The sequence below is a fragment of the Vigna radiata genome, chromosome 11 (genome assembly GCF_000741045.1).
Source record: "Vigna radiata var. radiata cultivar VC1973A chromosome 11, Vradiata_ver6, whole genome shotgun sequence".
Classification (NCBI taxonomy): Eukaryota; Viridiplantae; Streptophyta; class Magnoliopsida; order Fabales; family Fabaceae; genus Vigna; species Vigna radiata.
Genome location: NC_028361.1, coordinates 9625197 through 9695926, shown reverse-complemented (window position 1 = coordinate 9695926; position 70730 = coordinate 9625197). Strand labels below are relative to the sequence as shown.

At 32.8% G+C, this 70730-nt stretch overlaps 7 protein-coding genes across 27 annotated transcripts in view; 4 read left to right on the top strand and 3 right to left on the bottom strand.

Moving 5' to 3' along the window:
• LOC106777563 (putative transferase At4g12130, mitochondrial) overlaps positions 1–3636 on the top strand; it is a 7492-nt gene extending 3856 nt beyond the window's left edge. For 6 of the 7 annotated variants that reach the window (XM_014665185.2, XM_014665182.2, XM_014665180.2 and 3 more), the window contains 6 exons: positions 1–392; positions 1741–1994; positions 2122–2220; positions 2306–2464; positions 2552–2796; positions 3502–3636. The exon at positions 1–392 is cut by the window's left edge. In XM_014665185.2, the coding sequence (XP_014520671.1) occupies positions 1–392; positions 1741–1994; positions 2122–2220; positions 2306–2464; positions 2552–2796 (1149 nt within the window). In that variant the 3' untranslated portion in view covers positions 3502–3636. Of the gene's footprint in view, positions 393–1740; positions 1995–2121; positions 2221–2305; positions 2465–2551; positions 3036–3501 lie in introns of those variants that run through there. The other variant, XM_022775770.1, reaches the window with a different exon arrangement.
• A 7480-nt stretch (positions 3637–11116) lies between these two features.
• Positions 11117–12536, bottom strand: LOC106777184. Its single transcript, XM_014664724.2, has 3 exons — positions 12227–12536; positions 12104–12151; positions 11117–12020 (listed from the first exon to the last, which is right to left on the bottom strand). The coding sequence occupies exons 1-3, from the start codon at positions 12426–12428 to the stop codon at positions 11893–11895; spliced, it is 378 nt and encodes a 125-aa protein (XP_014520210.1). The 5' UTR covers positions 12429–12536; the 3' UTR covers positions 11117–11892.
• An 8629-nt stretch (positions 12537–21165) lies between these two features.
• LOC106777226 lies at positions 21166–22436 on the top strand. The gene is made up of 2 exons (XM_014664784.2): positions 21166–21497; positions 21798–22436. Exons 1-2 carry the CDS (start codon positions 21367–21369, stop codon positions 22243–22245), a joined length of 579 nt encoding a protein of 192 aa, XP_014520270.1. The 5' UTR covers positions 21166–21366; the 3' UTR covers positions 22246–22436.
• An 850-nt stretch (positions 22437–23286) lies between these two features.
• Positions 23287–27463, bottom strand: LOC106777904 (plastoglobulin-1, chloroplastic). Its single transcript, XM_014665723.2, has 3 exons — positions 26824–27463; positions 24746–24941; positions 23287–23957 (listed from the first exon to the last, which is right to left on the bottom strand). The coding sequence occupies exons 1-3, from the start codon at positions 27417–27419 to the stop codon at positions 23646–23648; spliced, it is 1104 nt and encodes a 367-aa protein (XP_014521209.1). The 5' UTR covers positions 27420–27463; the 3' UTR covers positions 23287–23645.
• Positions 27464–38420: 10957 nt separating this feature from the next.
• LOC106777631 (inactive poly [ADP-ribose] polymerase RCD1) lies at positions 38421–46450 on the top strand. Of its 5 annotated transcripts, XM_022775769.1 has the most exons (9): positions 38421–38693; positions 39077–39136; positions 40497–40638; positions 42782–44012; positions 44755–44996; positions 45305–45402; positions 45787–45912; positions 45994–46089; positions 46171–46450. In XM_022775769.1, exons 4-9 carry the CDS (start codon positions 42925–42927, stop codon positions 46195–46197), a joined length of 1677 nt encoding a protein of 558 aa, XP_022631490.1. In that variant the 5' UTR covers positions 38421–38693; positions 39077–39136; positions 40497–40638; positions 42782–42924; the 3' UTR covers positions 46198–46450. The 5 variants fall into 5 exon arrangements, with proteins under 5 accessions (XP_022631490.1, XP_014520776.1, XP_022631489.1 ...); XM_014665290.2 differs by lacking the exon at positions 40497–40638; XM_022775768.1 differs by having other exon boundaries at positions 38421–39136.
• A 4565-nt stretch (positions 46451–51015) lies between these two features.
• On the top strand, positions 51016–59926 carry LOC106777595 (inactive poly [ADP-ribose] polymerase RCD1-like). Of its 9 annotated transcripts, XR_002665958.1 has the most exons (11): positions 51017–51351; positions 51728–51784; positions 53314–54581; positions 55333–55574; positions 55911–55987; positions 56462–56605; positions 56690–56785; positions 56972–57045; positions 57511–57637; positions 59150–59197; positions 59691–59926. XR_002665958.1 is itself a non-coding variant. In XM_022775666.1 (9 exons), exons 3-8 carry the CDS (start codon positions 53461–53463, stop codon positions 57017–57019), a joined length of 1728 nt encoding a protein of 575 aa, XP_022631387.1. In that variant the 5' UTR covers positions 51017–51351; positions 51728–51784; positions 53314–53460; the 3' UTR covers positions 57020–57045; positions 59691–59926. The 9 variants fall into 9 exon arrangements, 6 of the variants coding, with proteins under 6 accessions (XP_022631388.1, XP_022631387.1, XP_022631386.1 ...); XR_002665956.1 differs by lacking the exon at positions 59150–59197; XR_002665957.1 differs by lacking the exons at positions 59150–59197; positions 59691–59926 and adding an exon at positions 58348–58788.
• A 1358-nt stretch (positions 59927–61284) lies between these two features.
• On the bottom strand, positions 61285–64731 carry LOC106776407 (probable inactive shikimate kinase like 2, chloroplastic). Of its 3 annotated transcripts, XM_022775732.1 has the most exons (9): positions 64468–64594; positions 64118–64368; positions 63736–63926; positions 63466–63660; positions 63129–63190; positions 62462–62528; positions 62255–62373; positions 61708–61884; positions 61285–61562 (listed from the first exon to the last, which is right to left on the bottom strand). In XM_022775732.1, exons 2-9 carry the CDS (start codon positions 64142–64144, stop codon positions 61453–61455), a joined length of 948 nt encoding a protein of 315 aa, XP_022631453.1. In that variant the 5' UTR covers positions 64145–64368; positions 64468–64594; the 3' UTR covers positions 61285–61452. The 3 variants fall into 3 exon arrangements, with proteins under 3 accessions (XP_022631453.1, XP_022631452.1, XP_014519343.1); XM_022775731.1 differs by lacking the exon at positions 64118–64368 and having other exon boundaries at positions 61285–61560; positions 61705–61884; positions 64468–64731; XM_014663857.2 differs by lacking the exon at positions 64118–64368 and having other exon boundaries at positions 64468–64727.
• Between the last annotated feature and the right edge of the window lie 5999 nt (positions 64732–70730).

Below are 70730 nucleotides of genomic sequence, written 5' to 3'. Positions count from 1 at the left end.
AATCATTGCGAAAGCCAGGTCCAAGGTGTCGGGCCCTTGGGCTCTCTTCTCAAGTCCCGTTCCGTTATACGGTTCGGCGGGCCTGACAACCTCAAGTTCCTACAGGGCCTCCTTACCAACGATGTCCGGAGGTTGGGTGACCCCATTGGTGACAAAATTGAAAACTTGCCCACGCCGAACGTGCCTGCTATGTCGGTTCCTCCTATTTATGCTGCCTTATTGACCCCTCAAGGGAGATTCCTCTACGACCTCTTTCTCTATAAGCCTCCCATGAGGGACACAAAGCTCGATAACACCGGCACTGCTCCTGAGTCCAACTCCGATAGGCCCTTTCATTTGTTTGCTGACGTGGATGCTTCTGTGTTGGATGAATTGTTGCAAACCTTCAACAAGTGAGTTTAATCTTTCTTTCTTTTAGTTTGGTTTATTTGCTCTGTTATGCATCATTGATTCTTTTCGTGCCATTTCTTTGATTTAGACTTAATTTCTCAATTTCACCTCTGTGTTCTGTATGGGAAGGGAGAGAGAGAGAGAGAGAAGTTACTTCACTTTCAATTAACAGTTAGTTTTTTATTTTTGGCAATTCATTTTCATTAGTTTTTTCACCATTCGCACTTGGAAAGATAATTATATATCCTTGGCCTTAAAAAGGTTATAATATCTACCATGATTCTGATTGATTCACAGAGTATAAATTTTAAGATGAAAAGTACATAGAAATCAAACTCTATTAATTAGATGAATTTTTAAGAGGAGCAAGTACGAGTAGAAGAATATAGAATTGTTCTTGTAAGCTTAACCTCGTGCTAACCGCAAACGAGACTTCCAAACACACTAAGGGGAGCATTGAATAATCTTTGTGTTTTCCATATATAAAATAAATGCTCTGTTGGTTTTTTTTTTTTTTTTTTCGTAACTAGGGCCCTAGCATTTGTCTTAAAGCTGTAGCTGATAGACACTGAATGGTATAGAACTGATATAATCAAATAGGATTAGGGAAAATAAACAGTGAAAAGAACTGGACAGAAACATCCCAACAATCTTATTCAGCAATCTCAGAAAGAACACATTGGATGAGAAGGTGAGTTCCAGAGCACCCTAGATCTCTCCTTAAAAGTTTCAGTTAATTAGTAACCGCTGAACCTCCTCTCAACTGTTCTGTCCCTCTTTTATAGGGACCTGTTACGTAATTCCCATCTCTACTACTCTATTTTTGCTCCTTCATATACCCTTTTATTGCATCCATTTATCGTGGTTATGTTACACTGCATATGCATGCTATAAAGTCTGATAAACTAGATGTTTAGCCTGTGCACAAAGTAGATCGTTTGTGTTGCCTTGGTATATTGTTTTTGAGGTGATCAAAGCAAGTTCATGCTTCGGTTGTGGTTTTTGGTTGCAGTTGATCTTCTTCCTACACTTATTGATTTATTTGTTCTTATTTCCTAGCAGAAACCTTATCATTTTAGTGCTGCAGATACCGGTTGTATTACACAGCATATGCATGGTATCAAGGGTGGTTACTTTACACTGAATATGCATCCTATAAAGTCTGATGAACTAGCTTTTTAGCCTCTGAATATAATAGATGTTTGACTTGCCTTGGCATCTTGTTTTTTTCATGATCAGAGCAATCCGGTTCATGCTTTGGTAGTGGTTTTGGGTTGCAATTGATCTTATTCTTTGTTGATTTATTGGTTCTTATTTCTGAGCGGAAACCATAACATTTTAGTGCTGCAGATACCGGTTGAGGTCAAAGGTTGACATTGATGATGTTTCAAGCGGTTTCTCATGCTGGCAGCGTTATGGTGCTGGCCTTTCCGAGAAGTCTTCACAAGTAGAAGAACCAGAAGCAACCTCTGTTGGCTGGGGTGCTGGTGTGGATAGTACTGCAATGTCATCTTTGCATGGGAGTGATAGTGGGTGGCAATGGTTCAAGGATCCCAGATTGACCTCTCTTGGTTTTAGAGGGATCTTTCCATCGAATATAACTCGTTAGTTAGCTATTCCTTCGCTGCTAGTAACAAAATATGTCTATTTATCATGCAATCTTTTGTACTAGTGTGACAAATCTCCAGATATTTAGTCAATAAGAGTCTCCTTCATCTCTACCTGTTTCAGCCCCTCTCATTGTGGTTGACAAAGAGACTGATGAAAAGAATTTCCTTATGTGGAGAATAGAGAAGGGTGTGGCTGAAGGATCAACCGAGATTCCAAAAGGTGTGTTGGTTTCCTTGTTAAAACTCATTCTCAGTTGAATTCATCTGATCAGAGTTCGGTGTCTCAAAGATGTTATCATGTCCAGGTGATGCGGTACCACTGGAGTATAATCTTGCAGGCCTTAATGCAATTAGCTTTGGTAAAGGTTGCTATGTTGGCCAAGAACTCATTGCTCGTACACATCACAGAGGGGTGATTCGGAAGCGAATAGTTCCTCTAAGGTTTCTAGACAACGATGGGAAAGGTAATCCTACGACGAGTATATGGCTTCTTTGGCGTTATATATTATTATTATGATGTACTCTTAGCCATTCCTTTTCTGCTATTCCAGAGTTAGTAAGCAAAGTCATTCCAGGCTCAGAAGTAATAAACACAACATCCGGCAAAAAAGCCGGGACAGTGACTACTGTCCTAGGATGTCGTGGTCTGGGGCTCTTGCGGTTAGAGGAAGCTTTAAAGAGGTCCAGTGCCTTGTCCATTCAGGGACAAGAGGATGTGAAGGTTGTCGCTAGTAGACCAGATTGGTGGCCTTCTGAATGGCTTCAAGATCATGAACAGCACGCTGCTTTTGCCTAGGTTCTGAGTGAATAGAACCGAGAATTCTTGCTTGTTGTTCCAATTTGACGTGTTTTACCCTTTGCAGTGTTATTTTGAGTGCTTGTGAAAATTTAGGGGTTTGGATCATGGTTAACTTACCTTTAACGAGATATTGATATGAAAAGTTTGACTATGTGTAAGCAACAAAGATTGAGTGGATCCCAGACAGCTATTCATGTTGATTGTTTCACATAATATATGATCTATTACTTCTTTAAGAGTTGGCATTTTTTCCCTTCACTGGGTAATCAGGGAGCCGTATGATAAAAAGCATGATATGAGAATGAAAAATTCATCTTAGTTGCGAATAAGGCTTTCTGGGAATGAAATTACTTGGAAATGACAAAGTATTGAATTGTGAGAAATTGGGAATGGTAGATCACCTCTGTTGAAATCATAGGATTTAGTTAGAGTGAGGAAGAGAGAAAGGAGACCTTGAATAACATTGTCATGTGTATTATGATGAGTTAAGACTTAAGATACAAACCACTAAACTTATTTATTCTTATTCTAGACTCAATCCAAATCAAACAGGAAACATACTATAAACTGTGTGAACCACTCAATGAGATCACCATAGGTACTCAAAATTTTGTGAAATACGAAAACTGATGCTATGAATTATTTTCTAGATGTTTCGGAAACTTTCTTGCTTTGGTCTTACAACTATAAATGTTTTTGCAGGAAAAGGACAGTGAAACTCCTGGTGGTGCTGAAGTTGCTTTACAGAAGGCAGAGGATGTGGTATCTGGCATGCTAGCCAAGGGCTTTATCTTAGGGAAAGATGCTGTCAACCAAGCAAAAGCTTTTGACGAGAAGCACCAGTTATCATCCACAGCCTCAGCAAAAGTTGCATCGTTTGATCAGAAAATTGGGCTTAGTGACCAACACAGAAAGAGGCTTTATCCAACACTCTCTTGGTTAAATTGAGCTTCAAAAGGAGAAAATGTTGACGATGTGTCCAAATTCCCGAATCTTCACTATAAGGGATCACGCACTTTTGTTAAATTTTCCATCAACTGCACCATATCATGTTTTGAGAAGCTTGCCCTCTGTAACTTGATCTATATCATTTTGTAGCTTCGTAACACTTCACTTAGGATATGCAAACAATATATTTTATACCTCATTTTCTTTACACATTTTTGTTTAACAAAAAATACTGAAAATTATAAAACCAAAATCGGCTAATTAAATTAAAAATGAAACTCCAGAAAATTTATAATTTGAATAAATAATAATAAAAATAGAAAATAGTGTTTTTGAAAATACTTTGATGTCATTACTTTTCATAAAGTGTAAAGTTATGTAGAATTTGATACATCGATTTTACCATGCGTCCACTGCTTAATTTGTCTCAATCACAAAAGTGTCAATTACTCATCGAGACTAATTCTTCAAAGGGTAGAAATTATAGAAGTCAATTTTATGGTTAAATATATTATTGGTCTTTATATTTATTTTGTTAAATTAATATTTTTACGTATATTTTAAAAATTAATTAATTATTTTATAATTTTTTTAAAATTGTGAAATTAGTCCTTTTTTTATCAATTTTTTACGACAAAAAATCATGAATAAAAAATTTAAAATAAAGCATTAACATTACATATTATATGAATTTAGTCCTCTAAAAAATTTCTAACGGTAAAGTTAGTCCTCACTAAATATTAAATTTAGATATAAATAATATTAGAACCCCTTATTTTTAAAAATTTGAAGATTGAATTCATTCCTTTGTATGTACAAGAACCGAACATAATTTTGAAACAAAAATACAGAACCAAAATGCTACTTTTTCCCCCTTTTTTTTCCCTCTTCTAATCAATGTCGTGGAGACTACAAAAGTAATAAATATAGTTTCAATTCGAAATTAAGCTCCTGATATTATATATTTTTTTCAAAAATAATTTAAATTATTAGATGACGATTTTTTTATATTAGTTATATTTAACTTTTCAGAATCACTGTATAATATAAAATATGTATATACATATATATATTTCAATTAATTGGAAAAAAATAGTATTCATTTATAACGTTCTTAAAACTTGTTAGCCTTTGTTTAGAATAAAAAAAATATCATTAAAATAAAAACACAGATTAAATTTTATAATAATAGTAAGCACTAATTTGATTCTACTGGTTTTGAATTTATTACATAAACTGATGATAATAAAACGAATACTGATAACATAAATTAAAGTCTTATTAGAAGTATTAAAATATAATTTTTTACGTGTAATCTTTTCAGTATATTGATTAATAATATTTATTTACATTTAGTAGCATTGTCAAATGGAAACTTTCTTACTTCAATTTTTTAAATATAATTTGAGATTTTTTTATGTTATAAATCGGTGATTGGATAGATTAATATTGACGAGACATTAAAATTAATTGATTAATAACAATTGGAAATTTTATAGTTTGATGACTATGATGAAAGTAGCACAAAAAGAAAACAATTGTAAGATAATTAGGTTGAAAAAAAAAATATCATGTAACTCATATATTATGAGATTTATTTTGTAGTTGATTGTCCATAATTATAGTTAATTATTTTATAATGAAGAGCAATTACGAAATTATTTACAATAGCTATCATAAGCTTGTTTAATTATTGTTATATTAATGGAGGATTGTTATTATTATCATGGTATAGTAATTAAGAAGAGTTCATATTGTATCTAAAAATAATCAATTATTCACATACTTCAAAGATAAGATTGAAACTTGGAGATTACTCTCTTTCTCTAAATACTAAGATACTCTATATTTATTATTAGCAAAATATTATAGAGCTTAATATATAGCAATGGCTATAAGAGGTATGTTCTCAATTTCTAAATGTCTATAATATGATTACTAATATTTACAAATTATTGAAAAAATCAAGATTATTTTTTTTTAAATATGATACGCTGTGGATTGTGATAGGATATTTTGTTTACAATATAAATGTATAGCTTTTCTAAAAAAGTGTTCATATAATTAGAAAAATAAATATAATCACACCTGTTGAAATTTGATTAATAATTAGTCAATGTATATTTTATCTTTTTTTATGAATAATGTAAAAAGGATACAAATATTGGAATTTCATTAAATCTAAAAGTAGTGGGTTTTATTCATCCAAGAATAGTTATACTATAATACATCAACATAAGGTTTTTTTAGTATGCTTTGTCCTCACTCGTACACTTTCCGAGAAAACTTTTCAAAAAGTATTCTTATGGGTTAGGTTACCGAAAAACAAATGCATTTGTTGATATGAGTAGTCAAATTAGTTCTTTTAAACTATCCTTCAATCGTATAGTCTCATACCTATTCAGTTTCTAGATCCCTCTCATTCCGGTGTATGTTCGATTCTTCTATGTGTCCCTTCTACTGGAAACCTGCTAGAAATCACTCATTGTTCGTGTTTGTTGCACCGACGATCACTCTCCCATCTCGTCAATGCCCAGGAATCATTACTTGTAAACAAAGCATTTCATTTAAAGAAAGTAACATCCTACTTAAGTTTTAATTAGAAACTTAAAAGTGATTTAAAATGTTATTATTCCCAACATCTTTATTATTAGACGTTCATGGCCATGTTAACATTTAGGAATTTAGTTTAATTTTTTTTATTGAGATGCATTAAAAATGTCTCGATATAATTTTTAATGCATTTTTCATTTCTTTAAAGTTGTCGGTGTGGTTATCAAAACTATGTGATTAGTAACTTTTAATTTTGCTTATGGTTTTTTCATTCATGTATTTTTGTATCAAATAAGAAAAAAGTTTGTATTTGAATATTAAATATAAAATATTTATAAAAAATTAGATGTAAACTTATAATTACATATTTATAAAAATACTTATTTTATAGTGATAATTTAAGTGTTTTTTTATTTGATAGAAATAAGGATACATTACAATACAACAGGAGAAAATTCTTACATTATAATGATTATGTGATGATGAAATCATACTTAGACTCACTCTTAATAATATATACACAGGATCCTTAATTATATTACAAAATTCAATCCAAATTAATGCAAAATTCATGATTTAATTAGTTTTTTCAAACAAAGAGAAAAAAAAAAACTTCAAGACCACCGACAATAATATTTACAGTATTAAAACAACAGTACAATCCTACCAACAACAATTCTTACACTATCATCACCAACAACAATAACATAATAATTTATATTTCTGAATGAAAACAATTATATATTTGAATTTTCACGTTTCACATCTTCTTTCTCCTTCACATTAAATTAATATCATCCCCAACAACAATAACAATAATAATTTATATTTGTGAATGAGAAAAACTATATATTTGAATTTTCACATTTCACAACTTCTTTCTCCTTCACACTGAATTTCAATTAATGGTATATATCTTGAATTTATATTTTGTTATATTTTCCATAGTAATTCTCATCACTCTACTTATATTTTATCTACTCTTTTTTCTTAAAAGAAAAATCTTGAATAACAGATATAATATTCCATTACCTATGAAAATGATCTCAAATGGAAGAGTCATTCATAATTTGAAGTTTAAAACCGGAATCTTATTAAAAAGATCTTTTGAAATATGTTTATGTAACTGAAAGGGGTCTTATTTTTTATTTTTAAATCATGAGTCTTAAATACGAAAATATTTTAATCTTGCAAAGACTGTACTTACATTGAAAACGAGTCTTATAAAGTATTTGTATTATTAATAAAATTTGCAAGAAGATGAAATCACATAAAGTAAAATAATAGAACTTTATGACATGACTCCTCATAATATCTAACTTTTTTTTTCTCCTTTAACTTTGTAGTGTACGGTCTCCTGGGTATCGTATGGTCTCTTGGGTACTGATCGACCAGTTTTCTCCCGATGACTGTACGGTTCTCGCCAAGACAGGCAACCAGAACATCTAAGGTCTACCATTCATCAGACCGGTTGACCATTTGATTAGATTATAAACGATAACAACTGATTAAAGCCCCTAATGGAGGTTAAGGCGTGATTGGGCCGTCGTCAGGTCCACGAAAGGTAAAAGCCCATTACAACTAGTATAAATAGAGGTTTCAGGTATGTCTTTAGACCAGATTGCATTCGCTGCACATTATGTATTACTCTTATCCCTTGATATTACCGTTCGGTTACTTAACTGACTTGAGCATCGGAGTGCCTTTGACAGGTACCCGTCCACCCGGCCTAGAGAGCGAGGAGGGAGAACCAACAACTTGGAGCACAAAGAAACAGCACGAAACCGTTCGGCCTTCTACAGGTGACCACCCTTCCTTTGCAGACCGTTCAACCTTCTACACCAGGAAAAACGTCCGACCTTTCACACCACTTGGAATGCTCCAGGCTCCGTCCATTCGGTCGTCACCACTCGACACCACTTTACACCCGAAACACTTTGTATACAATTGGATTCATTTTCTTATACTTCTAACATTCTCCCAAACTTCACCGTTTTATATACAATTGTAATTTTAAGCATATATTCTGTTTTAGATGGTTAGAGATTAGTTTGGGGCCGATCTCTAATGCCTAATACAATTGAATTTTGTGTGTTGTCCAAATTTTAAGTGGTTTGATTTTGAGTTTTTTTTTTTTTTGTGTTTAAACTGTTTAGACGTGGTTAAATGAGTATTGGGTTTTTTCTAATTCGATGGATTATGTCAATTTTCATATTGTTTGTCTTGTTTCACTATTTTCTTTCATCCTTTAGGTCTTCAAAGTCTTCTATTAGTCTAGAATTGTTTGAATGATACCTGTAAAAAATGTTCTGATATTAAAATAAGTAGATGATCGATGAACTAACAATTAATGTAGTGGTGTATGTTATCTAAAAGTTATACATTAGACCTTTATTTATAGTAGTTTGTTAAAGATTTTAAGCTTTTTAATTGATGTAATTATGACTTGATGATACCTTAATTGATATTAACAAATTGATTTGTCATTTTCATTATTAATCCAACCATTTTGTAATCGGTCGACTATATTGTTCTGTCAGAATGATTGGCCACAAGTGATGTCTAAGAGATCAGTCCAAAATGATTAACCAAGAATGATCAGTTAAGAAAAATTTAATCCAAAATAATTTATCAAAGAAATTCGATTCAGAGTCATTAGTCTTGAAATTATACCATGTAATTGATGATTGGCTTTCCAATGTTGACCATAGTTTCTATGTATACATTTTGTCCATTCCACCACAAGCTAGATATGCGATCCAAAACCCAAATCATCTAAGAGTAATTTCAGCAACATCACAAAGAAACTGTTGTTAGTCCAAAAAGAATATTATTTAACTAATCTTTAAGTGCAAATAGAGTTCGTCAGCTGCAATTAAGCTTTAACTAGTCTATATAATATAGCATATGTGTATTTTAACATTTTAAATTTTATATTGAAATAGTGAGTACTATTATTTTGACATCAACAAACTTTTACGCATTATATGTTTGTCTTTTAAACGGAGGAACATGAATGTCCATCTGTTTTAAACGCTGAGACAACCTCTTCAATGTCCATGTTCACGAGTTATATAGTTTTGCCAAATTCTCTCGTGAAGCCATGGCCCACATTGTTTTATTTATTAAAGAAAATTGTTGTTTTGGTGATAAGTGTAGTTGGTCGTATGGACCATTTGGTTTTTATTTATACTTTGATGTCATCATCAAGTTTTAATTTTCAATAAATGCAAAAGGAAAAGTTGCGGTGGGTACAGTGGATACATATTAGATGAAAGCAGTGAGTTTAGAAGAGACAAAACAAACAAGATATAAAATCTATCAATGATTAAATGTTATCATAGGAGGAAGTTTTTAATTGTCAATGAGTTAAATTCAACAAATTAGTAAGCTTAATCGTTACGCAAATTTCGACTTTAGCCCCACTTCCAACTAAAAAGTGAACATACAAAAAAGTGCGTTTGAGAAAAGAAATTGCAACATAGATGTCAGTGGGAAGAACTTTGCATCATTGTTATGTTCGCCACATGACTTTGTGGATATAGTCACTACATAACCTCAATGATGTATTTCATGTACGGCTATTCACAGTATATCTTCACATAATGTTATGTAATAATATATATATTACTCAAGTAGATTTATTTAGAGATTATCAAGTAGTATGATAAAGTTTTAATAAAATTTCAATTTGTCAATGTATTTGTGATGATGTCCATTGTTGAAAAGAATAGCCAAGTGATATATATATATATATATATATATATATATATATATATATATATATATATATATATATATATATATATATATATATATATATATATATATATATATATATATATAAGAAATTGACCAAGTCCACTCACTTATACATCAAATTGTACGAAAATTGTGGAAACTGGACAAGTATAAAAAATTTGGACAAACCCATTTCACTAAATCTTTTCTTCCAGAATGGGACTCTTTTACCAAATGGGCGATGTAGCCAGTCAACAAGTATACATGTCTATTAATCAGTTTTTAATGCTTGTGTAATATTCTAAGACACTTTTTACACTAATTACATGATCTTAACATTAGTTGGTGTAAAACCAATTAGATCGGATAAATTTCAAATTTATTTTTACTGCCTTTTCGTACTTTATTTTACCCATTAATAATATTATTATAATTTCTTTCACTACCACCTATACAAGTTTTAAAAAGCTATTAACTTATTAATTTATCTTTAAAGTTACCATTCACTTAAATAAATAGTTGTAAATAAATAATTTACTAAACATGATAGGTCCTGTCAATTAATATTGAAACATCTTTTAAAATACTCTCCAAACATTAATAAAATATGCTAAATTAATAAATAGTCAATACTAAGAGACACAGTGAAATTTTATTATTTTAAATATTACGCAGGAATGAAAATAATACTGGACAAAATCATTATTTTTTTTTCCAGAAAACATAATTCGCACATTTCAGTATATCCTTAAAGTAATGTTTTACTTAAATCTATCAAATAAAATGAAATTGATATTAACACAAGTTGTAATTGTAATTCTTAAACCTTAGTGCTATTTATATAAATTAAAAGTTTACATAATCTACCTTAATTTTGCTAATTATTTATACTATCAAAGTACATTTCTTTTACGAAATAATGAACAATTTAAAAATGATGAAAACAGCTTAAAACTATTTATATTGATAATAATTCATTCTGGTATCATCTCAGGGTTCCTGGACTATTTATATTGATACGTGTCTTCTTCCCGAGAATGCCATATAAACGTTACGCAAACAGAAAAGCGATGTATATCTTTAAATTGATGTTATGATATATTCTATGATGCCTATCTATCCATATTTGAATATCATTAGGGACTAGCCAATCAAAACCCCCAGGAATGCCCCACGTACCAGACACTCGCCATCATCGTCTGCAGCTGATCATACACATACTTCACTCGTCATTATTTGTGCCACCACCACGTTTCATCCAAACACACACATAACATACATCAAAACAAATGAAGAATGAGTCCAAGCAAGCACTGAATTATTTCATGAGTCTTTCACTCAAGCACCGACACTTTTGCCTCCTACACTACTTTTGCTTTCAATTACACTTCCCCGTACAATGACACGTGGACCTAGCCTCAAAGCAAGCCGGGTTGCACGGACTTCTCATGCACCCACCGGTAACTCGTTCTGTTTCAGCCAAAACCTCACCTCAATTCCCTTCATCATTAAAAAAAAAAAACACTTCGAATTCCAGCTGGCACTTAACCGCAACCCGAGACTGAGGATGCAGTAACGGTCCCCAACTCCAGCTGTATCCAACACTCACCGGGCGCACGCACGCTATCTTACGCCGGAACACAATACGATGAACACTCTCACTCACTCATTTTCTTAGCAGAGAAATAGAGATAACAAAACAATGGAGGATCTAAGCAGGTGAAATTGATTTTTATTTCTTATTATAATTTTTATAGCGATAAATAAAAGCGAATCGGATGTACAACATGAACAAGAATATAGAATGGAAGGAACGATTACGGAAGGCAAGAAGCGAGCACGTGTGTGAGCTTAATAATCGGCGAGTTTTCTGTGAGAGCGTGATTTCGGAATCTGCTGCAAAGTTCGGATCGCCAAAACGTCGCTTCGTTTTACATCCATGTAACGTCCAATGTCGCCGCCGATCTTGTCCGGCAAATCTAGAAACAGATTGATAAAAATGCATGAATAAAAAATAATTTGAAAATAAAAAAGAATCTCGAAATGCATTGCGTTTGCTTACCTAGATGATGCGACGGCGAGCGGTTGAATCTGGAGAAATGATTCAAGTCTGAAAGGAGGAGGAAGATATGAGGGATTTTGAAGTATGTAATATATTATATGTAATAGATGAGTGATGGAGTACCTGATGGAGAGGGAGCGTGGGAGAAGAGGTAGAGGATGAAGAAGCAAAGGAGAGTGAGGACAGGAATGAAGTGAACGAACTTGTGCGGTGATGGAGGAGGCGAGGAGAGACGGTGAGGTTTGGGAGCATCGTCTTCGTCGGAGAGGAGCGTCTCTAGTTTGGGGAGTTTGGGTGATGGTGAACCCAGGGATTGTCTCTGCATCGTGGCTGCTACAAACAACGAGAATGAGATAGAGACAGCGCGAGAGAGATAGAGGTTGTGTGTTTGTTGTCCACTGTGAATGAATTTTATTTTCAAGCTTTCCTTTTCTTTTATTGTTATTTTATTTTATTATTTTTTTTTGTGCTGAGTTGCTTGTCTTTTTTCTAATTGTGTTTCCTTTTCCTTTACTCATCTCTTTGTTTTCGCCTTTTTCAGCTTGGGATGCTCTTTTGATTCTCCCACCTCTTTGCGCTAGGATAAATCAAATTAAATTAGAATTCGATGTAGAATAATTTTAATATTTTATTTTTAATACTATCTTACAAAATGTATTTGATGAACTTCTCTAACATGTTAAAATAAATTTAATTTAATTTTATGAGTTTGTTGGATTTTGGCAAATAATGTGCTGCTATAAAATATTAGCTGAATGAAACGTATTTCCCGTTTGGCATGTTTGCCGTAGCAAATGACCTAATCACTTGCGCCTAGGAAAATAAAAATATAATACTGGCATTTACTTTATTTTTGAAATATTAGATACGTTCATTTCTATTTTAGGTTCTTTTAAGTTTGTGGCATGTGAGCACGTTAAAGAAATTACTGGCAATAAATCCGGTAGATTTTTGCCCTTTTCTGTTTGCCTATTTGATGATATAAGAGTACAATTATACGACCTTTGGAGAAACAAGGGACAATTAGGGTTATTTGTTAGTCAAGCCTAAAAAAGCCAAACACGGAAGACACGATGCACTCGGATCAGCGAAGAGAACCCAATAGGCTTGACCCGCGTAAGGCCCAATATTTAATTAGGCTTTGCTATTTGGGTGCTGCTCCATCCACTTCCCCAATTTTCTTTAATTTTTTTTTATTGCAAAAGTAACTTTTTTCTTTATCTTTTTTATCCTTTTTAATTTTCATCCTTACTTTACTTTTACTATTGAATAAAGATATTTTGACACATTTTTGAAAAAACATTCATTTGACACGGTGGGGTCCACTTCATTTTAACCTTTATTGAAGATAAAAAGGTAATTTTGGAAGAAAAAGGTGAAAAATAGTGTGTCATTTGAATGTTTTTGCCACGTAGGCGTGTCATTGTACCATTGCCCTTTACTATTTGCTTCCAGCCCCACCTCTCCCTTCCCCACCCCCACCTCACCGTAGATTATTTATCTTCTCCTCCACAATATACCTTTTTATTCCATTTACTTTTGGTTTCCTGCCATCCAAGCCTCTTACGGTTTCACTTTCCATCCACTCATTCACGTAACTCGTAAATAACTCACCTTCATGCAACATCTCCTTCTCTTACTCTCTCAAGACCTTATCACTCATACATCTAATTCTCCATTCAACTACAACATCTACTAACTTCACGTACACAGTCACACACCACCACGCCTTCCTTCTCTTATCTCTTACCAGCACTCCTTCTTCACCTACTAACCTATCGTGAAAACCCTACTCACACTAACAACTACCACTACCTTCTATGTTCCCCATTCTCTTCTTCCTATTACTTTCCAGTAACAAACCCACTTCTTAATCTTTTCCCACCTTCCCGTGCTGCTAAGCCTCACACACTCATGTTTATTCACTTTCAAACCAATTATATTTCCATACAAAAGCCTTCCAACTTAACCCATTATTACCTATCACAGATACCATTCATGATGGTTATAGCACTGATCATGAAACGCATGCGAGACAAACATTAGCCATTCCTAAACCACTTCGTCATAACCACTAGAGATATAAGGATACATAGAAGAATTCCTATTATTCATAAACGGCATGTAACTCATTATACACCTCATCAAATAAAGCTACTCCCCTTACCTCGTTTCCTAGTCAGTTTCCATTCTTTTTCGGATGGCTACCAGCTCCAACCAAAGCGTAAGACTCTCCACGATTTGCTCTGTCCTCGGCAACGCTTGGAAAATCTCTTCCTTCCCTCATTGTAGCGATAAAACCAACCACCAATCCAACAATCCAAGGTCCTTGTGGTGTCTCCTTTCTTCACGACATACTCTCACAATAGGTGAGTAAGGAGTAAGTCTTCACTCTCTGCTCTTGGATCGTTTGATGATGGCGTGATGATTCAATGGTGCGAAGAAGATGCACGAGCTTGGTGCGGCTGGCTCGACGGTAGCGGCGACGCAATGGAGGTGGGGAGAGTTCGACGGAGAGCGGGGGCCGTTAGCAATTTGGGTCACTTATATATATATATATATATATATATATATATATATATAAGTAATTATTAAATGTGTTAGGGCCATTATATTATATTAGCCAATTTTATAAATTGATCTAATTAAGATAAATATGGTTAAGGGTATATTTGTCATGAAAGGTATATTGTGTAGAGACCAACAATCATTATAATTTGTTGAAAGGGCCAAATAATAATTATTGAAACTAAAGAATATTAACAGTCAGAGGTTATTTAAGGGGTCATGGTCCCCATCTGTGAGCATAAGATTCATTCCTGTTTCTTTCTCTTTATCCCTATCAGAAGAGAAAATTTATAGGGAACTAAGGGTGCTTTACAGAGGGAAGATCATAGACTAATTTCAGATTCATTAATTATTCCTAATGTCCAATTTAGGTACGTTTCCGTTTCATTATTATAGAAATATTGGGAACTGTTTTGATTGAAGAATTTAATGCATGTGGTTTATTGTTCTTTATTGTGAATCTTTGAATCATAAATTCTAACAATTGGTATTAGAGCACGTTAATTTATGATTAATTAGCATAAACCAAATTTGGGAATTTTTAACTGATTATAAATCTGTAATCAATTTTGTGCATTAATTCTTCAATTTAAAAAGGGAAATTAAAATTCAATTAAGAATTTCTATTTTTGAATGCGTCTGAAACCCTAATTTGGGAAAACCCAAAATTGGTACCTACGCTCTCTTTCTTCTCTGTGCCGCCATGGAGGATTCATCTCCAGAGGCTTCTTCCTCTTCTAGTTTAGTGGCGGTTAGCACTTTAGGTCTTGTTTGGGGCTTTGCGAGTTCGTTTGCGCAGGGTCACTCAACGCACCTCCTATTCGCACCACAACGGCGACGAGGAGATCCTTCATAACTTGCAACGACGGTGTCTCTGCTTCGTTTTGATTGTGGTTCACTGCTGCCATGGACGTCTAGTTTTCTACCGATGACGCAGAAGTGGAGTTCCTCGCGGCGAAGAGTGAACGTGCAGAGTGATGCTGCGTAGCTTGTTGGAAATTGCCAGGCCCATTTTGGGACAGGCCCAATCTAGTGCAGTTTGGATTTGATTAAAACCCAACAAGATTTGTTTGGACTTTTGTTAAGAAATAAAGAAAAATTAATAATTAATTAGGAATAAATAAAATTTAATTCTGATCTTTTTTTAAATGAATTATTGATAATTAAGAAATCACTAAAGTGAGTCTTTTTTTTATCTGAAGTAGTTCATATAGAAATTATGAATGTTTGTGTTTATACATATTCATGCGAGTATTGGTCGACCCAAAGGAAGATTAATATTTGGTCGGATTGTATATGCACCTGTGATGGTAACGTGTGATAATTATAAGGTTTTACGTGTCAATAATAAAATTTATCCAAAGATAGGTTTGTTATTGGACATGTTCTTATTATCAATGTTGATCATTACGCCAAGATACCTCTAGTAGTTAATATTATTGTCCAAAGACTTGATATTGATGGGGCATTGGGTATCTTGAGATGGGATAAACCATTATTTGAATTATATTTATATAATTATTAATTTTACGGTGTGAGCTTAATTCCTTTGTTTCTCTTATTCTAAATACAACTTCGATTGCTTCTATATCTACTAATTTCTTTAAAGACTGGAACAAGAAAATGAAGATAGTCCTTGATCGTATAAGCTTTAGGCGCAGTATTGCTTTGGTCTGTTCTGAGGTCAATTTAGCTTCAGTACCAATAAACACTTGGTGGTTAGATTCTGGTGCAACTGCTAACATCAGTGTTTCAATGAAGGGATGTATAAGCTACCGAAAACCAATTGATTCTGAAAGATGGATCTATGTGGGAGATGGCAAATCGGTAGAGGTGGAAGCTATAGGGCATTTTAGATTGTTATTGTGCACTGGTTTCTACTTGGATTTGAAAGACACTTTTGTTGTGTCGTCTTTTAGACGAAATCTGGTCTCAGTTTCCTCTTTGGACAAATTAGGATATTTGTGTTCATTTGGAAACCGTGAAATCAAATTGTCTTTAAATTCAAATATTGTTGGGACTGGTTCACTTTCAGACAATGACAACATCTATATGCTTGATACGGTGGCTTCCTACAATGAATCATTCAATACAGAATCATCTAGTACTAAGCGAAAAATTGACAATAATGATTCAGGAGCATTATGGCACAGACGTCTAGGTCACATCTCTAAAAATAGAGTTGAACGACTTGTGTCAAATGGGATTTTGGATTCCATTGACTTCACAAATTTTGATGTTTGTGTTGAATGCGTTAAAGGAAAACAGACCATGACATCGAGATTGGGTGATACATACAGACATTTGTGGCCCATTCCCTACACCTTCAGGGAATGGTCAACAATATTTTATATCATTCATAGACGATTACTCTAGATATGCATACCTATATCTCATCCATGAAAAGTCTCAATCATTGGACGCGTTCAAATCTTTAAGGGCTGAAGTTGAGAATCAACTCAACAAACGCATTAAGAATGTCAGATTTGATCGTGGTGGTGAATAGTATGGCAGATATGACGGATCAGGTGAACAACGTCCAGGACCTTTTGCCAAGTACCTAGAGGAATGTGGAATCGTCCCACAGTACACCATGCCGGGTTCACCTAGCATGAATGGGGTGGCTGAAAGATGAAATCAGACTCTTCAGGATATGGTAAGGAGTATGCTTTGTCATTCCACCTTGCCAGAGTCACTCTGGGGAAAGGCATTGAAGACTGCAACTTATATTTTAAACAGAGTACCAACCAAGGCAACTGCTGCAACACCTTATGAGCTTTGGGTTGGGCGAAAGCCTAATCTAAAATACTTACGTGTATGGGGATGTCCAGCTGAAGCAAGACCTTAAAGACCGAATGAAAAGAAATTGGACTCTCGAACAGTTAGCAGTTACTTTATTGGTTACTCTGAAAGATCAAGAGGCTATAAATTCTATGATCCCAAATCTAAGAATATTTTTGAGACGGGAACTGCCATATTCTTTGAGGATATTGAGTTTGGGAGGAAGAATAAGGTAAGAGACTTTGTCTTTGAGGAAGAATCGATGTCAACTCCAGATCCGATTCATACAGTTGATTTTGATGAAGCAAATTCTCAACCTCTATAAGGACAAACTCAAGACCTTCAAGAACAAGTGCTTCATGAGTCAGTATCATTGCGGAGATCCATGAGAGAAAAGAGAAATGGCATCCCAAATGATTATGTAGTATTTCTCCAAGAAATTGAGGAAAATAATAGTATGATGAAAGATGACCCTGTCACCGTCCATCAAGCTATGCAAGATCCTAATTCAGAAAAATGGATTGAAGCTATGAATGAGGAGTATAAGTCCATGCAAGACAACAAAGTTTGGGAACTTGTCCCATTACCAGAAGGTGTGAAACCCATAGGTTGTAAGTGGATATTTAAAACCAAAAGGGATTCTAAAGGTAATATGGAGAGGTATAAGGCTCATCTTGTGGCAAAGGGCTATACTCAAAAGGAAGGGATTGATTTTAAAGAGACTTTCTCTCCGGTTTCATCGAAAGACTCTTTTAGAACAATCATGGCTCTTGTTGCACATTATGGTTTGGAGCTTCATCAAATGGATGTCAAGACGGCGTTTCTCAATGACAACATTGATGAGACAATTTATATGGTGCAACCAGAAAACTTTGTGTCAGAAGAACCAAAAATATGATATGCAAACTGACAAAATCATTTATGGGCTAAAATAGGCATCTCGTCAATGGTACCACAAATTTCATCAAGTTATTATCTCATTTGGTTTCGAGATAAATGTGGTTGAGGATTGTGTGTATCACAAGTTCAGTGGGAGCAGGTATATCTTCCTGGTCTTGTATGTTGATGACATACTGCTTGCTACCAACAATATAGACATACCAAACAAGTTCATTAGGAATTCAGATACACCGAGATAGATCTCAAGGTATTCTTGGATTATCATAGAGGAATTACATCGATAAGGTGCTTAAAATGTTTGGTATGCAAAATTATAAAGCAGGAGATACTCCAGTCGCTAAGGGAGACAAGTTCAGTCTTAATCAATGTCTTAAAGGAAATCTAGAAATTCAGGAAATGCAAAAGATTCCTTATGCTTCAGCAGTAGGGAGTCTGATGTATGCCCAAGTATGTACGCGTCCGGATATAGCCTACATAGTTGGGGTTTTAAGCAAATATTTAAGTAATCCAGGATTGGATCATTAGAAAGCAGCAAAAAGAGTTATGAGGTATTTACAGAGAACAAAGGATTATATGCTCACGTACAGGAGATCAAACCGGTTAGAGATCACTGGATATTCTAACTCAGATTTTGCAGGATACCAAGATAGTTTGAGATCCACTTCGGGTTACATTTTCATGTTGGCTGGTGGCGCGATTTCATGGCGTAGTCCTAAGCAAGCCCTTACAGCTTCATCCACTATGGCTGCAGAATTTGTAGCATGCTATGAGGCATCAAATCAAGGTATATGGCTGAGAAACTTTGTCATAAGGTTGCGCATTATGGAAGGAATTGAAAGACCACTCAAGTTATACTGTGACAACAAATCAGTTGTATTATATTCTAACAACAATAGGAGTTCAAGCAAGTCAANGCACATTNACATCAAGTTCNTAGTTNTTAAAGAAAGAGTACAGAGTGGACAGATTTCTATAGAGCACTTAAGGACAAACTCCATGTTGGCAGATCCTCTTACTAAGGGTATTACACCAAAGGTCTTTCATGAGCATGTTGCTCACATGGGTGTTTTAACTTTTGAGAAATCTTAAGTTTAGTGGGAGTTAGTCACTTTTGTATTTGTGTTCTATGTTTGGTTTAATGTATGCATACATTGTCCTTGGACATTTTTGGTTTAATAAATATATGGTTTATTATTATTCAGATATTACACTCTATACGATAAGGTTATTATGTTGATCTCATTGAGATAAAGTAAGAACCAGTTGAAAATAGACGTGTACAGATCACCTTCACGTGATTTTTCATACTACACATTTCATGATGTATCCATGTCATTTGATTCTGTCAGCATTAGTGATCACTGTTGGTTTGGTTGCAATTGTTGCAATTAAAACTGTTTTGGTTCTACATGCGGATATAATCAATGGACGAGACTTCGGGATATACTCAAGGTATATAATGGCAATTTTGAGCTCATAAAGTCTAACACATTTGTAAGGATTTATATGGATATATATATTTGTGACCAGTGGGAGATTGTTAGCAATTTGGGTCACTTGTATATATATAAGTAATTATTAAATGTGTTAGGGTCATTATATTATATTAGCCAATTTTATAAAGTGATCTAATTAAGATAAATACGGTTAAGGGTATATTTGTCATGAAAGGTATATTGTGTAGAGAGACCAGCAATAATTATAATTTGTTGAAGGGGCCAAATAATAATTATTGAAACTAAAGAATATTAACCGTCAGAGGTTATTTAAGGGGTCATGGTCCCCATCTCTAAGCATAAGATTCATTCTTGTTTCTTTCTCTTTATCCCCATCAGAAGAGAAAATTTAGAGGGAACTAAGGGTGCTCTACAGAGGGAAGATCAGAGACTAATTTCAGGTTCATTAATTATTCCCAATGTCCAATTCAAGTACGCTTCCGTTTCATTATTATAGAAATATTGGGAACTGTTTTGATTGAAGAATTTAATGCATGTGGTTTATTGCTCTTTATTGTGAATCTCTGAGTCATAAATTCTAGCAGGCCCTGGTTGACTTGCTCTCCTCGTTGTCCTGTTGCAAGCTGTTGAGGATGTCTGTGAGGGATCCTATTTCAGTCTTCACCTTCTCAGCCTGTTCCAAAAAGATTCTCATGTAAGTATCCAAGTGGGTTATGGAAAAAGTGAGTCCCAGGGACGAATAGCCATACCACTTCCAAATGAAATAGATCCGTTAACGGATCGTTATATTCGTCGCTTATTCATGCATTTTTGTTAAAGCTTTGATAAAATTTTATTCTTAAAAATAAACATTTTAGTGAAAGGATAAAATAGGAATAATAAAATAGAATGAAGGGTAAAAGAAGAAAAGGGAGGTGGAGGGAGCAAACGAGGGAGGAATCCCATTTTTTCTAAGCTTCTACGCAACACAATTCTTGTACATTTGTTTAAATAATTCTGACAGAAATACGCAATCTTCATTGCGTTAAGAGAGAGTGCATGAATCGATACAAAACTGAAACATGTTTTCAATATGTATAATTTTTTAAATTTTAGGTCCTGTATACAGAAACCACTTATTATAGTCCTTACATGTACACTTTCAAGTTTATTTTAGTCTTTTACACATTTTTAAACACAACATTGTTATCTTTAAGTTACAGGACTTCATATCAAATATTGTCGTATCTTAGGTGCACAAAGAAGCCATGGGTGTGAAAAGTAATTTTCAAAAACATTAATTTTGGAAATTGGGCTGAGCTAGAAATTTCGAAGGCCCATATGAAGAAGGTCGTACAGTTGAGAGGTGGAAAGGAAAAATGGAAGGCCGAAATGGGAGGAAGAGGAGGGGAAATGAGAAACCCAAGAACGAGCGTCAACGAAAGAAAATTCTGGAAGTCCCAATGAGAAAGGTAACAGAATCTTGGGCGGCAAGAGGAAAAGGAATTGTCAAAATTAGTGTTCCAGAACATTAGAAAATCGAAAGAGAGGAAGAAAGTTGTAGAGAGAGGAGTTTCAATGGTGCTGTGGGAGATAACACTCGGAACCGCGTATTTCTTGGGTCTCAAACGAACATACAGGCTCGCTCTCAGGATTCAACGCAGGATCGTTAGCCCTAAGTACCCTAAACTTCGCCAATTTCTTCACAGGTTTGTTCCTCTCTTCGGTTCTCAATGTTATTCTTACTCTTATCTAGCCGTAGGCAATAATAGTTTTTTTTTTTTTTTAACAAAAAAACGAGATCAATCGCGGCGAAATCATGTTCGACATTGCAATAAATGACTTTTAGAAAATGCTTTGTGACCTCCAGATCCAGTGTTTTAAAGGATAATCATTAATCAATGATCAATCAATTGCTTTTACCTGATAAATAAATAACTAAGCGTCGATTCTATCATGAAATTACGAATACATGTTAGGGACTTACATTTCTCTACGTTGTATTGCAGACGGACCCGTGGCGTGTTTGATGTAGCAATCAAAGTGCATCGGAACATTCAATATAGGGACATAGAAGCAGGTAGGAATTTCGGGAACTTTATATTGCGGTGGCTGGATCGAATGAAACCATCGGCGCAGATTCGTGGTCCACCACCTTCGAATGGTGTTAGGCCCACCGAAAGCATTGGAAAGCATACCGCAGGAGGTAGCAGTTCCAATCACAAAGGTTCTGGGACGTTGCGAAGGGACTCTGATAGGAATTTATTTACCTCAGCAAGGTCAGTGCCTTATCCAACAGGTCCGAGAGTGATGCGACGGCCAAATCCTCCTGGGACTACCATCCATGGCAGGCACTTTAGCATTTCTACGCCTCAAATTGTGGCATCAAATTATAGAGTAAATTTCTCAGGGGGTGTTGTTAGGAAGGACATTATGCAGTGGATGCTGCATAACTAACCCTTGTGGAAAATGATGGTGGTGGCTTACGCAAATTTGTTGTCTCTTTGTATTCTGTATAGTTCATCAGGCTTCCTTTTGGATAACCAGCGCTTAGGAGATTGTTTTTATTTTAGTAAAAGAACTAGTTGTTAATACAATGGATAATTTTCCTGTTGAATGAATAATGATATGGAGATTGTGCTGTTCTTTAGTTTGTTTTTCCCAGCAAATTTGGTTTGTGCTACTTGTCGTCTGATTTTTTCCATGTCAACTGGTTAGGCATACCATGTTTATGCAAATATAGGTACATAATACGTTTATTCAATCGAGTTTATATGATATTCTAATGCATTCTTCTTTGGAGGTGACATTCACTTGTTACCCTTTTATTAACTGTTCTGACGCAAAAGTACAGTTGGAGAGATAGACTGTTAACTCACGAAAGGCAGCAACCGGGAAAGTGGTTTTCTAGTTTTATTTTTTGCTCGCCAGAATTTGCTGTGAAGCGATTTTGAGCAGATCTAACAAAGCCCGAAAAGGTTAAGCTGATGAATACCAACAAGTATTTATTCTTATAATGTATTCATATATTTTAAAAATACCCTTCAATAGAAGTTGGTACAAGATTCAGATTTTTCTCTAAGTGCTACGTGATAAATGCTAACAATTTTAACTTCTGTGATAAATGCTAACAATTTTAACTTCTCTGGCAGACAGGGTAGGCATTACGAACTATGCATCATGTACATAGTCATCAATTCCTTTACATTTAGTTCGGGATGATTATGTAAGGCAGATTATGTTTTCTACATAAATGATGACATAAAAATTAAGTTTTAATGTTTCCATTCTTTTTGTTTTTATTGGCGGATTTCTTTTCTGAAAAATAACAAAGCACACAACACCGTAAATAATTGAGCCCTTAAACATAAAGGTCAATTTCTAACAAAATAAGTTTTGACGGGAAAACTACCAACTTCCCCGGTGATTTTTTTTTCCCGTTTGAAAGGTATTAATAACGTTCCGTTATAAAGCAGGGTAGTTAGAAAATGCCCTCTATGCACCCCAAAACAATCTTTTGAAGAAGGGTAAGAAATCAATAACAACCAAGTCCAAAGTATATGCAGAGCAGCAATTAGCTCCCAACTAGGACAACAGTCTCATAATCTCAAAAGTAGCTTCATAAAATGGATTTCTTATTCCCTCACCAATTCAATATTTCACCGAAGCTAATAAGGGGTTGACACTATCTTTCCGATAGTTTATATATTGTAGAGTTGCAGCCTGAAAACATAACCCGTCATTTTTAAATATACTTCAGATTTATAGGAAAAAGAATTGAGACATTTTGAATAAACCTTTCAGATTATTCGTCCTACGGGGACGGATGGCGAAGAAGAAAGACTACTATTACTTTCCTATTGATCGAGAAGGGGACTTCCTTCTCTGGCTAGAATGAAAAGACCACCGTCTCCTCTTGATATTCGCAAGTCCTGATCAAGATATGTAGTAAGAAGCCAGGAGCTTGTCCTCTCGCCAGGGATGGGAATCTTGAGAGCTGGCTGACCAGAAATGACCCGCGATATGTTTTCCACCAGACCTTGCAGTGGACCAAGGGATTGTTGCAGAGGCTGTAGGCTAAGCTTTTGGCCAAAGATGTCCACATTTTCTGGTAGGTCAACTTTAGACTTTATCTCTGGAGGTTGTATTGCACCTTCTTTAAAAGTGACCTGCTTGCATACAGAAATGTTAACAAGAGTTTTCTGATCGCTGCAATAAAAAAAGTTCATATGCACACTCAACAAATTATAGAGTAACATACGACATTTGGCAGCATAAGAATTGCAATATCATTAACAATAAGCATTATAAATATCACATTTGCGAGATAGAATTGTAGCGGATATATATTTTACCACTTAATTACAAAAGGATGAACTCTTTCAAGTACCAGCAAATTACAAAGCATGGAATTTGATAAACGTGGTAAGTATTTTTCTTTTAACATCATATTAGCTGCACAGACTGTCCTTTAACCTCTCCTATCTTTTTCTTTAGCCAATAAACCAATAGAGTCAAAGATATAAAAATGAGCAGTTGAGGAAGTAAGGTGAAGCGTCAGCCCCTCTTGCAGTCTTGCTGATCAAATCACTGTCTTCGGCGGTACAGGCATGTCTTTTTGGTTCAGGTGAAACACCCTAATCAGTTGTCAAAGATTGTAAAATAACCATCTAATTTGCATTAGGGTTTGACACTTTTGGCGCAACCAACTCATGGTTTAGTGAAACATCTTAACTTTTATTGTGAACATTACCTTTATGGCCCAAATAGTTAATTTTTATGGTAAGCTAATGTATTATAGTCAAATATTTACTCTTCTTTTAACATTAAAATAATAAATCAATGAGAAAGGCACTTTTGGTGCTTTTCACCTTTAGATGTTAACCCCCAGAACCTTTTGTCATTTTACTACCTTCTCTTTAACATTCATAAAATAATAATGTTTTCAAGGGAATACCTGTATTCTTGCAGGGCTTCGAACTTCAAATGAGGCAGATGCACTGAAAGACAAAGATGCAAAAGGGCTAGACAGTGTTGTGGAGTTTATAATGGTGAAGCTACTGGTATCAATTGTTTGAGAAATCTTGTCCAACTTCAACAAAGGCAATCTTCCAGCTGCTAGAAGAGGCAACAGTTCAGAAGAGGCAGTGTACCTGAAAACAGTTTGACAAATAAAGAAGCGATGACTTTAATCAAGAACTACTAACACAATAGATTATGAGTTTATTTTAATGTAAAAAGGAACATTAAGTGTTGGAGTAACAGAAAAACTTCAAGGGTTTGTAATTATGAGTTTTTCCTGTAGAAGATTTTACTTGTAAGTAGTTACCCCGATTATTATCCTCAATTTCAATCAGCCAGCAATGTGCCCTTTAAACTAAACATGAATCCAATAAAAACCCGAGAAAATATAAGAAACCAAAGTACAAATGGCAATCTCCCTTCTAAGATTCATTTAGTGATAAAAAAGGAAAATAGAAAGAAACAGAGAAAATCATTATCATTCTTCCCGGTGGAATGTGGTTAATTAGTTCATTAGGTCGGCATTTGGTTCTGAATACTCAATACTAACATTAACACTTTCAAACTCGACTTACTGGTTGTAAGCCATTTCCAGGGTTGGATAATGATAATAGATTTTGGTCAAGGACCTCAAATACATAATTTTCCAGGCCAAAAGCAATCAGACAATTTTCCCAATGGGAAAGGAACTCTGGTGGAGGAAGAGGGGGGCTAAAGCATGTTCTGTCGAATTAGGGTTTCTCTTGAGGGCTTGTTTTGCATAGACCCACCCAAACCATCTAAATGACCAAAAATTAGTCATTTCTAGCACCAACACGGCGAGCCTCTTTTTCCACAAAGTTCGGTTTAGTAGACGTTGCTTCATTAAAACCTCCAACTAAACAACGGTGAAAAAAAACATCATTACACTTAAAACCTTTGAGTTTGTAGATTTGCAGCGTCTATCTAACAAAACTTTTAGAAGTTTGAATTTTTTTTTTTGCAACAGCTTCTCACTCACGCACTTTAACCTAGTTATTCTTTGAAACCCTAGCTATTCGATTCTAAGAAACTTGATGCTAACTTTTTAAGCCAAAACCACAAATGCAAAGAGGACAAAATAATAACTCGATGCTTTCCCAGCAGTCACAACAATTCCGTTAGAAGTTATCCTGTAAATCCAATCAACAATTGATACAATGCTTCTGTGCCATAAAGAAATCAATGATTACGCCCTTTGTACGTTTTAGAGGTTTAGGTTGACGAAGAACGATCTTGGCTCAATAACTTCCTCTTCTTCTTCCCTATCAATTAGTTGTGTAGTGGATGGTAAAGGCTTGCCATTCTCAAACAAAGGTCATCTGGCCATAAACCAGGGAGCCTTCTCTGTCAATAAAGCAGCCATGTATTCAAAAGAAAAGAAATCCTACATCACACAACAAACCCCCGAGAGAGATGTGACAGGCTCATGATGAAAGAGCCACCAACCCCTCATGGCGACCTCAGTCAAATACTTTATCCGTACACCTTAGCCTTTAGTCTTCCAAATTCTAACTACCTTAACCGCTATTCTATCAAATCCGAACTTGAGCATCAAAGTCTCTGCAGGTACACCTTCCTCTCCTCTGTCTCAAGCACCATGGATCACACCCCTATTGACACACTAGAAGAAAGTTCCACAGAAATGTCAACCATGAAGCACTGTGGCAGAGCAGTTTTCCAGTTCTTCATAGTACCAACCAAACTTACCTAACCAAATTACATAGAAACAGCGATCTTCAGAAAATAGCCCCAGATGTTCATCGACTTAAAACATGTTTAAATCTTATAATCCTCTCTTACTAGGGCCACAGAATACTGGTAGTATCCGTTTACGCTTTTCTATTGCTTCAGTCAAACACTCATTAATCTATGATTGGAAGACAATTCATTCAGAAACGCAATGATACACAAATCATATGAGACATTCTATAGTCACAACACGATATAATCACACACACAAAAACCACAACTCCTAAAGAAATTCACACTTACAGCAAAACCCAATTCCCATCGAGAAGGGCAGGTTCCTCCACGGGGGCAGGGGTAGGGTTCACCGCTTCCAACTGAGTCACCAACTCGGACACCTCAGCACGAACTTCCGACCCGGCTTGAATCCCTAACTCGGTTCCATAGACAGTATCCACCAAAGCACGCTTCAGTCCCTCCACCTTATCATCCACTCCCTCCTCCGACGGAGCCTCAGCGACCGGAGTTCCGTTCCCACCGTCGATATATCCGCCGGCGTCGGGTGCTTCACCTCCTTCCTGCCATTCGTCCTCGTCCTTGGGAGGATCAGAGTCGGGAAGCTTGGACGATGAAGCCTCGGCTTCAGGCTCGTAGTCTTCGCCCCACTCGTCGGAGATCTTCCCAGCCGGCTTTCCGGCGTCGTCAGCGGCGGAGGCGCGGATGCGGCGAGAAGGAGACCTGGGAAAGCGCGGTGAGAGAGAGAGGTGAGAGAGCGGAGAGGAGGAGAGAGAAAGCGGTTTAACGTTCTGAGAAAATATGAAGGGAGTGGGCGAAGTGACGGCGACGAGAGCCATCGGTACTGGGTGGCGAAAGGGTGAAACCCAAACTGAAATCTGAGCCATTTTTTTCTGCTTCTTCACTAGTTAGTATAGCACAAAACAATTATGCTTTATAACCACAAATAACTAATTGACGAAAATGAAAATCAACCATGAATAATGGATGCAACAAAATTCAATATGTGGAGAGTTTATCTCACATTTATTAACAATATCAATTACTTTCCTTAGCCTAATTTCATATATTCAATTAATAACAATAATAATAGTAATTATTATTATTATTATTATGTGTTTTACAGAATTAATTTAGTGAAATGTAGCATTTATATCACCTATTTCCTAAAATTCTTTGCAGTTTTCTTACAATGACGTGTGTATTTTTAATAATGGTTTTAAACAGTGTATCTTTCCATCATTTAAAAGTTTAAATAAATTATTATAGTTTAATTAATTATTTAGTTATTATTTTTATCTAAAACTGTTAAGTTAGTTATTATTTTTTTTAATTTTAATTTGTAAAAGATTTATACAATTTGATCATTTTTCTATAGTACTTTACAAAATCATGTTAAATCATGTCATTTTACAGTTATTTGAAATTATTTTATTATTATTATTACTTTTTTGAAAAAAACCCACGTGTCAGATTAAAATTGTGTGACATAACCCATCGTTACGTGTAAGTAATAATTTTACAGTCACAAATAAAGTTATAATTTAGTATTTATATTTATTTTTTAATCACAGTTCAAATAAAACAGTGTTATTCTCATTCAAATAGACAAAAATTATTTTTTGGTAAAATCTTATACTAATATTTTTAATAAAGTTTATATTTTATCAAATATTTTTTAATTATATTTAAATCAACTATAACAATTTTATAAAAAATTATATTTAATTTTTTATTTATTTAAAAAAATTTAATTAATAATTATATGTAAACTTTTATATCTCTAAAATTTTAACTGTAACTTTTATTCACTTTAACTATTTTAACCGGAATTTAATGACTAAGTTAACCTTATAAATATTTGTTTATATGTAATTTATTTAAATAGAATATAGTGATATATTTATTTGGTTTAAAAATATTTTTTAAAATATTTAATAAAAAATTAATTTTAATAAAAATAATAACATAAAATTTATACAAAAGTAATAATTACTGTTTTATTTTAGCAAAAGTTGTGATTAATACTGTTTGGGTTGTACTGCTTACCTAATTATATTAATTTTTCACAAATTAAAACTAAAAAAAAATAAAGGATTAATTTGAAGTTTCTGAACCAAAATAAAAATCAAATAAATAATTAAACCAAACATTTTCTTATTATGATAATATTAACTCGATAAAGTTTACTTTCTTGTAAATAACCTCAAAAAAATGTAATTGCAAACTTGTTTAAATCTTCCATTTAATTCCTTTCATAATTATTATAATTATGAAACTTTATTAAAAGATTTACGATTTATCAAATACACGTGAAAAGCAAATAATTACATACCTACCAATATTACTCAGAAACTATAACATTAACCACATTTTAAATGGATGGACAGAAGAAATACAGTATAGAATTGAGGGAGAAACCTGTGAAAAAACCTATCATAATTATAAAGATAATTGTGATATTTCTAATAATTATAAATATCAAAAAAAAAAATTTTTACATAATTTACTGTATAAATTTTAAGTCTAACTTAATTCTACAAAATTAACTGTTAAAATAAAATTTACATTCGTTTATATATTATAAATTAATTTTATATCTTGTTGATGTTAAAATCTCAATAATACTCAACAAAACTGGTGACGGATGATCCAACAAAGAAAAAACCTCACTTTCCTTACTTAAAAAGAATAGGCTACAATCAGTACTTCTTTAACCCTGCTTCATGCACATGGTAATGGTAGTTGCAAAGTTTCTTACTACAACGAGTAATTATTTGACCTGTTTCATGCACATGGTAATGCATGGTAATGGTGGTTGCAATGCAAAGCATCTTGCTACTGTACTTTGCAATAACACACGTCAGTTTCAACCAAGAAAAAGTAGAAACATCAACAAAAGGTTCTGGTCTATTTGCTTAAAAAATAGATGCTTCTAGATACCAAAAGATCGTCCGAAAGATCGTCCATAGAGAGTAAATAAAAAAAAAAAAAAAAAAAGCTTTAGAGATAATGTTTGCACACCACACAAACAAGGACTATTATAGAGAAGTCCTCTCTAAGATTTATTTAGAAAGATAATACAAACACAACTTTAAAAAAAAAAATTTAAAATTGTTCAAGATACAAGTTGTTAATAGAAAATATCTTTATTAAACGTTGATAAATAATATATGTTTAAAATATATTTATTTTAATCTTAAAAAAAGATAATGTTGTAGAAAAGCTTACACAAACACGAATAAAATTTCTTGATGCGTGTAAAGTCATTGTCCTTAAGGATTTATCTGCGGTCTATTGCGCAAGTCTTTAGGATACAACAAAAACTTTTCAGAATATTTTTGAAGATCTCAGAACTAGCAAATATTTTTGACAAGAGTATAAAAATTAACCCAGATGTTTTTAGAAAGGAAGAGAAGAAAAGAGAATGAGATAAGACTGATTTTGGTGTGTCTTGAAATGAAGAATGAACTCTCTATTTATAGAGTTAGGAGAGAATAAAATCATTAAAAGAAAATAAAAGCCATCAGATTTTATACCGTTAGAGCACTTAAGAAAATGAATTGAACGTTGCTCAATAAATTGCTCTTTTTTTTTTTTTACAGTTGCCAACATTACGTTCTAAGGTTCCAAGGTTTTAACTTTTGCAATATCAATAATATTAATGTTGCAAATGAACGTTGAAACCATTTATTCACGTTGCACAACTTTCTATTGCAATCAAATAATAATATTTAACTACAATCTCCCACATATTGCAAAAGAAAATTGAAAGAAAAAGTCTTTGACTCAAATAGGTCAAACATTAAAAGAAAGATAAGAAACTTATATTCTGGGTCTCATAGGATGTAATGCATCAAAGCTAGTTAATACACAATGTAGTTGGTATAGCAAGCTATATGAACCAATCTTACATTGAGACACTTAACACACAATGTAGTCGGTATATGAACCAAAGACACTTGACGTGTGTTAAAGGTTTATCAATCACAATACACCCCTACAATCCTTATTGTTATCGCTGTGTTGCGCATAAGTGCTCTAGAGATCATGTCAAGATCTCATACAAGTGACCCCAAACGACACTCATATAGATGATTTCATCAAGTGTATGCTGCTAAGGGATATGGAAATCATTAAAAACTTTGTTTAAGCTAAAATTCTTTTATCACATAGAATTTTAATGACAAAGTTTAGCTTATCAATAATGCAGTCTTTAGCACTTTCACACACACACATCATAGTAAGGGACATCATAACTAACAATCATAACTAACAAGTGACTTGTTTTTACCCATATGAACCTTATTCATGGGATCTCCAATCACAAAGGTTGAGTTACCATCACTTGTTTGTTTGTAAGTGGCTTAAGTCTCATTCCCCTCGATGTTTCTAATATCATTTCTCAATGCCGATTGACAATCACAGTGTATTGATACTGATGGGGTTGGTTTCATTACCAGTCATCTCAAGAGCAATAAACTCAACTTCCATTATTGATCTTGCAATAATTTTTTACCACCCCCAAGTGTCAATACATAACCACTAGGATCTGTAACCTATCAAAGAGGAAAAGAATAAAAGAGAATGAAAGAAGAAGATTGACTTTGGTGTCTATTGGAATGAAGGATGAACTCTCTATTTATAGAAATAAAAAAAATAAAATCAATAAAAGAAAATAAAAGCCATTAAATTTTATATCTTTAGAACACTTAAAAAGATTAATTGAACGTTGCTCAATAAATTTTTTTTTTCAGTTGTCACCTTAACGTTGTAACGTTCCAAGGTTTTAACCTTTGCAATATCAATAATATTAATATTGCATATCAACGTTGAAACCATTTATGGAGGTTGCACATTGCAATAAAATAATAATATTTAATAACAAATAGTAGTTTTCTCTTTTTAACTTGAACAATTGAATTTTGTGCTATGGAAAATTAATGTTACCTTGTTTTTATTCTTATAATTATAATAATAATAATACTTATCATAAAAAATGTTATTAATTTGAGAGTTTAGCTTTTGAATACATGTTTTTTTCTATGGCAATAATCAAATAGGAAGAAAATCCAAAATAATTAGTGATGGTAGCCAAATAGGAATTGTATTCTAAATGCTTAACACTGTTAACTTATATTAATTTTTTATTTTTAATATTTTCAAGACAAGGTTTTCGTGAAAAATCAAATAAAAGATGAGTAACAATCTTAAAAAACGTTTTACCTTTAATTTTTAATAAAACATTTTGAATTTGTTTTTCATTTTAAAATTTGTATACAAATACTGTTAAAAAACAAATTTTTTTATTGCAATAATTTGAGAGTTATATTTTCTATGGCAATAATCAAATAGGAAGAAAATCCAAAATAATTAGTGATGATAGCCAAATAGGAAATGTATTCTAAATGCTTATCTTTAATTTTTAAAAACGTTTCAAACAATCTTAAAAAACGTTTTGAATTTGTTTTTCATTTTAAAATTTGTTTATAAAGACTGTTAATAGAACAAACTTTTTTTTCTTCTTTTTTTGAGAGACGCATTTCTTTTTTGAGTCTATATATTCTCAGTCCTTTTTTTAATTATAGCATTGAAGGAATTTCTAAAAAGAATTGTAAATGGTTATATTTATGAGCACGCATTTTGTGAAAATCTATATATTATGTAACGCCCCCAATGTATACGAGGAAAAAATAAAATTTGTAAAATTATAACATCATAAATCCAATTATATAACACCTAAATTAATAAAATAAACAACAATTTATAATACAAAAACTTTAAATAATTTAATTTTTTTTTATTTCTGTCATACATTTGGAACCAATAACTATAATATATACATAGCAACTAAGCACAATTTAATAACAAATTGATAAGTATGAAAAATACATGGTTTCAGATTTATTAATTAACTCAAAAATTGTATTTATTCATGAAATAATATATTTTCTCATAGAAAAAGTTGTAATTAGAAGTAGGAAAATGTATAGTAGATTGTATAAGAATTTATATTGTTAGATGTTTCTTGCTAAGCCAACATTAAATCGATTAGCTGTTTAGCGCACCAGGACAACTCCATGAGCAAATAAAAGACACTTAAAGATAAGTTGCAGTTGAATATTCGTTTAGCATGAAGAGTTGTGCCCTTAGCAAATTAGTTATTTTCAATTGATTTTTAAAGTGGGAAATAGACAGAAAGTAAAACTCTTGACAGAGTTCCAGACAGAGTAAAGAAACGAAAACATCTCAGGAACTTTAGGAGACTACTTCAAATTATCAAGACACCATTTTTGCAAGGGATTGCTTCAAATGTGTACGTTCTAGATGACTAGGAGTAGTTAAATTTTTCTTTTGTTGGGATTGGATGTAATGAACTCGCTATGATGTAATTTTCCTGTTCAATATATCACTGTTTGTTCATATGCTCTTTCTTGAATTTACATATGAAAATATAATGTTATTTGAATGTCTCTGATTACTGGAAAATAACTTTGAACATGGACATAGATAGAGCACGTAAGTGATTTGGGATCTAGGGATAGACTCAATAGCTTGGTCATTCTTATCATCGGATTTAATGCAAATTGTATGTTAAATTGACTAAGGGATTAATAGTTTGATATATTAATTTAGAACTAGTTGCTAAGGGGTTGATACTAGTATGCCTCGATGTGAATGTTTGAATGAAATAATGAAATATTGAACAAAGTTTTATATTCATATGATTCATGAAACCCAATTCCAACGAAGTTTCTTTTAAATATAAATTCCTTGCACACCAACTGTTTGATAGAATACCAAAAAGAGTTTCTTGTGTTGTTTTGTCCATTTTGATGTCTAACTGAGTTAAAAAAGGAAGAATTGTCATGTGTTGCACAAGTCCCTTGGGAGATAACGATATTTATCACTTGTTACGCTGTTATCTATGCACTTGTCGTTGGTTTTGCAACCAACACAAATCGTCATTTACAACGTTATCTTAACTAACATAATCATTTCTAAACCATGATCATCGTCAACATCCTCATCAATCATATCATAACCATACTATCAATGTTATCCTTATTAATATTGTCTCCAAACACATTGTCATCACAAATCTTCTCCTTCACAACCACACCGTCAAACAGGAATCCTTGCCATGGAGACGTAAGAGGACGGACCCCTAGCGTCATGGAAATAGAATTGTGCCTGGGCCGAAAACGCCTCTCGTCCCTATGTGAAACGAACTAGAACCAAGAGGAAGAGGAAAGGAGCCCCCTCCTATTTTCACGTTCTTGAGAGACCTTGTACTCAAAACTCAGAAATAAAGTAAGTATATACCAATTAAAATAGTTAATGAAACAGGTCTCGAGTCTGATTTATATACATAAACAAAATCCTGGCGTAGATTAATCGATTATATTATTAGCATAATCTATTACAGATTATAGCACATGTATAATCGATTATTTCAACATTTATGCCTATAACTGCCTCTTCCAACTAACCTAACAGATTAGGTTGTTTGTATAATGGATTATACCTTTGTTTCTGTTTTCATCAATAATGGAACTTGTATAATTGATTATATTGCCACTTAGCTTAGTTAGTCATCCATTTACCTTTCTTAACAAATTATGTTACTTATATAACAAATTATGTCTTTCTCTCTATTTTAATCGGTTATGTAACTTATATAATCGATTATAACAGAGTGATTTGCCCTTGTTTAGCTTTCTAAGTGTTATAGCTTAATCTAATGGATTATATCACTTATGTAATCAATTATAATTACCATAAACTAGATTTTCAATTTGTTTTAGGCTTATTTCACTAATCATGAATGGACTAAAACATCTAGCACTAACATGTTAAGGATTTAAACACTTGTTATGTCATTTTGTTATGCAAGAATGATTAAAGCCATTTCTAATCATTTAAACCTATTCATCATCAAAAACCAATATTGTAGAGACTAAGCTCCCCTTATCAACAATCTTCCCCTTTTTGATAATGATCAACATTTTCTACAATTTCCATTAACCCTCCCCTTTGGGAATTAACAAAAAATGGCTGAACAATTTAGTGTAATGGAATTCATATGTGCAGAACATCAAGAAACTAATAGGAAAGATAAAGTACTTAAGTTGTCCACTGAGACACATCTCTCTTCCCTAGAAGTCTACTGAACAATCTTTCAATTTATTTCTTTTTAGAAAACCTCTTTCAAAAATGCAAAATAATTTTTGATATAAAAATAATCAACAATGTGATTTCCAATGAATTTTGATTACTATCCACAACAACCACATGATTCATATGGTAATCAGCAACAAGTTGTCACGTCTATTACTGCACTTGATATAAGTAAGTTGACTTTACATCAACTAAATGATCTCGTGTTTCAAATTTTTTTGAAGATATGGGTTGAGAATATCGAATTGAAGAAAATGATTAAGGAATTGAATCAGAGGTTGGACAGAGTGGAAGCTAATTTTTCTAAAAGATTAAAACAACAACCAATCATAGAATCACATTATGCTTATATGTCTACTATGGACATACAAATTTTACTAAAGGTGTTGCTGAATTTGTTAATGACGAAGTAGTAGAGCCAATTACTTCAAGTGTAGATTTTTGCTCACAAGATGAGATTATGAGTATTATTTATAATCCTATTTACCATCTTAATTCACTTGATGATGCTGAAATTGAGTTGAAGTTAAATTTTGCATGCATCAAGTTTGTTGATGTGAACAGTGTAAATAAATTTTTAGTCGTGATATTTGTCGACTTAGTTGCGGAACAAAAAGAAAGGTTGCTACAACATGAAAACATGCTAGATTTAAATTCATTTGATATTATAGTTGATAAAAATTTAAGGATGTATGCATGTTTATTTTCTATTTTTAGCATAAACAGAATTTGTTTTATTAAAATTTTAAAAACATTTGTTTTCATTAAAAATAAAAATTAATAAAATTGTACACAATGACTTGTACTTCATAAAATTAAAGAAAATAAATTTTGATATGTGACCAAATTGAGCCAAAAGTTTCAAAAGTTTTTTGTCTTCTCCCCAAAATAAGTCTATGAAAGATAATTTTTTAAATAAGTGTGGGAGAGATGAATTTTAATTAAGATTTGTTTTCTTTTTTTCAACTTTTATTTTATTTTTAAAAAAAATGTGATTTTTTTTTGAAAAAATTGTGAAAGTATTAAATTTCTACTTGGCGAAACTTATACAGTATGTCTCATAAGAAATTCACATAAAAATATTTTATTGTTTTCAATAAAATATATTGACATTTGATTTTAGGATTTGATTTAGTAGTTGGAATTATCGTAATTGAAATAGTAGTCATATTTTATGTTGAATTAATTAGAAACTAGCCTAATTGATTCATAATTACAAATTATTAATTGAGTTAATTTGATAATTACTTGGTTAAATATTTTGTGAAAGAGTTTTTAGCCTTGTGAGTTTTGACCCTATTTGTGATGTATGGACCATTGTGTGTCATTCCTATTTTTCTTGAGTAACTTGCTCATGTTTTGTGTATACTATAATATTTAGTTTGATTCTTTTATTTTGCAACTAAGGTATATATGCACTATTTGATATGATTGAGACATTTTTTGTTTTTAGCTACTTGGCCAAATAAGTCCACCCTAATATTAGTCCATTGATAGCCCCTTTGAGCCTTTAACTTCTTTTTCTTAAAGTCAATGCAAAACCTTGAAAAGAAAAAGATCATATTATCTCTTATCTTAGGATGAAAGAAGGAGCTAATAAATTGTGTTACGAATGAGTGATGAATAAAGTGTGCACAAAATAATAAAAATGGAAAAAGGAAGAAAAAAGTTTCACGAAAAAAGAGGGTGAAAGGAAAAAAAAAGATAAGAAAAAGTAAAAGTGGGAAATAAAAGTAGAAAAAGAAGGATAATTGTTTTTTCATAAAGTGAACAAAGAAAATAATATATTTGTTTTCAAATATCTTTGCTCCTTAATTCTTTCTATCCAAACTTTTTAAGCTTTCATATCCTAAATTTTCCCTACCTTTTGCCTTAGCCACATCACAACATGTGAAAAGTCCTCATGATCTTTGAATGCATGTTTTCCAAAAGTATATGAATATTAAAATCTTGCTAAGTTATGGTAGTGTTTACATACATGAGTATTTTGAGTGCAAGCACAAACCTAAACACTTAAGAGAACATTGGTGAGTGAAGAATATACATTTTAGCTTAAGTGATCTCTTTCATACTTGATTTCCTGATAAATTCAAAAGATTAACTCATGTGTTTAAAATAGAGTTTTCCTATTCGCATGATTCATGACAACTTGATTTAGAAAGTTGATTAATTTCCAGTCAAATTCTTTTCATTTGGTTTAATGTAGATATGAATATTGATATGGAATAACATTTTGAACTTATTAAGTTTTTTCCCAGGAGTACAAAAGGATAAGTGTGGGGGTGTGATGAGTGCATATTTATGTCATCATTTAGTCTTTAATATTGGATTCTTGTTTTTGTACTTTAATAGAATATTTTAATTAAGATTTTTTATAATTGGGTTTATTTAGCAAGAGATACAAAAACACATGAAAAATAGTTTTTTAGTTTCATAAATATTCTTTGGATACAAAAACACAACCTCAACAATTATATATATCAATATCAATTGTACTCTCCTTATCATTCAATAAGAAATACAATATTTCATTTTTTAAAAAAAAAATAAAAATTAGGCGTAGAACCCACTTCTAACATGGTATCATAGCAATATAAAAAAGGAATATAAGTATAAAAATATATGAACATAAATGCACAAATATGAACAGAGAATAAAATAATTCTAATAACTAATACAACTGTTAGAAGTCAATCCATAAAAAAATGAAGAAATTTGGCTAAGCTAAGAAAAGGGAACAAACAAAAAGAATTGGATCTTGCTGTTTTCTCTATTTTTTTTACTAAAAGAAATGATAATTGATAAATGTTTATGATTAAAGATAATTTGGAAGAAAATATGTTAAGATATTTTATTTGATATTGTTAAATAATTACTTTATTTAACTATATCAATAAATATAAAAAAAATAATATTTACTAATTTTTTTTAATTTAACATATATCTTTTCAAATATTTTTGAATCTTTATAACAATCAAGTATAATATATTTTAAAGATATTCAATTATTTAGAATATAATTAAAATGAATCACATTATCATATAAAAGATTAAAAAAAACAAAGCTAAAACAAAACTCAATTTAATTTCCATATAAATAGATGGAAAACTCATCCTTAAGAAGTGTTAGGGGATTCAAAATTCGTGTACCCTTTCTTTTCTCATGTTTTCCACTTTTTTATGTTTTACTCCAAACTTGCATAGACTACTTAACCCATCAAAAAATTCTCACTAACCTATACCATATTTTCTAAACTTATACAGGTTCTAATAAAATATAGTCAAATATTATTTATAAACTCTGTTCAATTAAAATGTTTTCATTATTATGAATATTAGAAAAACATTTAATTGATGCAATTGAATGTTGAAAGTATCTATTATTTTTATTTTATATCAATTTAAGATAATCACTGATAAAAACATACTAAAATAATCATCATAACATATATAATTAATTCCCTGTCGGCAATCATCATCAAGAGTAAGCAAAATTTGATGAATGATAAAGGGAGGAAATAAAATCATACAACTTAATTTGTTGAAAATTTAAATTCCACAGTTAAAATATAGATGATCAAAATTATATAATTAAGTTTTTTCTTTTTAATTTTGAAAATGCAGCCAATGAAAAGGGGCTGTGAGGAAAGCAACATGCGAGGCTGGTAGGTTTATCAAAGCTCTAGAATGAATATTGCATGAGTTTACTTGGAAAAGGGGTGTTAGAGAGAATTGCAGAGTCTATAGAGGGGAAACTTCTTCACCATCATGATTGTACTCTTCACGCTTGGGTTCTACCAAATCCTGCCATTTGCCGACTCAACGACTTAGGTCTGTTCTTCAGCGAAGAATACTATCATTTCATATCTTCATCGTAGTTGAAGCACTGGAGTTGAGAATACAGAATAAGAAAAACGAAAAAAAAAAGTTGTCTGTGGCAAATAGGTAACTCTGTAGTTTTCTGTGTTTCTACTGTCGAGGTAATTCTGAAACCTTCTCTCGATTCCTCTATATGTTTTTTTTTCAATTGGTAATTTGAATAATTGCGAGGGTTTTGGAATTTTCGGCTTTGGTTTGGATTTGGGATTAGAGGCAGTGATTTGGTAGATCGGGATTGGAATTGGCTGTTCTATGTGTTTGAGTTGATTTTGATGGCTTTTACATGAATCTCTAGGCTGATTTTGCTATTGGAATTTGGAAGCGATTAGGTGATATAAGCGCGAAATTATTTTTGGCTGTGTTGTTTTGTTTATACGATGTCTTTAACAGCGGTTTATTAGCTGCCATGGACTTGTTCTTTTGATTTCGTGATGCTTTTTCTTGTCTTTTATGATTTTTTTATGCTATTAATTTCCATCATCAGGAGCAGAGCCGTTTCAGGAAAAACATGTTGAGTATGCACTGTAGCTTCATGCATGGCTGGGTATGCTCAAGCCTTAAATTCATTTATACAAGTTCTATTTGTTAATTTTGTCGTAAACCTTATGTTTCTCCGATTTGTGAATTTCTTGATGTTTATGTTTTGCTGTGTCTACGTTGCATAGATAATTGTTCTGGTTTGTTGAGAATTTAAAATAATAAACCCAGTTGCTACTTGGAATTTAGTTTATTATTTGTTATTCTCTTAGCTATCCATATTATCTCATTTTATACAATCAAGGGCTATTCTTAGTTTTCTTAGTCTGATTGAATTTCGAAATTTGGTTGTTTTCTTTTCTACCCACTCTTTGGTCGTACTTTTAAGGGCATACAACAAGCATGCATGATTTTCGGTCTGCTTTTCTGGAGATATTTTTGCATTGCAAACTTAATATAACAAAAGTGAATTTTTTTCATATATGTATATTTGTGTCTCTGTATGACTCTATTAGAGTATTTAGATGATAACAAGCACAAACTATTTATATATAAACTACTAATAATTGGGTTTGGAAATAGTAACTATTTTTGAAAATCTATTAGTAATCTAAAATTGAATTGTGTATGTGTGTTGGTGAAAATTGTATATGATCTTAAAATTTGAGTTTTTTAAGGTGAGGACTACGTAAGGTTCAGTTAAAGCACTGCTTAGGTTGTGTGTATATGTGATGTGGGACTAAACACACCCCTCACTCCTAGCACAATGACGGTGCCAACAACCCTCTTGCCTTAGGATATTGGCTTGCAATATGTATAATGTGGGTGATCCAACATTGAATCTAGGATGGACTTTGATCTGGTATTATTAAAGTATAGTTTTACTCTGTTGTTTTTCTTATCTATGTACTCTGTGCATCTATTGATGGTAGGGTGTTTTTCATTCAATTGCACTTTCTAAATTTGGTTAGAGCCATGGGTCTAGAACTCTTATCATATAAATACCGTATTACTGTTTTCAGCGGAATTTCATTTTAGATAATAGTTCAAAAAATTCCCGAATATCTTTCTCTAACCCTAGATCTGGACGTGAACAATGCCTTCTTTGATGACATCTTTGAGCAAGAAGTCTACATGACCCAAACTATTGGATTCGAAGTCTCAGATAAATCCTTTGTCTTCTGGTTGAACAAGGTCATTTATGGCCTCAATTAAGCTCCCAGAGCTTGGTTTGACAAATTGAGAGCCATATTGCCCCCATTTTAGTTTAAAGCAATTATATGTTATCCATCTGTATTGGTCTATTGTACTTAGACATATGTCATCTATATTCTTGTTTATGTAGACGACAATATTTTATCATTGGGAACTCTTCTACCCCGATGCAAATTATAATCTCCAAAATTAATTTTGCTTTCTCTCTCAAGGTCCTCCAGGTGCTTGTTTACTCTTTAGACAATGAAGTCAAACTTAAGTTGGATCGTTCACTCATTCTCATGAAAGGAAATATGTTCATGATCTCCTAATAAAAGTTGCAATGGAAGTCTTCGTGGATGCTACTCTATACAAGTATGTTGTGAGTGACTTGTAGTATGTAACTGTAACAAGACTTGAAATCAGTTTATGTCCAAGCCCTTGGAACACCATTGGATTTCTAGGAGGCAAATTCTTTGTTACCTCAATGGTGCTCTCGTTTAGGGTTAATCCTACAATTGGTTGTGAGTGTAGTTGAAGTGCTTTTGAGAGGATAAGAATTTAAATTTATGAAATTGATTTTATAATTATTTACCTATACCACCTAGTATGTGAGTATGATGTGTCAATTGATTTTATAGTTATTTAGGTCCACACCAAAAAAAAAGAAATTATTTATGGAAAAAGACCAGGGAATGACGTTGTGTTTGCAATGGATAATTCAAGAATGAACATGAAGGATGTTCAAAAAACAAATGACTATAACATTGATGATATTTCTTCTGATGATGAATGGACTGTGGGGGAGAATTAAAAAAATTCTACTTTGCATGCTTTAGATGAAGACATCTCATTTGAAGTTGGAGAAGATGTTAGTGATGTTATTGCACCTATGGATGATTTGGAGGTTCCTCCAATTGTTAAAAATGATGAAGGTTGTGGAGGAGATGACATTAATGAAAATGAAGATCGTGTGAAGGAGAATGACTATCCTTCTTTTGATATGAAAAGTCTCCTTGGGTAGTTTGTTTCTATTGATCAATTATGATTTTATTAGTTATTATGAATAATTTTATGAATGGTGAACCTATTTGTAGTTGTGTTATGTATTGAATCTTACCATTCAAGACTTATGTATTATTTTTAATCCATGCATAGGTCTACGAGTATAGTTTTTCATGTACTCGAAACTCTTAGTTATGATCCTTGAGTTCCGATTTCTATCCCCCTTCCTATCCTTGACAACATTGGTATTGTGATGCTGATTGGTCCTTTGACCTAGATAACATATGGTCTGTATTTGGTGCTACTATGTTTGTAAGATCTAATTTGGTATCTTGGTCATCTTAAAATCACACAGATTTTGCTCGTTTTCTTTTCTATGTACTCTTTTTACAGGATGGGTGTTATGCTGTTTTTCATTTTATTGCACTCTCTGACTAGCTCTTTTTGTATAATTATTGTCAATGGGTTTTCATTTTAGAAAACAGATCATAAAATTTTCTTTGAATCTTTCTCTAAATCTAATACAAATTGGAATAAAGCTTAAGGCCTAGCTTAATGACATAACTTATAAAGTGAGAACTTCCTTAGCCTTAGTTATGAATACTACCTAGGCCATGTCGATAGGTCCCATGAAATCATTAGACCTAAGAGTTTCAATTGCACAGGCTAGGAGGGACTGCATTTAGGGCAACTTTTGAATATACCTTATGTCCAGTGTTTTAAAAACCCAACTAATAATCAACTCAATCCATATACTGAGTTAGTGAGTTACTATTCAAACTAGTAAATCACTAGTTGAACCACATGAATTTGTGTAGGTGACTTAGAGAAGATTGTGTATGTATACTGTTTTTTATCATAATTATACTTAATATTTGTTGTGGTCACGTGATAAGATGGAGGAGTGCTTGAAATCCCTTTGATACTGTTCTAGTTGAGCGGGGATTTTACGTTTCCAGTCACAGCATACACTTCCCTTTTAATCAGCATGCAGCCTACATATTTCATTTATTGCTATGTGCATTTACTGAACTGTGTGTATCAACTTCTCTTGTACCACATAATGGCCAGTTGCTCCCTGGGCCATGTGGGTCAACTTGCTCGTGGACCACACAAAAAGAATGGTCACTTGTTACCTGATTTAAATCTGGTTTCACGAGTGGCTCTAAATATATGAGAAAAAGTTGATGTAAAATTGAAGCAATTTTGCCTAGAAGGAATAGGCAATGGACAATGGAATTAGCCTGTTCATTGAGTTTATTTGTATTAAAAGTCTTCCAAGTCAACAGACTGTCTTTTGTATGTTGTTGATTGCTCTTTTAACAACATTTTATTAGTTCAATGCTGTATGAGATAGTACTTTTTGTGATATTTTACCTATGCAAGTATGATATTACTTTGTTTTGTTCTGCAGGGAATGCTTTTATTTATTTACACCTTATTCTTTATTTTGCTAACATATGGAATGATCCTATATATTAGTTAAATATTCTAAAATGTTTTAAATATCCAGGGAGTACCAAAGATTCTTGATATCGTGGTCTTCAGCATTGCCACCACAGTTTCTTTGAAGTTGCTCAGGGTCTAGGGTTGTATTCCACTAATGCACCTAAGACTGTTTACATAGGTTTGTAGATAATTTTCTAGCAGACAAAAATGGAAGTGAAAACTGCAAAGGCATTGGATAGGATTGCTCTCAAATTGAAGAGAAAGCGACCTACCCAATATGCTGCACATGAATGTGGAGCTTTGCAGCCTTCAGGCAGGGTGGTAAAACAGATAAAATTGGGTGAATATAGAAAAAAACATGCAAATGCTGGTCCTCATATTGGGAAGTCCTTGAGTAACCGATTTTTAAGTTATAAAAAAAGTGGGAAACCAGCTCGTCTGATGTTCTATAAGAATGGTGAGTGGGTGGACTTTCCAAGTGATATTCTTGACTTGGTTAAGAAAGATCTTGAAATCAAGAAGTCGGTTGTGGAGGTGGAGTTAAATGGGTATCATATGGTTTTAAATTTTTTCCATATGTATAAGTTGAACATGAAAACTGGTCTGCAACAACCAATGGCTTGGATTGATGAGGCAGGAGGCTGCTTCTTCCCTGAGGTCTATGCTGCTTATGATGAAGAGCCTTATAATCTCTGGAAACAGGGCACTGGAAAAAGTAAAGAGCCATATGGTTCTAATGAAATAAAATTACAATTAGAAATTGAAATAAATGGACTGGATCAGTGGAAGTTGAGGGAGTGTTCTGACGAGTCCAATGCGTTATTTAATGGTATTAGAATTGATACTAAACAAAAGAGCTGTCCATATGATGTAGAAGTAGAAAATAGCATTAACAAAGAGGACTGTGAAAATGTTGACGAATCTATACAGCAAAATCAAGAAATAGATTTAGATGCCTATACTGAATCTGTAAATGGAAGGTTGAATTTCGATTCTGTACAGAAGATATTTCTTAAGGGAATGAACAATAATGGCATTACTGATTCTGACATTGTTGGAATTGACCGGTGCTCAGGTGCGTCAATGCAAGCACGATTGGAGCTATTCTTGAAGCAAGCTGAAATTACACAAAAATGTCATGGGGATGCTAATATTCAGTATGCTTGGCTTGCTTCTACTAAACGAGAACTGTATACAATGATGGAGTATGGGCTTGGCCACTGTAGACTATCTGCATTTAAAGGTTCATACGGCACTGGTGTTCATCTTGCAGCCATTACCTGCCCTGACATCAGGTTAATTTTGGTATTTTCATTTTCAACAAATTTAATCATTCAAATACCTTTTCTTGTCGTCTTGATGAACATATATGTGGCTTATCTTCTATCTTGGTAAAAGTAAGATGAATGGTGGTATTCGAGCTTCTCCTGATTTATAGATTTAGCTGCAAAGTTGATTGTATTTGTTCTAATGCAATTGGTCACTAAAATCTATCTAAATTATAGCATAAGTCATAGTCTCCACTACTGCAATTTTATCCTAGAAATTTCTATGCTGGTATTTTTTCTCCTCGTCAATCTTACTTTTATTCTTGACTCCATCCATGTGTTCTTTCTCTGCATTGTTCTTTCTCTGTACTCTATGCCAATAAAGAAGTATGTTATATTTATATAACTTTTAAGTTAAACATTAGTGTCTATTATGTGGTAGGATACTGGTTATAAAGTGTTCTATGCATAACTGCTGGAATATTCTTTAACCAGTTTTTGCTGCACTACTTATAGTTTCTGTATGGAGTTGTGAGCATATTTTCTTCCTGGTTTTGTTCTTTTCCTAATTATTATAATTCCAACTGTCAAAGTTTTTTGTTGAGATTGTTTTATTATATGTATTATTACACACAAAGTACTTTCTTTCCATATTTACTCTTAGCATATTATGTTTATTTCACACTTTCTTGTGCCTACCATTATGTATTGTATCTATATCATTCTTCTGGAATATTTAGAGAATGATTAAATTTTTCTGTATGTACAGTGCACGTTATTGTGATGTTGACGAAAATGGGGTTCGACATTTGGTCCTTTGTCGTGTAATAATGGGGAACATGGAGATTCTCCGTCCTGGCACTGGTCAGTTCCAACCCAGTAGCTGTGAATATGATAATGGGGTGGATGACATTGAATGTCCGAGATATTATGTGGTGTGGAATATAAACATGAACACCCACATTTATCCAGAATTTGTAGTTAGCTTCAAGCTGTCGTTTGATGCCGAAGGTGATGCATTGTTCCTTTAATTTTTCCTGTTACTAAATTTTTGCTTTCCTGCTAACAATAAGTTGTGCATTTTAATATTATGTACTTAGTACTCAATGAGTAGAACAAAAGGCAAACAAGTTGGTATACGTGGTTTTTTCTTTCCTTTAGGTAAAAAAAATTCTATAAGATTTTAGTATTAGGAAACATTGTTTCATCCATAGATTGTTGATATCTCCTCGTGGGTGCTTTCTGATGCCAGGTTGGCTGACTGCTATTCCTTTCTTAATTTTTTGTCTTGATCAATAATAAGTTATGCACTTTTACAGGCTTTTTTGGTGGAAGTGAAAGGAAGAATAATGTTTCTGGGGTTATGACAGCCTGCCATGGTCCTCAAGGACTGTTACATTCTTGTGCAGTAGTTAAGGTATGTTACTTGATATTTGAGTTGTGGACTCATTCTTTCCGGGGGCTTTCTATGTTAATACCTATTCTATAACTGTTGTTTACCTGCAAGTGTTATCTTTGTTTCTTTTTACCGATTTTGCCTTGTATTTTTCTTAAGCATGATTAGTTTTTTGTTTTACGTTTATTCCGTTATGTAGTATAGTGTTGTTATTACCGTTCGGTAGTGTAGTGCTGATTATTACCATTAATGTGTTTGGTTCAGTGCGAAACGTACAGTTACCAGGAAAACTACTTTTACCGGTTTACAGTTACCACCAAACATTTTTTGAGATATGTCTTTAAGTGAATATTGTTAGCGTATTACCCATGTATATAAAGATGGATTTGTGGGGTATATGTCCAGGGCACAGCTCCCCCAAGGGTTCCAACATCGCCTTGGATGTCTTTTCCTTTGCTTTTTGCTGCTATTGGAAACAAGGTTCCTCCTAATGATATGGAACGTGTCAGAGAACATTATGAACAGTTCAGGGTATGTAAAGTAGCTCGACTTGTTGTTGCCCTCGCCTTGATTGATGAAATATCTCTAATATATCATGCCGTTCTTGTTCAGTCAAAGCAGATATCCCGGGCTGATTTTGTGAAGATACTAAGGTTAATAGTTGGAGATACTCCATTGAAACTTGCAATGACACAACATCAATTTAAGGTATGAATTCTGAAATCGTAGGCTACAGTCTTCTGCTATGTGGTCATACCTCCTAAATGATGTTTAACTGGCTGCATGCAGATACCATCTAATGTTAAGGAAGGATAAGGCTTTAATATTAGAAAGCATGAGGAGATGGATATTTCTGCTCTTGGAGGCAAAAAATTTTGCTGGACAAGTCAATTATTAGCTCCTAGACATTCTTTTTCATTTTCTTTCGTCATTTTGGACCTTGAATGTAGTTGATGCTGGAAACTCTTCATTATTTTTACTTGAAATCATCTGTTTTCAGATACATTGTCAACCCACCAATTTGTTACCTTACGTAATTTTTTTTATAATAAACATCATTCATTAAGTATTTCCTGTTGTGTTTTTCACTACCACTCCTCATCCGTATTTTGGATTTGTTCATCATATCATAGAAAATAAGTTTAGAAATAGTCCATACATAGAAGAAGACCCCAATTTCTTAAAAGATTGGCCAAGCTTAATCATTTCTTAAGGGACATAATTATTTGAAGAGATAATCAAAATTAATAGATACAATTATAATTAAAATAATTTATAATTAGTTACAAAGGTTCATTGTCCTTCAATCTATTAAAACTAGTATTTAAAAAGATAAAGTAAAAGAAAAAAAAAAAACTCTTAGCGATTAGTTTGTGAATAATAGTCATTTACTAATTTGAGTGTCAGCGAGTTTGTCTGGTACTCCATGAAACTTCATCAATAAATAATTAGAACAGAAAGATTGAGGATATTAAGGAGTGATCAATCCTATACCCAAATGCAGGTACAGTGTGTGTTGGAAGCCAGAAATTGGGTTGTTAAAATTTAAAGTAATTCATTTTTCTGAAATAAATAAATTTTAGAAAACAAACTTAATAGCAAATCTGTTTATTAAAAAAATAAAGTATGTAATTTAAAATTAATTACATTATAAAATTGCATGAAAAGGATAAATCTGTTTGTTTTTAGTCAGAAAATAATTCTTTCAAAATATAGGCAGAAATACTTAAGTCCATTATTTTAGTTTAATTTCTAATACATTCGATAAATTGGACTATTTGTAATCAAACAGCATAAATTAAGTGTGATAACTGAAATTAGCGGAAATACAGGTACCTTTGACTCTTTGTGTCGAATATTTTGTGTTAAAATAATAAATATTTTTATTAAAATAAGAATAGATGAATTATGCCATTAATTTTTTGGTGAAGAAATTATGTTACTACTTTTCATTAAATATATTCCGTCATTATGTATTTTATTAAATAATAAAATTATTTTAATTTACAAAAAAGTAAAATTATTTAACAGTTAACAAAAATCGTATTTCCTTTTTATAACGATGGTATAGACGAGTACATTTATAGTTTTATAAATATTTTTTCGTCTTTACAGGAGACAGTCTTATGAGTTTTTTATTCTTTCATAAGATTTTTCTTGCTTTTCTACTCATTTATTTTTATAAAAAGTGTATTTATTAATTTATTCATAAATAACAACCCTTGTGAATTGTCTTTTTCTTTTATCAAAACTTAGATTTTTCTTATAACAATATTATACTTAGGTTCTTGAAAGCCTAATATTCCAAATTTGGAGTGAAACTTTGACGAAGCTCATAATGATTATAACTTACAGATTGATGTCAATCATGACAACCTGAAAACTTTTAATGTAAGAGAACGATGATAGATCGATAAACGATCAACCTTATTCACAAGGTAGAAGAACAAACTTATGTAAAAAAGAATGAAGTATGAGTGATATTCTTTAGCAGGGTAATGGTGACATTAAGGATTTTTATGAGGAAATTTGAAAAAAGAGTATGAGGAAACTCTTACTAAGAAAGACAAGGTTCTTAAGTTTGTTCGTTATGCTTACCTCTCTTTCTTAAGAGTCTACTTATTGAACTTTCAATAATATTTTGCTTTAGAAACTTCTATGCACGTGCAACGGGAAATTTGAGTGGTCTCAATATTAAGTTACACCATACCTTATTACAAGCCTAAAGCTTCACAAAAGTCACCCTCATGCTTCATCATAGAAAAAGAGAATTAATCATTACTAGGACTTGACACAACTACACTTTATGAAGAGCACAATGAAGAAAACCTTCAAACTGATTTAGATCTCATTCACGAAATTGAAAAATAAAACCCGTGTAAGAGAGTTGCGGTAAAACAAAGAGTTGCATGTCAGTATAGAACTTGAGTAAAAGAACTAGAAACTTGACACAATGGAGAAAGAAAGATCCCTCCAACAAGAATAGCTAAAAAAAAATTGTCAAACTTTGTCCTAATAGCTTGACCACACCAAGAAGAAATAATCTTGATCTCCAAAATATCCGAATCAACATAGTAGATCGTAGGAAGAGTCTTAGAGGTCGAAAAGAGATCACATTCCACCTCACCTTGATGAAAGGGTAGCTGAGTCTCATGCCCCTATAAAGAAACTCGGCGTTCCAATACTCGAGTACAAGAAGAATTCAATGAGTACAAGAGTAATTTGGCGTTAGTGTCCGAATACAAAAGTAAACTCGACACTCCAGTAATAAAGTACAAAAGAAACTTGACATTCCATGTACCCGAGTATAAGAGCAACTCGACATTACAATGAACAAGTAGAGAAGTAGTTCGGTGTTCCAACACCTAAGTACAAGAGCAAGACAACTTGACGTTCAAACACTCAAATATTGGAAGAATTCAGTGAATATAAGAACAACTTGACGTTCTAGTATCCGGATATAAGAGTAAACTCGGCGTTCCATTGATCAAGTAAGGAGAAACTTGACATTCTAAGTACCCGAGTAAAATAACATATCGACGTTCAAGTAACTGAATACGAGAACAATTCGATGATCTAACACCCAAGTACAAGAATAAGAGCAATTCAACATTATAGTGCTCAAGTACATGATCAACTCAGGGTTCCAATGATTGAGTACAAAAGGAATTCGATGTTCCAACACCAAAGTAGAAAGAGCAAGAGCAACTCAATGTTCCAATATTCGAGTACATGAAGAATTCGATGAGTATAAGAACAACTCAACATTACCGTGCCTGAGTACAACAATAACTCAACGTTCCATTATAGAAGTAACTCAACATTTCAATGATTGAGTACAAGAGTATGTCGACGTTCCAATGTTCGAGTACAGGGGTAAATTGGTGTTCCATTACTCGAGTACATCAAGAGATAATAACTTGGAGTTACAATACACGAATTTAAGAAAGAATGGTGCAGAAGGTAGACCTAGTTTGGAGAAAGATTGGTTACATTCAAAACTTTAAGCAAAAAGAAAGTTTGTACCCAACTAAGACAAACCATATACAAGTTAAAAGAACTCAAACAAAAGCTCATCTCGAGAAACAATAAGGTCTTTACTTGACTAACACAAAACCCTTAAAAGCAAATGCTAAGAGGTAAAACAAGTTAAGCCCGTAAATGCGACATTTGAGTTATCTAGACAGTAACATAAAGCCCACAAACATGACACAATAAGCTCGGAAATGCGACATCTAAGTTACCTAGACAGTAATGTAAAACCCAAAAATGTGGCACTAAAAGCCCTCAAATGGAGGCATCAAACTACTTAGAGGGTAACACAAATAAATCTCTCAAACGAGGCACTGAGTTACCTAGACAGTAATCGAAATAAAGCCCTCAAAATGAGACATTGAGTTACTTAGACAATAACTTAAATAATGCCTTAAACGAGGCACCAAGTTACCTGGATGGTAACATAAGTAAAGCCTTCAAACGTGACACCAAGTTACTTAAGCAATAACCCAAATAAAACCCTCAAACGAAGCATTGGGTTATCTAAATGATAACATAAAGCTCACAAACATGGCACTATAAGCCTACAAACGCAACATTCGAGTTACCTAGATATAATAATAAAAGTCTGCAAAAGCGACACTTAAGTTACCAATAAAAACCCACAAACATAGCACATTGAGTTAATTACATGATAACATAAGCTTACAAGTGTGACACCCGATTTACCTAAACAATAACACAAGTTAAACCTACAAACGTGATACCTGAATTACCTAGACAATAACACAAATTAAACTCACAAATACAACACCCGATCTTATCTAAACAATAACATAAATTGAACCCACACATAAATAACTCGAGTCTACCTACATAAAATACTTATCTTGAATTTAGATGGAACATTATCCTAACATAAATACTTTTTATACTCGATTTCTTTAACTCCTTTTGTTCTAAACTTTTCCTTGAAATGAACTTTATTGTTCATATTATGTGTATGCTGATATGTATGCAATAACGGTATAGTTGAGACGTTGAGACATTGGCTTCTAACTTAATAATTGAACTTATCAAACACCGTCCCTTTTATATACTTTTATATGAAACAAATATCCTTCAATCTTTAATATGTCATTAAAGTTTGTCTATCAGTTAAGTTTTCTTTGCACATTTTCCTAATATTTTTAAGATCCCAATCTATTTTACTAACACCAGTCTTTTAATACCAAAAAAATAAAAGTATATTCATTAGTTCTAAGATTTCATGAATCACACCATCAAGGAAAAGAAATTTAATATTTTAAATAATGAAAACTAAATTTAAAATTAAAGGAAAACGAAAAAATTGCATAATATTAATTTACTCATAAAATTAAAAGTACATTTATACAGTCAACCTGTTCATCATCGCAGAAGAGACATGTCCCTGTAACCTCTTAAAAAAAAATAATAACCTCTTAAAAAAATAATTATATTATTTTATATTAAAACACGAGAGAAGAAGTTCTAGAAAGACGTGAAGATATGGACGAGAGAATTGAGAAACAAGAAATCAGAAAAAGAAAAAAATTGAAAAGTGACACAGATGGTGAGTCAGCAAGCAACACGGTCCAATAAAAGGGAGGCTGTGAGGAAAGAAGGGATAACAGCAGGTGAGCATATGAAATCCTCAGTGTGAACCTTGGGGGGGTTTACTTGGAAAAGGGGTAGCGAGAAATTGCAGAATCTAGGGGAGACGCCTCCATTATCAGTTCTTTTCTACAGGCGTTGTTTTTACCTAACCCTACCATTTGCCGATCTTCCATTTAGGGTTTTTCGCTTTAAGCGAAGAACAGTGTAAATAGTATCCCTATCCCTATCCCTCCGATGCACCAAGGGAATTGAAAATAGAGTAAAAAAAAAAAAGAGGTGAAAAATTTGTCTGTATTAAATAGGTAATTCTGTTGTTTTGCATGTTTGTCCACTCAGGTAATTTCTGACGCTGAATTTTTTTTTTCATTTGTTTTTTTTTTCATTCAGAATTTGAATATCTGCGAGGGTTTGAACATTTTTTTGGTTCCTTTGACTTTTAGATTTGGGACTTGGATTTAGTAGATCGGGCTTGGGTTTGATTGTCCATGGTGTTTGAATAATTTTTTCTGTTTATCTGTAATATTTTGGAGCTAATTTTGCTTTTAGAAGTAATATTGTTAGTTTTTTTTACGAGATGCTATTTTAATTTGTTGATTATGAGTATGGTGTCTTTGGTTGTCGTTCACCACACGACTTTGCTTTATTATACAGTTTTTCTTTTTATATAAATTTTTATGAATTTTATTTTTATTCTGTTAAATTCGATCATCAGGAGCAGAGCTGTTCGGGGAAAAAGCATGTACAGTATGATCACTAAATGCAGTGCTGGGTATGCATAAATTTATTTAAGTTAGTGTGTTTTATCAATTTTGCGGCACTTCTTAAGTTTGTTTGATTTGTGAACTTCTTGTTTAAAGTTATCTGTTTATACGATCAGGGTATGAGGGATACAGTATTTTATGTTAAATGACTTTGGTATCGGGTGCATTTGGAGGCCGCATTTGGAGGCCTTACATACGAAAAATCTGTTATTTGATTTTGCTTCAAAGCCTGAGACTAAATTTAGGAAAAAAGAGTTACTTGTGTGTTACATGGTGGAACTTTGTCCAGATCACGTAATCTTGGAGTGTGTAATAATTTATCCTCAAATACATCTTTTAAAAGCCCTATCACACATATTTTTATGCTCTATTCTTTAGTTTCAAGCATCAGTACTGGTTTTGTTTATTGGTATCGTATTGAGAGTTGAAATTTGTTTTCTCCAAAGGTTGCATTAGATTCTTCTGGGCAAAGTTAAAACTTGTATTTCCTGCATGACTTTTGCATTTAGAAGTTTCTGACAGTTTTGTGCAAGAGAGTTCAGTTTATAGGTGTTTATTTTGTAGTCCTCTCTGTGAGGATAGGTAAAGTACAGTTGAAGTCAGGGAATGAGTTTGTTTTGGTGCCGGTGCCATGGAAAACAGATACAGGAATCTTTTTGAGTTTATTTGGACTGTTTTAGTGAGTCTTTAAAATAATAAAATTGGGATCATGTTGGAATTGATATTATTGTTTTTTATTTCCTACGTTATCTATTTATTGTTTGATGAACATTCTAATCATCATGGGTGTTTATTATTAGTCTCCTTAATGCTCTGATTGAATTTTGTGATATAATTAACTAGCATTGGCTTTTTAATAGGTCTAAACCTCAAGGTTAGTTATGTTTTGCAAGACAACTGACCGATCTTTATGTTGTAAACCAAATATAAATAGTTTCAGGGTTCTGAATTAATAAGTCTTTTTTAGCTTTATTATAACATTTTATACATATTTTGAATTTGTATTTTCTCGACTTTTGCAATTTTTGGTCTCCTAAATACAATTTGACACACTAAAAAGTAATCCAGAAATATTTTGATGTAAATTTGGATAAATTCAGTTTAGAACGAATTAACATTACTTTGTTCATTGCATTTGTTTTGGGACTATTTTGAAGAAACATTTCCTAAGTGCTTCAAGGAATGGGAAGGAAATAGTTTATTTAATAAGCTAATTTTGGGTCATAAAAAATGTTTTGTTTTCTTTTTTCTTGAAATGCTCATGGGAGAAGTGTATCCCAACATGCCTGGATTTTAAAGCCTTTTGAATATAAATTAGTTTACAGTGTTTTAGGTTTTGACTACCTTTTGTGTATTTTATAAGTTCAGTATTATATTTTATTTAATTTTGTTGGAGATAGTACTATTGCAAGTGTTTCAGACTACTTTTTTGTTATTCAGGAATGCTTTTATTAGTTAACTCCTTGTTTTTTATTTGTATTATGTGTTCATTATCCTATACATAAGTTCAATATTCTCAAAATTTTTAAACATCCAGGGATTGCCAAATATTCTTGATGTCACGGTCTTCACCAATGGCACCACAGTTTCTTTGAAACTGCTCAAGGTCTAGATTTCTATTTACTGCTGCACCTGAGCTTTTTATATTTAAGCGTGTCTATAGATATTGGTCTAGTAGATAGAAATGGAAGCAAAAATCGCAAAGGCATTGGATAGGGTTGCGCCCAATCTGAAACGCAAGCGAGCGACCCGATATGCTGCACTTTTTAGTGGAGCTTCACAATCAATTTTGGGCCATTGGCCATCGTGTGTGTCCCCAACGAGCAGGGTTGCCAAACGGATGAGATTTGGTGGATGTAGAAACAAGTTGACAAATGCTGGTCCTCATATTGGGCAGTCCTTAGTTAGGCGTTTTTCAAATTATAAAAAGAGTGGGAGACTGGAGCGTTTGATGTTCTATAGGAATGGTGAATGGCTTGACCTTCCTAAGGATGTTGTCGACTTGGTTAAGAAGGATCTTGAAGTCAAGAAGGTAGCTGTGGAGATAGAGTTAAATGGGTATCATCTTGTATTTGATTTTTTACATCTGCACAAGGTGGACTTGAAAACTGGCTTGCAACAACCTATAGCTTGGATTGATGATGCAGGTCACTGTTTTTTTCCAGAAGTCTATACTTACTCTGACGAGGAACCTTACAATACCAATGAACAGGAAAATGGAAAAAGTCCCGACTCATATGCATCTAATGAAATAAAGCTACATTTAGAAGTTGAAATCAATGGAGTGGATGAATCCAGATTGAGTGAGTGTAGTGGGGAGTCCAATGCTCTAGTTAAGGGTATTCAAATTGATACTAAACAAAATTATTGTCAATATGATGTAGAAGTTGAAGATAGCATTAACAAACAGGACTGCAGAAATGTTGGTGAAGCTATTCAGCACAATCAAGGCATAGGTTTAGATGCTTATACCGAATCAATATATGGAAATTTGGATTTAAATTCTGTACAAAAGATGTTTCTCAAGGGAATGAGTAGTTTTGGCAGTTCTGATTCCGACATATCTGAGATTTACCACTGCTCAGGTGCGTCAATGCAAGCTCGATGGGAGCTTTTCCAGAAGCAAGCTGAAATCACAAAAAAAATTCATGGGGAAGCAAACATTCGGTATGCTTGGCTTGCTTTTTCTAAAAGAGATCTGTCTACAATGATGGAGTATGGACTTGGTCATTGTGGACTATCTGGACCAAAGTGCACATATGGCATTGGTGTTCATCTTGCTGCTGCTTCCTGCCCTGATGCCAGGTTAGTTTGTATATCATGGACCCGGAAATATTCTTAATAGTGATGATAATTTATTTGGCGCTTATACTTGATTGGCTAAGAGCAACATCTCATTTTAAGATTAAGGTTTAAGGTTGACGAGCAAGTTAATCCTTTATTTTCTAATGCAACTGGTGACTAAAATCTATCTCTACTAAATTATAATTAGAGTAGTAGTCTCTGCATATTCGAATATATGTTAGAAACTTAAGGGGTATCATTCTTTTCTCAGTCACCCAGTTTTAACCAATACTTGGCCTACGTTATTGTTATCTTCTGCATTGTTTTTTCTTTGTAGTGTGCTTGACTTAATTATTTATATTTATATATTTCATAAAGATAAGCATTATTGTCCATATGCATTAATAAAAGTTGAATACAGTCTTTTGGCAGTAGGATTTCCTTCTGTAAAAGTTTCATCACTCTATCATGTACTGTCTTTAGAACTTTGTTTTTTACTTGTTCTGTAGTGGTCATATGGAGTTTTATTCCTAACTGCTGCAATCATATTTAATCAGTTTTTGATGAACCTTTTACATTGAGGGTGAAGTGATGATGATCTTCATATTGTTCTTACTGTCACTGTTTTTTCCTTGTTACATACAAAGTTCTTTTACTTCTGTCCTAATATCATCTTTTTTTAACCAATTTATTTTGTTAGTATTTGGTATTTATATTAGATATTACACTATTGGAAGGCTTGGAGAATGATTCAATTTTTCCATTTGTGTAGTGTACGTTATTGTGATGTTGACGAAAATGGGGTTCGACACTTGGCCCTCTGTCGTGTAATAATGGGGAACATGGAGATTCTCTGTCCTGGCAGTGGTCAGTTTCAACCCAGTAGTTGTGAATATGATAGTGGGGTGGATGATATTCAGTGTCCGCGATACTATGTTGTATGGAATATGAACATGAACACCCATATCTATCCCGAATTTGTTATTAGCTTCAAGGTCCCTTCTGATGCTGAAGGTGATACGTTGTTCCTTTAGTTTGTTTTCCTTTTAGCTGCTCATCTGAGCTTTCCTGGCATAAATAAGTTGTACATTTTAATATTGTCTAACTAGTAACTATGATATCTATGATTCTTTCTTTCCACTTGCATGGAAATTTTTATGAGATGTTAATATTCAGGAATAGTGTTTCATCTGTAGATTATTGATATCAACTTGAGGTCTATCTTACATTCATCAGATTAATTTCTTTACTCTGGTCAAATAGAAGAGTAGGGGTTTCTGCCCTTCAGCTGTTGTATGTATTAATATGATCCTTTTGCTGTGATCATTTATTCATGTTTCATTTTTACAGGTCATTTTTGTGGACATAAGGTTAATACAGCCTCTCGCAGTCCTCTTGGCCTCTCGGAGACATCCGCAATAGATAATGTAAGTTATTTGATATTTTAGTTTTGCATCTAATTCTTTTGCAGGTTTAAAATGTTACTAAACAATTTTTTAACTGTGGTTTTTGTATCTTAAATTTCCAATATTTCTATGTTTTGATTTTTTTCTTGATATGGTGAAATATGTAGATGATCTATTCTAAAAGAGCAGTAGTAGTTTGCATAATTTGATATTCCTTTATAGAAGCATTGCATGTTCCACAAGGTTTTGCTACATAAGGTAGTCTTAAAGTTACAGGGTGTTGATTAAGGGCAGAAAGTTTGTTGTTATCGCAGCTTTGAATATTTAGTTCCTGCATAAACTTTATGGGGCTCAGGTCTGTTGGGAGAGAAACATACCACATTTAGAGGTTTTATCATGCTTTTGAAAACTGTCTTATTTAAATCATGTATTGTTTTTATTTCCTATAAATACAGCATTAGCCATATAATTTTGAAATGTTGGATACTTCCTTAGGGAAAAGCTCATAGTGTAGTTGCTAGCACTCCAAAAGTCCCGAAATCCCCTTGGATGCCTCTACCTGTGCTTTTTGCTGCTATCAGAAATCAGGTTCCGTCCAAGGATATGAATCATATCAAAACACATTATGAACAATTCAGGGTATGCAAAATAAGTTCCAGTTCATGTCCTTCTACTTTGATGGATGAAATAATATCACTAATATTTCATCAAATTCTAATTCAGTCAAAGCAGATATCCCGGGATGATTTTGTGAAGATGCTGAGGTTAATAGTTGGAGACGCTCTGTTGAGAGCTACAATAAATGATCTTCAATACAAGGTACATGTTTGTTTTTAAAAATGAATTTGGCTTTGACATCTTGTGATTGGTGATATACATTCTAAAGATATTACTTGCTGTTATGTATATTAGGCTATCTTTTCATATTTCCTATTTCCTTTTTCTAATATTGTTCTCATCTGCTATGTGGTTGTACCTCTTAAATGTTTGACTGACTTTTTGCAGATACCTTCTAACGGGGGATTAGATGACTCAATCAAGAAGGAAGGCTAAGGCTGTTTTCCTAATGGAAGATGAAGGTGGAGATCTTTGGCCTTGGAATTTAATATTGTAAACTTCTGGATAAATAAAAAAATGGAGTTGTGATATTGTTTCTCTAGGCAAACTTTCCTTTTCATTATTTCCTTATGTCATCCTCCTTTGGACCTGCTACCCATGTGCAACTGGAACTTCGTTAGAGTTTATTTTAATTTGTCTGTTGATTATATATGCCTTATCAATTTTTCGCTTTCTGTTAGGTTTTTATAATTTACAATAAAAAAGAAAATTGGATATTCCATATTTTCCCGTTCAAATTTCATAATTTGTTTACTTCGTATTGTGGATTTGGTGTATTTAACGTCTTGTGATGTCAATGGTGTTTTTGTTACTGATTTTATTCTTGAATGAAGGTGCCTAGCTTTTGGGCTGGTTGATCTGTTTGGAATAAAAAGAGTTAATATTGCTTCTGATTTTTCTGGGAATTGTATCTATTGATGACGCAGTTATGGATTTATTTTCAAAAGAAAATTACAACTTCAGAGGTTGGGTTGAAGTTGACTCCTTGAGGTCAGATTTTTGTTGAAAGGGTTGTTCTTCAGATCATCGTTGCACTCTTCTATTCAATTCATCGTAAGCTTCCTAGATCATAATTGTCACTTGACTACCTATTTTTTGGCTGACTGGTTAGACAGTAATGCTGGTGTGTTTGATAGTTTTTGTTTTCATGGTAAATTACCTCTCTAGCTCATTCGAGTTACTATAGTCTAGTTGAAACCTATTTTCTGGAATTGGCTTATTTTGTGAAATGGTAATCAAACATACTTCTTAGCATTAAAAAACAGTGCTTACTCGTGCTTATGGGTCTTGTCTAATAAACGTACTTCTCTGACTGCATTTTATGTGCGAAAAATTTGTAAATGAAAATCTGTCATGTAATAAGACGTGAGAACACCTTTTCGAGTGTTAAAGACTGACATATAAACGTTTAAGTGTTAAAAATCTGATGGATTGATTCTTTCTCGCATCAAAAGTTCATTGTCATTGCTTATAGAAGCTTTAGGAATTTGAGTCTGGAATTATAGCGCAGGAAATTCTTAGGCGTTATAAAGGGAAAAATAAGTTATCTAAGACCGTTATTGGAATGTGGCCATAAAAAAATTCTTCCAGATCCTTTCTGATTAATAATCTATTACTCCGTGTTTGTGGAAAAAGTTCTAGAAACTCGATTTTAATATATATTTTTTTTCGGGTGTCCAAGAATTTTTACATTTAAAGTGTTTTCTTCTACGAGATTCTGTAAGGAGATGATTCATGTTTATTTGATGATTCTCCTAAATCAGGTTAGGTTCCGTTCACATGGCATGCGAAATCATGATGAAGAAAAAATTTGGAGAATGTACAGAGATTGCATTTAAGCAACAGTTTGCAATGCTAGACTCATTTTTGAGAGATCATAGGAATGCATGGGCAATTCAAGTTTTGAACCAGCTCCCTAATGAAAACCCTATTAAAGTTTATTCAGTTTCAGTTCAAGATAAATATAGTAAAGTATGATCATTCCGCAGATTCTAGGTTGTTTAAGGTGTGTTTGAATTAATGTTATATTGGGTGTATCATTCAGTTGAAGGTACTTGAAACTATTTTAAGTTAAACAAATACATTTAGTAGTGAGATAAGGAGTCATTAGCATTTAATAGGTGGCTCAGAAATAGTGAACATGAACAGTGTTATTATCTAGTTAGATTGTAAAGTGGTGGAAGAGAGAATTGTTGGCAACTGAGTTAAGATGTTCGTTAAATCTGTGCATATAATAACAAAACTTCCAAACTTTTGAGGTATTGTTACGAGATAAGAATGTACAAATAAAAGAATATGTATTAAACTTAACATTTGAAATATATACATGAAGATTTACATTTATTTTATAACATGAAATAATAATACTGATGTTTAATTCAGGGAAATGAACATTTTACAAAATTGTCAAAAAAAAATTGAGTTTAATAGCACTAATGGTTCCTATTTTCGTCATGTGCATTCGTTTTGGTCTCCATATTTTTTTTATTCAATTTTGTTCTAAAGAATGTAAATTTTGTTCAATTTGGTTCTTTTTACAAACGTCGTTTAAATCGTTAATGACAGATAGTCCAGCTGTGCACAATAGTGTTGATGGGGCATTTAACTGCTCAGGTGGAGTCCTTCAGTCACATTGAGATGGATTTTGAAAGAAATGTGATTTATTTAATGGAACCTAATTTTTGACGAGGGGAAGAGTGAAATTATAGTTAAGGTTTTTTAGTTTACTTAGTGAAGTTCGTGGTTAACATTCCCCATCTTGGTGGTTGATGAGCCATGTCTCTTTCCCAATCTTCTTCTTGTTGTTGCAATAAATGGGTTCTCCTTTGTTTCTCCCGATAAGTTAAAGTTTTTACTAACCCAAGTCCATGAACAATGTTCAAGTTTCCTTTTTTTCCTTGTTGGTTCTCTTTAATTGTAAAGTTATAGTTGTTGATGCTGTGATTGAAACCGTTGACAAGGTTTTGATAAAAAAGGTGTGTGAATGTGATTTTGGTCACTCTATATGAAAGTTTTTAAAGTCTCAGAAGTTATAATTATCACTGTCTTGGTTGAGTTTGTTTATGATTTTTTGTTCACTCTGTAATTTTAGAATTTTCGTTTGCAGGTCTGTAGTGATTGCGGTGGTGGCCTGAGGGTTTAGGTGTGGCGGCGCTAAGGTTTCGATTTTTGGTTGGGCTGAAGGTTGAAGAAGATGGTGATGTAGCTCTATGTTTTATAATGAATGAAGGTTGTTTAATCTAGTCCTCATTTTTGTTAATTATTTTCGAATGTGGTCCCTATGATGATGACTGATCTAGTCCACGTCAGAACATAAATGACAGTTCACTCTCTAATTGCATATGTGGAGATCTGGCCGTTACCTATATGACTGATTTAGAGGGCGTTAGTAAAAAGAACTAAATTGAACACAAATTATGATCTTTAGGACAACATTAAACAAAAAAAAATATAAAAACTAAAAGGGATGCACGTGACGAAAATAGGAACCATTAGTACTATTAAACCAAAAAATTGAAATTTATTTGGCTTGGTTAATTTAAATAAACTTCGTCACTATAATCGTTACCAAAAAGTTTATCAAAAGCAAAATTTTTTGTATTAAATACAACACATCAGAAAACGTTTTTTAATCATATTAAATAATTTCAAGTCTGAACTAAAATTTAGTTTTAATTTATTCGTTAAATAATTTGATTATCACGTACAAGAAGCAACATGTTCTACATAAGAAAATAATGGCATGAAGTTTGATTATATAATTTTGTTTTAATTCGGGCTTATTTAAAAAGGGTAGAAAAATCTGTCTTTTAAGTTAATTTCATCTGCATAATAATATGAGTTGATCGAAATTTAGAGATATATCATATTGTACATGCAACTTTTATTTTCAAATAATTTAACATAAAAAGAATTAAAAAAAAACGTAATCATACAAATAGCCTGTTAGCAAAACTCATTTTTTAAATATTAAGAGAAAAAAGTTGGACGTATAATTTTTTTTTCAAAGGATTCAAATTATATTCTTCATACTTACGCTATTCTGAAAAAAACTTATCTCTTTCTCAAACTGAGTTATAAAATATTTTATCATGAAAGGGATGTAAATCATTTTTTCAACAAACAATATAAAGATACATTTTTTAATTTTTTAATTGTTTATATTATAGTTAATTGTTTACTTCTCTTCATATGAAAAACAAAAATAAACATATTTAACCTTTTGTTAGTTATTTTTTCTCATGTTTGGTTTTGTATATAATAATAATAATTATAAAACTGGTAAAAAAGACATTCAACCCTTGAACAAATCAGATTGGAGTTGATCTGCCATAAGCAACAGTAAGAAGAGTTATGACATTATTTCATATCAATTCATCAGCTTTTTTATAAAATATTTCAAAAAAGAATATAAAAACATTCTAAAAATACATTTTCAAAACTTCAACTGATTAATTAATATCTCTAAATAAATTGAGAAAATTATCATCTTTACAGATTAAATTATTAATTATCTAATTGGAGACCATATATCAAATGGTTATTTTAAAATTAATAATCTTCCTTTTTAGACATTAACTACTTCCATAACAAAGTAATTTATGTAATTCATTATAAATTATTAGTTATATTTAATTTTATAAAAGCCCCAGTATTCCATTTTATATCAGTTTCCAGCAGTTCAAAAGCTGTATCACCAATTTTGCAACCAACAAGCCCTTAATTATGTAACACCATCCATCACATAGTTATCAAACTGAAGTGACTAGAATAACAGCACGAACAACAGAATCTATCACTTGTGTTGTCTTTGTGGTAGACAAACTTGTATAAACAAATTACATCTTACACATCAATTTCAAGCATCATCAACGAGTGCCAAGAGTTGTGTTACCTTCACTTGATGGATCCCAACCAGGGGGTTTTACGTTTGGCCAATCACCACGACATCCCAATCTTATGTAGAGGCTTTTTTTACCTGCAATATGACAGTGACAAAGTCAATCTTGGGCAAATGAAAAATTGTCAGCTTTCCTTATTTCAATATCAAAATCTCCTTTTTCCACTTGTAATATGAAAATGCCCTAAGTCATTATTCTCTTATCCGAATCTTCTAGAAGTACCTGGAAGTTTCTTGTCTGACAGGATTAACTGTTTAAGGGCACTTAAACATGCTTGTGCTACACTTTTGGCATAAGCAGGATCCCAGCCTTGTAGCTTAACAACTACATCTGCATTTGTGTATGAAATTGTGCCATCTTTGACACTTTTATGGGTCTCCTCCTTTGCAGAATCCTCATCTGCATTTCAAGTTTTCCAAATCATTTTAACTGAAAACAGCATGCTGAAGCAACCCCATGCAGAGGAAGTGTAGGGAAGGAATCAAAAGAAAATGAAGGCAGAGGGAGGGCACAATATGAACGGTGAAATAAGATGTTTAGAAAAATTGAGGGAACGTTATAGGGAGTTACACATTGTAATCTCACACTTCCTTTATTATAAAACTTCCCCTCCTAAATCCACAACCTCAGTAGTAGTAAAAGTTTCTCCATCACTTTTAAGTTGAGGCTTTTGGTTCCCAAGTTGTGAATAAATTTGAAGGTTCAAAACAGGGTTGCACTGAAGACAGATAACATGTATAAAACAAAACTCAGATCAATCAACAATCACCTAGTGCTTCGGTCTGTGACAACCAGACAGTAAATCCTGCATAAAGATGTTGCCATTTATTAGCTCTTCCAGAAGCACCATGTTGCCCTCCTAATGTTGCAACCACTGCCCTAGCATGACTGGAAAACCACTCATGCAGCAAGTAAATCTGTTAGGTCCTCCCTATAACAAAATGATCCAGCAAATGAAATGAAGCCATTGACTTACCTACTTATGCTTTCTAGTACAGCACTTTCTGCTTCTGCTACTGAGTCAGAGCCTTCGGCAAGCAGCCCTGGAATTCATTGCACTTGTTAATACACCAAAAATGTAACATCTAAGTCACTTCAAATACAGATGCATGAACTTTTTATTTCCATTTTCTCTGGTATTAAAACAAGACTTAAACGGCGGCAAGGATAACTGAGGAAAAAAGGAAAAAGATGATTTATATAAATGCGTTAAATGACAACTAAAGCTTCAAATAAACACAGATTTTTCAATCATGAGATTATAGGAAAACAAATTTTGTATTTTCCTTTTATAACACATCTTCTATCAACGAAAATAACGACCAAAATAGCTACAAAAACTGGCACTATCAGGTATCAGCATTTTCCAAAAGATGCTGACTTTTCATCTTCTAAAAAGAACAGTCGGGACATCCCTTTAATTTCAACAATTAGAGTGAGGTGTACCTAAAATTAACGTAATGCTATTTTGTAAGACACCATTGAAGGCACCTCTAAGATTGATCCCAGAGTATCTTTTAGTCGTATCAAACTATTAGTATAGAGAAACTTTAAGTAACTATGTTTGTCAGGAATCTGCAGCATGAGAAAAAAAAAATACAAGGCTTTGTGAATAAAAAGCAAGGCATAGAAATGGCGCTCACATGAATCCACAGTCTGGTTGGTATATGTTTCCAGTAATTCTTTTGTGCTAAGTGGTGTGTACCTGAGACGAGCACCAAACACTAAAATTTATAACCCATTGATGAAAGTTACACACAAATCACAGCATCAAAAATTGAAGTGTATCCTTTGATATATAGTTTTGTATCCTTAAAAGCTGACTTAAGTTGTTAGCATTTTTATTATATCCACAGCTGGAAAACATATTCCCAGAAGTGATAACTGATTTATGTAAAACTGGAAACAAGATTTATATATTAATGGACAGAAGATTCATATTGATAATTAAAATCACAGATGGACTAATGGTAATGGCACCCTAGACCAGTTGCCAGCTCTTGAGCCACTTTTTGGTTGATTTCTGTTGAATCACCAACAAGATATATTGATGTTCCTTGCAAGAGTTGTGAAGATCCTGCAGCAAGTGACTCCCACGACTCCATGATGTCAGGCCATTTCAAATCCGGGTCCTGTTTCTTGCAGTTCACGACAAGTTCATCATCATCTATATACCTGTCCAAATCAGAAAAATCAACTAAGGCAAAAACTAGAAACATTTCTTTAGTACTTCCAAACACACAAGCCAACCATATTGTTTCAGAGGATTTAATCCTATCAAAAAGAGGATTGGTTTCTATAAGTGTGATGGGAGCTCCTGGCCGCAACACTCTGATAGCTAAAGAAGTATCGTTTGTATCAACTGATATGTCTCTGGGGCTTCGAATATCCAAACCTCCTAATTTTAGTCTTAACTCCACCTCTGCAGAACCATCGGAAAACTGCATTTTGAATTTGGTAACTGGCTAGTATCAAATATAACCAAACTCAAATGATAAAAACATAACCTTTAATACATGAAAAACTATCAAATACCGTCCAGAACTGTCGATCTAATATCCACCCCAACAGTTAACCATTTTTAAGGTACAATTAACCATCAATAAAGTTAAAACACTAATACACTACTAACCTCTGAAGTGTATTTAACCATTAACATCACAGCTACATACGGAATTGTATACAGTCACACTTGTTTACTCTTAACTATGTGCACTTGCGAAGCATATTTAACCATTAGCGTCATCGACATATGTATATGAGTATAAATTGATAATTGTAGACACACATTCATTTACCCTTAACAACTTGCTATGCAAAATTAACCGCCATTAGACATGTGGGTGAAGAGTTGGCATGTGACAAAGTGTGCTAGACAATTACCTGACAAATGACATCATAGTCAACTACCCTTTTTTTCAGTTTCGGAAAGAAAACGAATTTAACTATTTTGATGTTTTTGTTTTTGGGAATCGATGTTACCTCGTAGGTGGTTGTGGACACGGGGGCGATGGAGGAGCACCTGCACGAATGGAGAGGGAGATATTGTTTTTGGGAAAGAGAAGAAAAAGAAGAAGGAGAGGGAGAAAATGATGTGAGTGACAACACATTGGGTTTGAAAAGAGAGAAGTTGAGATTTGTGTGGTTTGGGAAGAGATTGCAGAGACGAAGAGGAGCAACTGCCATTGCAGATAACAATACTAGGATGCTTGCTGCCCCCTTTATTTTTTTTTTTTTCTGTAGTTGGTTCCTACCTACGTTTGGGCTTGGGCTATATTTCTGTGAGAGTTTTTAAGATAGAAAAAGGGAAAAATGATTTTTTTTATATATAAATTAATTTATAAAAACTTTACGAATAATTTATACAAAAATATTTTTTAATTTTCTCTCCCATACGCTTGTTCAAACAAGTCTTGGGATATATTTGGACCAATTTATTTGTAAATATTTTAAGAAAGAATAAAAATTACTCATCGTTAAGTTAAAATTAATTTTTGGAAAAAATAATTTTTATTTTCTTTCTCTTAAAATGAGTTTATGGATAAATTAATCTAAATGTAATTTTTTTAAAAGGAATTAATGTTTTGATAAAAGCAATATTTTATTTTTTAAAAGATTAACATATTTTATATATAATGTAATTGAGTATTTGATTTGATATTGCAATATTTCTTGTCATATGTTATATTGGTTTAAGATCTATTTTTCAGAAGTTGAAATTAATTTGTGTATTTTTTGCTTCATATGTCATAATCTATAAATAAAATAAGTAGCTCAAAAAACGTATATTGAGCATGGAATTCACATCTTGAGAATGGATTAAATATTGATCTACTTAGTCTTATGTAATGTAAGCTTAACACACAAAACTAAACCCAAACTGGCCTAACTAAAATCATCTTACAAAATATAAGACTTTAATTTCAAAATGTGAGTATGAATTAAAACATAAATGAAAATTTTACAAATTAATTTATATATAAACTCATTTTAGTTTTGGAAAAAAAAAATAATGTTAACTTTTTGTCTATTTCTTTTTTATAATATTTTATTTTCATTTTATATATTGACGTACCTTTTCTGGTAGTGTAACCATGCCATTTGTCTTAATAAGATTCCTTGACTTTGTTTCTTCCCGAAAACATATTTTATTCCTAATTTTGGGCCCAATTACACGGGCCTATCTAAATACTGCCGCAAGTTTGGGCCAGGATTGTTGGGCTAGAAGGGTTTATCTGACTGTTGAAGAATTTTGTGTGAGAGGCTGAGATCCCATTTCATGAATGGGTGATTAGATTATTGTAAGTGTAGTATGTGAGGAAATTGAATAGATTTTGGCATGGGAGTGAAGCGTGGTGAGTTATATTAGTGACAGGCATAAGAGACAAGAGAGTGCGGAGTGATGAGAAAAAGAAAAAATAATATTTTGGCTCTGACATGGTTGGGAAATCTTGGTGTTCTCAGGAGGAACTTAGGGTTCTCTTCTCTTGAGTGAGTGTGTTACTTAAGAATTATTATAGAGAGAGAGAGAGAGAAGAAAAAGTAAATTGGTATATAATAGATAGGCAAAGCAATGGTGTGATTGTTGTGGCAGAACAGAGATAAAATGTTTGAGCAAAGGTCACATCGTGGTGTGGCCAAAAGCATTAAAAGGAAGTAATTATGAATGAATGATTCACAGTTCAGACTCTTTGGGATAAAGATAAAGTCATCACTGACGCTGTCTCCTGACACCTTTCGTCACCACCTACCCCTTTTTTTAATTATTCTTAATCATAAATATAAATTAATTAATTAATTAATAATAAAGTAGTAGCCCGGGTTGAATGGACTGGGGTTGAATAGAAAGAATGGTCACAATCGCATGAAACACTGTGAGCTGCCCGAACTGCCCCAAGATGTGAAATAACAAAGTTTCTCTGAGTGATACTAAAACGACAGTGCGGTGGATTGGCATGTGGTGTGAGTGAGAGAGAGAGGCGTCAATGATAAAGCAATGGATTGCAAAATCATTTAGCTTCTTCCTCTTCCTCGTTCCTTGTGCTCTCATTTCTGTTTCAAAAACACTGTTTTATTACTCTTTTTTTTTATTATTATTATTATTATTATTCCATTCCTCTCTTTTTCACTCTTTGACATGTCACTTCCCTCGTCACGTGGGAACACTTCTCCTCAAACGCAACACAATCATCCCGCGAGAATCTCGCCTTATTATGCGTCCTCTTCTCTATTCTTCTATAACATTTGCATTTTTCATCACATCAAATCAAACCATCATCCATTAATTAATCCATCCATCAACATATATATATATATATATATATATATATATATATAAACTTTCTCCAATATACCTAAACCTAGAAAATGCCCTTTCCAATTAGCCTCTTTCCATTAATCTGCAATCTCTGCTTTTTCTCACGTTCCAAGTGAATCGGCTGCCACTCTGATCATTCTGCCAAAAAGCAAAATAAAGAGAAAAGAAATTGTTAATTGTGTTTGTTTGTTTGTTTGCGTTTATGAATTAAATTTGGTAGCTGCACGGCCTCTGACACCAATACTCAACATTAAATTGATTGCATGAAAATTGGATGGCCTCAGAGGGCCCCGTCTCACACTGCAATGGAATGGAAGAAATACCAACAAAACAAAACGACGACGCATCGTAACAGGTGAAAACAACGCCGTGAGCTCACTCGTCCTTTTCCACCTTCTCCATACGGCATGCACATCTCACGGCTGACACACTAACCCTTCATTCATTCATTCAATTGTCGTCCACGACATTGACGTGACACGTGCTTGCAGATCCTCTGCCCAGGATTCAATCAATGAATCATAGCGTAATCATGAATAAATTATTTCTACTATCTTCTATCTAGTACTACTACTACTACTACTCTCTCTCTCTCTCTCTTTTCTTTTTCCATGACATCAACACTGCACCATTTTCTTTCAATATTATATTCACTGCTAAATTAAAATTAATATTCTTTATGAAATTATAATGTTATTTCAACAGTATTTTGAATTGCCTAAGAAAAAAGGGTTATATTATATTTAGTTTGTTGCAGGGATTAATAGTTGTCAGATTAAAAAAAGAGAAGAATGGCACTAACTAGTAACTACTAAGGTTGACTGTGTTGAGTAGCTCAAGGCTTCCTTCAGTTATTAACACTGTTCTTTTGGCTATAGCTTCTCTGAAATCTGCTGTGGAATACGTACTCTCGCTATACCTATGCTAGTGCTATTGCTATTGCTATTGCTATTGCCATTCCTATTCACCGTCTACGGCTTCCTGCTTTCTGTACCTATTTTTTTAAAACCATCGATAATCAATGTGCTGCTTTTAACTTTTTAATAAATAAATTAATTAAAGTATTAAATAATATTATATAAGTGAAGGTACTGATCCAAAGGAAGAGGAGGGTCCTAGTATACAGAAGTGACGCTGCCAATTGTAAACACTTGCATGGCAAGTTTTTCAAAAGCAAAAAGTGACACTCATGAAAATGAGACAACGTCAAAAAGAGAAACCAAACAAAATGTTCCCAACTTTCTTTTCTTTTCTTTTCTTTATCCCACTTTTCCTTTTCGTTTTAGAATGAAATGTATCGGTTTTGCTTTTCCACCATTGCTATCATTAATTTTATATATTCAATCCTATGTATCATTTCCTTCATTCGTCAATAATTTTTAGCTCATTATTACTACGCCAACCTTTTAATTACAAGTGAAATGGATGTAGACCATATATAGAAACTTCAACATAATGGATAACTTGTTAAGAAATTCAAAATTAATTAACGTACTTATGTGTACCGAGAACAAATCATGAGATCGCTTTGTCGTAAAGCAAGTGTGGAAAAGCAGGAAAGAGTGTATACGTTGATTACGAAACCCAGTCCATCTCTGTCAACAAACATTTTCAGTTTTACTTTAAAAAACAAAACAAAAATGTCTCAAATTTAATGTCTGTCTAATGATACAGAGCGCCTTAATCATCACCTGTGGGACTTGCGTGAACAGATTAAAGTTCCCAATCTAATAATTAACTTAATTACTTCAAATTCCTATGTTTTATATTTACAAGTACCAAAACCTTTATTTAGGTAGCAGCAAGCTTTTAGCTGCCTTTTCTCAAATCTATTAGGCTAAACAAGAAGAAATATTCCTTTAAATAAGAACATCATTTATATACATAACACATGTATTTTTAAAGTTGTTTAATTCTTTATTCTGAATACAGTACAATAATTTGAGAAAGAAGAACGTGTTTTCAAGAGTTTTAATGGAAGAATTTATAATAAGGTGGGTCAAATAATGCAAAGGGTCCAAAAGTTAAAGTACGTACTTGCATGTCACATTATAGAAGTCGCACTATTGGAATTCCAAAAAATAAATCAGTTTTGTGACTTGTTCACACTTTTCAAAATGGTGTGAGATGATTGCCAAAGAAAAGACATGGATGACATTCAACGATTAAGCAAGAATACTATATATCGTCACATGCATGTGTATATACAGTGAACTTTATGATATTGGAAAGAAGCATTACAGTGCCAAAATCACGTGCTTACATGTATATACTTATAAAGGAATAATTTATTGCAGAAATTGTTGCTCCAACTGCAAAAGTGATTACAGCAATTATAAAATTTGCAAAGCTGTTCTTAGAACAATGGATTGTCAAATCTAAGAACTTTGAATTTATGCATTTATGTAAGTGCATCAATACTTACGGTTCTGACAACAATTCACACACCTATTGTTTTGGTAACACATTAAATAACAGAACTGTCATTAATACATTATTTTAGGGCTCATAATGGTGTAGACATGCGTAGTAACTTCTGCCACTTGTTCCCTCTTATCTTTAAAACATTTTTCTTTTTTACATGTCAATTACAAAGCTATATAAAAATGCTATAAATATATAGGGATGTTTATTTGTACACATGACTATTTCTTAAAATATGGAGTATATATATATTTTAATGAAATGAAGAATTTAAAATACATATTTTATGCTTAAATTAATTAAACTGTCTGGATATTGATAATTGCATTTTATCAACAAATTTATCACTCTTTTTTATATATATATATATACAATTAAATTCGTACGTGGATTTTATTCCTAAAGTAGTACATTTCATATAAACTTTAATAAATGAAAGAATGTGTTGAAAAAAAGTATCAGGAGGATAATATTTTAAATTCTACTGCACATCTTCCTACTATTCCTCTTACTTGCCTTATAGGGTAAGTATGAATTGAATTTTATATATTTTTCTTTTTAAGTAATGTTTTCTTTGGAAACATTTATATATATGACAGCAATATGGTGCCTAAAATATGATAATATAAAGTGTCTACATTACCATATCCAGATTCGAAAAAAAAAAAACAAATATATCATATTTGCACCTATACCTTTGTAAACAGAAACATTAATCTTCATCCCCACATATGTTACATACTTCTAGATTTCATTTACATTCGTTACCCTCATTTTAGGTACATATAGACTCAATAAATTGAGAAAAATATATTAAACGGAATTTTTTTGTTAGAACTAAATAGAAAATCCATTCTTAAATAATCCGAACTTGATTTTAAATCATTCCAACAAGACATTTATTTTAATAAATTTTTTACACTGACAAATAATTGATAAACTTTAAGATGTTATCGTAATTGAAATGTTAAAAATCATAATTAATATGTAACATAATCTTATTGGAAACCTTCCTTAGACATAAGGTTAAAAAATATTGAAAAATAAAATTAGAACCATCCAAACATAATATTAAAATTTTTTTCTCGACTGCATCCAAAATTCGTAAATTTAATCCACATTACCATATAATTTATAAAAGGAAAATATATTTCAACACCATTTTTGACACTGTACACATGTCAAAATGTAGTTGGACGATTTTAAATTAAAAAAAACTTAGGTAAGGACATATTTGGAAGAGAAAAACTAAAGTTTTTTTTTTTTAATTTGAAATCGTCCAACCACATTTTGACACGTGTGCAGTGTTAAAATAGTGTCAAAAAATTGGTGTTGAAATATCATTTTCCCAATTAGGACAAGGTATGATGATGAAAAGGCCAATTTTATATTGTATATTCTATATGCTAAACAACTTTCAACATCCTTAATTTATCATAACATTTTCCCTCTTTTACCTAATTAGACATGTTAAGTCCTATTATCATTCATTCTTAACAAGGCA

Excerpts from the sequence above, each read along its gene's own strand:
- LOC106777184 (XM_014664724.2), bottom strand. The coding sequence starts at position 12,428 with ATGCAGAGACAATCCCTGGGTTCACCATCACCCAAACTCCCCAAACTA. Across the intron at positions 12,152-12,226 it reads CCACGCTCCCTCTCCATCAG|ACTTGAATCATTTCTCCAGA; the intron begins GTACTCCATCAC and ends TCCTCCTTTCAG. Across the intron at positions 12,021-12,103 it reads CTCGCCGTCGCATCATCTAG|ATTTGCCGGACAAGATCGGC; the intron begins GTAAGCAAACGC and ends ATCTGTTTCTAG.
- LOC106777226 (XM_014664784.2), top strand. The coding sequence starts at position 21,367 with ATGGTGCTGTGGGAGATAACACTCGGAACCGCGTATTTCTTGGGTCTC. Across the intron at positions 21,498-21,797 it reads CTTCGCCAATTTCTTCACAG|ACGGACCCGTGGCGTGTTTG; the intron begins GTTTGTTCCTCT and ends GTTGTATTGCAG.
- LOC106777904 (XM_014665723.2), bottom strand. The coding sequence starts at position 27,419 with ATGGCTCAGATTTCAGTTTGGGTTTCACCCTTTCGCCACCCAGTACCG. Across the intron at positions 24,942-26,823 it reads GATGGGAATTGGGTTTTGCT|GTACACTGCCTCTTCTGAAC; the intron begins GTAAGTGTGAAT and ends AACTGTTTTCAG. Across the intron at positions 23,958-24,745 it reads GAAGCCCTGCAAGAATACAG|GTCACTTTTAAAGAAGGTGC; the intron begins GTATTCCCTTGA and ends GTATGCAAGCAG.
- LOC106777631 (XM_014665292.2), top strand. The coding sequence starts at position 42,925 with ATGGAAGTGAAAACTGCAAAGGCATTGGATAGGATTGCTCTCAAATTG. Across the intron at positions 44,013-44,754 it reads ATTACCTGCCCTGACATCAG|TGCACGTTATTGTGATGTTG; the intron begins GTTAATTTTGGT and ends CTGTATGTACAG. Across the intron at positions 45,913-45,993 it reads AACATTATGAACAGTTCAGG|TCAAAGCAGATATCCCGGGC; the intron begins GTATGTAAAGTA and ends GTTCTTGTTCAG.
- LOC106777595 (XM_022775666.1), top strand. The coding sequence starts at position 53,461 with ATGGAAGCAAAAATCGCAAAGGCATTGGATAGGGTTGCGCCCAATCTG. Across the intron at positions 54,582-55,332 it reads GCTTCCTGCCCTGATGCCAG|TGTACGTTATTGTGATGTTG; the intron begins GTTAGTTTGTAT and ends CCATTTGTGTAG. Across the intron at positions 55,575-55,910 it reads GGTCCCTTCTGATGCTGAAG|GTCATTTTTGTGGACATAAG; the intron begins GTGATACGTTGT and ends TCATTTTTACAG.
- LOC106776407 (XM_014663857.2), bottom strand. The coding sequence starts at position 64,671 with ATGGCAGTTGCTCCTCTTCGTCTCTGCAATCTCTTCCCAAACCACACA. Across the intron at positions 63,661-63,735 it reads AAATCCTCTGAAACAATATG|GTATATAGATGATGATGAAC; the intron begins GTTGGCTTGTGT and ends TGATTTGGACAG. Across the intron at positions 63,191-63,465 it reads GAGCTGGCAACTGGTCTAGG|GTACACACCACTTAGCACAA; the intron begins GTGCCATTACCA and ends TGCTCGTCTCAG.